A 72089-nucleotide genomic window follows, 5' to 3' on the forward strand; every position below is an offset into this window, starting at 1 on the left:
AAGCATTTGCACTGTGATGTCAGTTTGAGGCAAAGATTTTAATTGTAAATGAAGTTAGTTTCAGTAATATTATTTTGCCTGTATGGTATCTTCATGAGTTCACAATCAGACACTGAAGGGTAACAAATTGGCTCACAGTACACTGGTGCAGAATGTGATCAAAATGTGCCAACAGATCTGAATGGGAACAGTTCTCTTAAAATACCAGCTTATAGTTACCAATTTCATGGCTAACAAAGTAATTTCACTGGGACTACCCAATTAGGTGTTAGCTGGGAATGGCTGAGCTGATCCTGCACAGTTAAATCCTGAGAAACATTAGACAGATTGGAAAATGTCTGCTTGAATCAGGGTTATGCTCGATTCAGGATTTCTATGACCTACAAGCATAAATAGAAAATACTTAACAGAAATATACATTTTACATAAAGTAATTGCATTTCTGAAGTGCTGCTGCATCCAGTGAAGTTTAGCAGTAGACAGACTATATTTGTTTTCATTTGAGCATTAAATAACAGAAAATTGTGGAACATTTTAATGCTTGGATCAGGATTTGTCTTGCACAATTACACTACAATTTTTGCATTAATACAAAATGATTTAGGCTTGGCACCAATACAAAATTTACAGAACAATTTGTTGTGAAGTTGCTCAGGTCGAATTCAACCAGACAGTGAGGAATTTTTTTGATGTCAGCGAAGAGCTTATTGTGACAAAAAGTATGAATTTCTAACCTTATAGGGCCAGTTTACAAAATCATGATTCTGGTGCAAAGGCTTTCCTGCTGGGAGCATATATCGGGAATTTGGGTGCGGACATCTCCAACAAGAGAGAATCCAACCATCTCCCCTTGACATTCAACGGCATTACCATCGATGAATCCCCCACCATCAGCATCCTGGGGAGTCACCATTGACCAGAAACTTAACTGGACCAGCCACATAAATACTGTGGCTACAAGAGCAGGTCAGAGGCTGGGTATTCTGCGGCGAGTGACTCACCTCCTGACTCCCCAAAGCCTTTCCACCATCTACAACGCACAAGGTGAAGGAGTGTGATGGAATACTCTTCACTTGCCTGGATGAGTGCAGCTCCAACAACACTCAAGAAGCTCGACAACCATCCAGGACAAAGCAGCACGCTTGATTGGCACCCCATCCACCACCCTAAACATGCACTCCTTTCACCACCGGTGCACCGTGGCTGCAGGGTGTACCGTCTACAGGATGCACTGCAGCAATTCGCCAAGGCTTCTTCGAAAACACCTCCCAAACCCGTGACCTCTACCACCTAGAAGGACAAGGGCAGCAGGCACATGGGAACAACACCATCTGCATGTTCCCCTCCAAGTCATATACCATCCCGACTTGGAAATATGTCGCCATTCCTTCATCGTCGCTGGGTCAAAATCCTAGAACTCCCTCCCTAACAGCACTGTGGGAGAACCTTCACCACACGGACTGCAGCGGTTCAAGAAGGCGGCTCACCACCACCTTCTCAAGGGCAATTAGGAATGGGCAATAAATGCTGGCCTTGCCAGTGATGCCCACATTCCATGAATGAATAAAAAAAAAATCAGTGGAGATTTACTCATTCAAAATGGAAGACAGGACGTGGTCAGTGTACAAGAAGAGACAAACATCCGGACTTGATATTAAACCCTCCACGACGGACAGGAGAGGGTCGGGGAGGTAAGTTAAAGAGTTAAATACGGGGAAGGTGACCCAAACACGCCACGCACATGCCTGCCACCCTTTTTTACTGTGGCAGATATAGGGGCGACCGAGTATCCCACCATGGAGATGTGGAACATTTAATTAACATATTTAAATCTGGCACCCACAGTGCAATTGGGAGCCTGATTTAAAATTGACTGCAGCTGCACGGATTTCCCAGGGGTTGGGAAACCCAGCAGTGAAAGGGTGGCTGGGGCTGCTCGCTCCATAAGGTACGTACCCTTTTTCAACACTTCTTGTGGGCCAGGATGAGCGGGAGAGCTAGCCCCAGCCCTGCAAGGAAGCCTTTGGTCACCCATAGCCTCGATCACCAAACTCCCCCCTGCCAGCCCACCCGATTGCCAACCTCCCCCCAGTCCCGATTGCCAACCTCCTTCCAGCCCTCCCAATTGCCGACCTCTCTCACTCCTCCTGAATGCTGGGCCTTTCCGACCTCCCGATTGCCAGGGACCATTCCCAAGGATCCCCGGCTGCGGCCTTCTGCTGCAGGTGGTGCAGGGCTATGGAGAGAGTAAGAGAAATGTGAGGAGGATTCTTACCTTAGAAGCTGGAGTCAGATCATTGAATTTTTTGTGGCATTGCAGCCGGGTCCTTGGTGGAAAGCTCCCTTCGTTGACCTGCTCTGTCACTTCTGCCAACTGATGCCGGGAAACTTGCCTTGGCGTCATTCTGCTGTCTGAAGGAGAGAGCAACTCTCTCCCCCTGGTAACCTCCTCCAGCAGCACCTCCAAAGCAGCATCAGAAAAGTGGGAGGAACCTTCCAGCAGCACCTTTACCTGCCATTTCGCCTGCACAACTTTAATTCAGTAGACTGTGTACTATAGTGTGCTATAGACCTCTATAGAAGTGTTAAGACTTACTATAGAAGTATTAAGGGGATTAGCACCTTTGAAAGTAGATAAATCACCAGGGCCAGATGAAATGTATCCCAGACTGTTAAAAGAAGCAAGGGAGGAAATAGCACAGGCTCTGACCATCATTTTCCAATCCTCACTGGATACAGGCGTGTGCCAGAGGGTTGGAGGACTGCTAACGCTGTACCATTGTTTAAAAAGGGAGCGAGGGTTAGACCGAGTAATTACAGGCCAGTCAGCCTAACCTCGGTGGTGGGCAAATTATTGGAATCAATTCTGAGGGACAGGATAAACTGTCACTCTGAAAGGCATAGAGTAATCAAGGACAATCAGCATGGATTTGTTAAGGGAAGGTCGTGTCTGACTAACTTGATTGAATTTTTTGAGGAGGTAACAAGGAAAGTCGATGAGGGTAATGCATTGGATGTAGTCTACATGGACTTTAGCAAGACTCTTGACAAGATCTTACATGGCAGACAGGTCAAAAAAGTACATGCCCATGGGATCCAAGGGAATGTGGCAAGTTGGATCCAAAATTGGCTCAGTGGCAGGAAGCAAAGGGTAATGGTGTTTTTGTGACTGGAAGGCTGTTTTCAGTGGGGTTCCGCAGGGCTCAGTACTAGGTCCCTTGTTTTTTGTAATATATATTAATGATTTGGACTTAAATGTAAGGTTAAGAAGTATGCAGATGATACAAAAATTGAACATGTGGTTGATAGTGAAGCCAAGGCCACAGATCCCTAAAGGTAGCAGGACAGGTGGATAAGGTGGTTAAGAAGGCATATAGAATACTTTCCTTTATTAGCCAAGACATAGAATACAAGAGCAGGGAGGTTGTGCTGGAATTGTATAAAACACTGGTTAGGCACAGCTTGAGTACGGTGTACAGTTCTGGTCACCACATTACAGGAAGGATGTAATTGCACTAGCGAGGGTACAGAGGAGATGTACGAGGATGTTGCCAGGACTGGAGAATTTTAGCTATGAGGAAAGATTAATTGGGTTGGGTTGTTCTCTTTGGAACAGAGGAGGCTGAGGGGTGATTTAATTGAGGTATATAAAATTATGAGGGGCCTAGATAGAGTGGATAGGAAGGACCTATTTCCCTTTGCAGAGAGGTCAATAACCAGGAACGCAGATTTAAAGTGATTGGTGGGATTAAAGGGGAGCTGAGGAAAAATTTTTTTACCCAGAGGCTGGTGGGATCTGGAATTCACTGCCTGAAAGGGTAGTCGAGGCAGAAACCCTCAACACATTTAAAAAGTACCTGGATGTGCACCTGAAGTGCCGTGACCTATAAGGCTACGGACCAAGTGCTGGGAAGTAGGATTAGGCTGGGTGGCTCATTTTCGGCTGGCACAGACACAATGGGCAGAATGGCCTCCTTCTGTGCTGTAAATTTTCTATGATTCTATGACAGCAGCCAAAGTGCACCTCCCCTTTAAGAGGTCCAGGCTGCATTTAAATGGGGTCACTGACACCCGATTTCCTGACCACCCCAATTGACGAGCTGCAAATAAACAGCATGAGTAGCGCTGGCAACTCACCAATCTTAATCCAATGAAGCATGAGCACCAATTTGGCTCATGCCTCTCCCTCATGTGATCAGGCTCATGTTGCAATCACGCTGCCCATTTCACGCCAGTTTCTCATGCTGCTCGAGTTTCTCCCCCAAGATTTTTATTAACTTGGATTTCATAGAATCATGCAGCACAGAAGGAGGCATAGTGCCTGTGACAGCTTTTCGAAAGAGCTATCCAATTAGTCCCATTCCCCTGCTCTTTCCCCGTAGCCCTGCAAATTTTTCCTTTTCAAGTATATATCCAATTACCTTTTGAAAATTACTATTGAATCCGCTTCCACTGTTCTTTCAGGCAGTGCATTCAAGATCATCAAAAAAATTCTCCTCAATTTCCCTCTAATTCTTTTGCCAATTATCTTAAATCTGTGTCCTCTGGTTACCAAACCTCCTGCCAGTGGAAACAATTTCTCCTTATTTACTTTATCAACACCTTTCATAATTTTAACATCTCTATTAAATCTCCTCTTAACCCCTTCTCTGTACTAAGGAGAGCAATCCCAGTTTCTCTAGTCTCTCCGCATATCTGAAGCCCCTCATCTCTGGCAGTATTCTCATAAATCTCTTCTGACCCCTCTCGAAGGCCTTGACATCCTTCCTGATGTGTGATGCCCAGAATTGAACACAATACTCCAGCTGAGGCCTAACCAGTGATTTATAAAGGTTTAGCATAATTTCCTTTTTTTTAACTGTATGTCTGCCTCTATTTATAAAGCCCAGGATCCTGTATGTTTTTTTAGTGGATTCTGCAGGAAAATCCCAGTTGTGTATAGGAATTTTTTTGTAAGAATGGCACATCATTTTTCTCAAATGCGCAGTGAACTATGACAGTTCAAGGCAAATTGAAGGGATTGCTATAAGCTGGTTTCTTGTGGCACTGAATAATGATGCTGGGGTTAGCTCTTCTCTAGCAGTTTAATCAATTTTACCCCAGTAGGGGAAAGTTAACCTTTCCCTGTGACCTTGAGCATTTTGATGATGATATTTTATGTACTTGGAGCAGGAATATTAACATTAGGTCATATATATACTGCTGTCTATTTTAAAGTCATGTAGAAAACATACTGTGCTGGACCTTATAAAGATAACACTGCTATTTTAGAGATTATTTGTCCCTTTGGGTTGTGTTACTCATTCTATCTCATGTGCTACCTCTTTGTTAGAGACCTTGCTTGGATGTGCTATCATCCAAATGCTATTGATTCTGAATAGCGTCCAAATGAACACCAGCCCAGAAGCTAGCACACAGATGATTGACTTGTTTTAAAATAGTGCGTCCACACTCAGCAGTACTCACCAGCGAGGGTGTGCAGAATAATTGTCGTCTGTTTCGTCCTGCATGACATCGCTCAGCAGAGAGGGTTACAGGTGCAGGAGGTGGAATGCACTCATGAAGCATCCTCATCTGCCGGCAACATTGAAGAAGAGGATGACGAGGAGGAAGAGAAGGAGGAGGAGGAGGAAGGGGAGGAGAAGGAGGAGGGGGAACCCATCACCAGAGCTGTGGCTCACATGGCCACTCGTGATGCCAGGGATTCATTCATATCTAACAGGTTCTCATAATGAGATCTGTATAATGAAGACCGTGAACTACTCAGGCCACCTGAACAACCACCACCACCAATATCACCAGTCACCACCAACCCCCCCACTCCGTTTATACAAAACAGTCCTTCAACCACGCATACACCCTACACACATTGCACATGCGCCTGATGGATAGCGTCATGTCTTGCCGTTCACGATGAAGCACATAAAAGGAAGATTTCTCAAAAGGGACTCAAGAATGCGCAAGACGTGGCAGTGGTGGTGAGAATTATAACATTTAATGTGCATTTAACAAAAAACAATGATAAGTGGAGTCTCCATCTTCATGCCCCTTTCACCATCATCCCTCTCCCAGACCGAAGCAACATCATTCCCACCAAACTGCTGGCCAGCAGGCTGGTGAAGAAATGTGCCATGGATGAAGTTTCTATCTGCCTGTTTAAGGCAGCAGACATGTTGGTATCCAGAATCCGCACGGCCGTAGTCATGGCCTGTGTGGGCTCATTAGAGAGCCATGCTTGAATCTCAATAGAGGCTGCCACTCTCTCCATTGATGACATTCTTGCAATTACCTGCACCACCAATCCACTAGTGATGGAGTTGGACGCCTCCATCCTCTCTGCTATTTTGGAATGTGCACGTGGCACATTTTCCAGTACCTCACAAAGATGCAGCTTTACTTCTATCATTCTCATTCTCAATGATGGCCCCTGGGGTTCAGCATCTGTGTCCAGCTGAGCAAAACTTGGAGAGGGGTGCACCCCCCGACGCAGACTCTCCACAGCTGTCCGTGCCACCAGTGTTTGCTCATGCACACTTGTGAGTGTTGAATCAACAGGTGACAACCCAACTATCTGGCTAACAGGACCCACCGCAGTGCCAGTAGTTACACTGGTGCATGGCTGGATGTCATGTGATGGTGCGCCCTCAGAGGAATTGAGTTCCTCTGAGGAATCGCGTTTTTCCATGGCATCTGCCTCCTTACCAATCTGTGAAGGCCCTTGGAGACAACATAAAGCAATATTAAAAAATAATCGGAGAAGTTACAATCTTTCCAATGAGCAAACTGAGGTGTGGAACATTTCAATCATTGATAACACCAATTCATCATGTTTTGTGAAGGATGTTAAAGTTCTGTCACCAGTCATCCGCAGGTTGCCAGTCTCTCCATCTCCGACGGCCAGGCATTCAACCGTGCGACTTATGTCCATCGCCTCCTCCTTCGCATCTGTCAAGGGTATTATTTGTGGTGGGCCCCCTCCAGTTCAACTCCTCTCCCTTGCATTTTGCGCTCTCTTCTCCTACAAGGGGAGACAGAATAGATGAGTGAGTGACTGAAGGTGACGTGTTCACCCGATGGATGCATTGCTTTGGGTGAGGCTGACAATGAAACAGATGCACAGAGGATAACTATCAGACAGATTCATCACGTTGCTTCAGGATTGGGGTGAGTGGCAGTGGTGGGTTCACAAATTGGGAGGTGAGGAAGTGCATAGAAAGTTGAAGGTAAGTTGATGTGAGAGTGGGTGTAAGGGATGATGTGATGGAGTAGGCTTGCCAACACACAGTGAGGTGGGGGGGGACACTTTTCTTGACCTGGTTAGGTCATTAAATCGCTTCCTGCATTGCACCCACGACCTGGGCACTGTGCTCCTGCTGCTGAGCTCCTCTGCCACCTCCAGTCACTCCTTTTTAGTGGCTGCAGCAGGTCACTTCCTCCTGTCAGCCAGGTATAGAACTTCTCTCCCGTTTCTGACACCAGCCAGTAGCAACTCAAGGGAGGAGTCGCTGAAATGGGGTGCTGCCTTTGTCCTATGATGCTGCATTCTGGAATTATCCTCCTTTCTCCTTTAAAATCCATTGTTGCAATGTCCCTTTAAATACTCCAGTTGTCATTAGGGTGCGCAGTACGCCGGCTGCGCAGCTTGGAGACGCTAAACCCATAAGTAAAATTAAGGGCCTTCAAATCAGTTGCGATTGCTCGAACCGACGCACAGAAAATTTTTCCGGGTTTCCCACGGGACTACTCACCCACCCGCTGACTTCCTGCTGCCATGTTAAAATCATGCCCAAGGTATCAGATTATAGGGCATAAATCAGATACATCAGAGTTACACCCATTCTAAAATACGCACTAAATGATCGATTTTAACTTTTGTGCGGCCGACTGGCAGTCCGCCTGTTCCGGGGCCAAAGAGGCCAGCGCCATTTTGAGGCCCTGGCCTCATTTAAATGGAACCGGCGAGCTGCGGGAACCAAACAGTGTGACCAATACAGATTGACCCGATATTGGGTGGCCCAGAGGCCTCCAAGCTGGCAAGAAGGAATGTCCGGGGTTGGGGGTGGGGTGGGGGATGGGGTTGAGATCGCGGTGGGGGGGGACGACTCTGGGCGGCAGCAGCCCAGATAATTTTTGTGGGATGCAGAGGAGCACTCCTGCTTTTCCTGCTCACAAATTTAAAACCTACCTTTCCAGGACCTCTTGGGCTCCAACGCCAGTGAAACTGGTCAGAGAGTGCTTGGCGCTCGCTCTGACCTGTTCTATCCTAAAATGGCAATTGGGGTCTTATGTATCTCTTAAGTCCCTGATTTGCACATTGAATGGGGCCTACTGACTGAACAGGCAGATGCTTCAACTGCCCAGTGGTCGGCCCCTGTGAAAGTGGCAGCAGGCCGAACGTTGGTGATAACGGGGCGGTTAGTCTATCGTCCCCATTTTGAGTTCACCAATTTCAGAAAGTTAAAATTGACCCCAAAACTTTGGTGGAACTAGTCGCTTGCAGAAGATGAGCTTGCCTCCAAAATGGTACATGTTTGCGAATTACAGGACAATGAGGGCAAAATCTGCCATTTACACCAAGGGTGTCAAACTTACGGTCCACGCAACAGTTTTATCCAGCCCGCAGACTTCCCATGATATTTTAATTTCTTACTTAGCTTGTTGGAGTGGCACCTCTGGTCAAGCCTGCCAGACGAGTTTTATAACAAGTTACGCGATTCCCCCACCATGCTCCCCCCCCCCCCCCCACCCCCTAGATCTAATAGCCGTCGTTGCCAAGGGATGGCAATCGTGTCTGTCGCTGTTTGTCTAACCCAGTTTTTCAACGTCTCGTAACATTGATCCTGTAATGGCAAGCAGCCCTGATGTCTTTATCAAAGAAGAGAAAGATAAATCAAGAGTGCCGTGTATTTCAAGAGAGATAGAGAATTTTTTTATTTCTTTGTGGACATGAATGGAAAGCCCACCTGCTTAATTTGTAAGTCAAAAGGTAGCTGTGATTAAAGAATTCAACATTCGAAGACTATGAAGCAAACCATGGTGAGAAATATGATAAGTACACAGGAAAGTTACGTGAAGATAAATTTTCTAAATTAGCAGTCATTGGAAATGCAGCAATCAATATTTACTAATGGTCGCCATGTAAGTGATGCTGCTGTTAAGATGAGTTATGTGATTGCCCAAGAAATTGCTGTGTCATCAAAAGCATTTTCTGAGCTGGAAATTGTTGAAGAACGGCATACTAAAAGCTGCAGAAATAATGGCCTAGAAATTCGATCGCGCCTAAAATAGGGCACCCAGGGGGCAGGTTTGTTCTGCACATGCCTGTTCATGCGGTCTCAAGGACCATGTGAAATTGGTGCTGGAACCTCATTAAAATGATTCAGCTGTGCAGCCAGCGCTATTTATTAGCTGCACATCTGTTTGGGGGAGTCGGAAATTGGGCGTCTCTGACACCATTTAAAGGCAGCCAGCACCTCTTAAAGGGCAGACAACAGGGAAACTTTCCAGATTGAAGAAGATGGCTGGAAGAGGTACAAAGAGAGAGTACCCAGGTTCTCTGATGCCGCTTTGGGGATGGGAGGGATGGTTCATGTGAACATAAGAACATAGAAACATAAGAACAGGAATAGGCCATTCAGCTCCTCGAGACCGTTCCACCATTTAATTAGATCATGGCTGATATATACCTCAAATCCATTTACCCACATTAACTCCATATCCCTTGATACCCTTGTAAGCTATTTGTGTTTTAATTATCTTTGCTGTATAGGATAACCAAGGTAAGAATTAACCAAGGTTTATTACTTTGCTAACTTATTGTTTTTTTAACATTAAAATACAACAAGTTTTACAGATAGAAACTCATACAACCTTAATTAGAAGTAACAGAAAGAGTAGACAAGGGTCATGCAGTAGATGTAATATGTTTGGATTTTCAAAAGGCCTTCGATAAGGTACCGCATTGTAGACTAAGGTCTGAGCGTATGGAGTCAGGGTACAGGTAGCGGAATGATAGCAAACTGGCTACAGAACAGAAAACAGAGAGTAGGGGTTAAGGGTAGCTACTCAGACTTGCAAAAGGTGGGAAGTGGTGTACCACAGGGATCAGTGTGGGACCACTATTGTTCACAATTCACATTAACGATCTGGATTCAGGAATCGGAAGTACAATGTCAAAATTTGCAGACTGCAACAAATTGGTGGGTATAGTTAATACAAAGGAAGAATGCATCAAAAATGCAAGAGGACATTAATAAACTTGCAGAATGGGTGCGTAATTGGCAAATGAAATTCAATATAGGTAAGTCTGAGGTGGTGCATTTTGGTAGGAAGAATAAGGAGGCCACATTCTGCTTGGATAATAAGAGTCTAAACAGGATAGAGGAGCAAAGGGATCTAGGGATACAGGTACACAAATCACTAAAAGTAGTGATGCAGATTAATAAGGCCATAAAAAGGAAAATCAAGTACTGGGTTCATTTCTAGAGGGATAGAATTGAAAAGCAGAGAAGTTATGTTAAACTTGTATAGAACCTGGGTTAGACCACACTTGGAGTATTGTGCACAGTTCTGGTCTCAATATTATAAAAAGAATATGGAGGCATTGGAGAGGGTGCAAAAAAAGATTCACAAGGATGATACCAGAACTGAGAGGATATCCTTATCAAGAAAGGTTGAACAGGCTGCGACTCTTCTCTCTAGAAAAGAGAAGGCTGAGGGGTAACCTGATAGAGTTCTTTAAGATAATGATAGGGTTTGATAGTGTAGACGTGGAGAAAATGTTTCCACTTGTGGGGGAGTCCAAAACTAGAGGTCATAAATATAAAAAAGTCGCTCATAAATCCAATTCTTTTATGGAAACCCTTCTTCACTCACCTGACGAAGGAGCTAAGCTCCGGAAGCTTGTGATTTAAAATAAAGCTGTTGGACTATAACCTGGTGTTCTACGACTCTGTAAATTCAGGAGAAACATCTTTACCGAAACAGTGGCTAGAACGTGGAACGCACTACCACAAGGAGTAGTTGAGGAAAATAGCACAGATGTATTTAAGGGGAAGCTAGATAAGCACATGAGGGAGAAAGGAATAGAAGGGTGTGCTGATAGGGTTAGATGAAGTAGGGAGGGAGAAGGCTCGGGTGGAGCATAAATGCCAACATAGACCATTTGGGCCGAATGGCCTGTTTCTGTGCTGTAGTTTCAATGTAACTCGATGTAAATGCCGGCGCAGACCAGTTGGGCTGAATGGCCTGTTTGTGTGCTGTAGACTCAATGTAATTCAATGTAACTCAAAACTCAGAATGACCAATTCTTCTGCTTCGGTGACTAAGGTTAATTGTCCATCAACATCATGCGTAGTGTTCTTCTTTGCTGTCTCTGGTCTGTTTCATGGACTGTCTCCTCGAACTTACTAAAATGGTTAGTTTTATACTCTACTTGCTGGTGCAAAGCAAGCTTTTTCAGTAACTTTCCATTCTCTCTCTCCCGTGGTTACACAGACTGATGCTACAGCATCTGATGTTTACAACAGCTTCTCACAGACTTTCAAGGCTTCGCAGCTACCTTATTTTTAACCTCTAGACTGTCTTCTGAATAATACTTGCAGCCTTGAACAGTCAGTTTAACAGTTCTTTTAACCAAATTCAGCTGGTATTGAAAAGTCCAAAAATCCTTCACCCTTACCCAACAAAAATCTGTCAATCTCAACACTCTTGGATGAGCTGCTCTCCGATAGCTCTGACAGCTAGGGACGCTGGTAGTCGATGCCACGCTTGCTCTTCCTCCCCTTCATGTTGCTCCTCCTGCTTCCTGCTCCTTCTCCTCTTCTTGCTCCTCCACCTGCACTTGTTATTGCCCAGGTGGTGGCAAAGGCTCGTCCCTCATGATGGTGAAGTTGTGGAGCGTGCAACAGACAACCACAAATCTGGATTCCCGCTCAGGAGAGTACTGCAAAGTTCCTCCGGAATGGCCCAAGCAGCAGAAGTGTTGCTTGAGCATACCAATTGTTTGCTCAATGATGTTCCTTGTGGCGACATGGCTCTCGTTGAAGGCCAGCTCTACAGCTATGCACGGGTTCCTCTCAGGTGTCATGATCCATGTCCAGAAGGGATAGCCCTTGTCGCCCAATAGCCACCCTGTACCTTGGCAGTCTAGTTGGAATAAAGGCGACACAGAGGACTGGCTCATGATGAAAGAGTCATAACTGCTGTCAGGGTATGACCTGCATGATTCTCTGCCTATGGTCGCAAACCAACTGCACGTTGAGGGAGTGGAGTCCCTTATGATTGATAAAGATGCCAAGTTGGTGATAGGGAGCATACAAGGCAATGTGTGTCCATGTAAAGAGCCCAGACACTCCCCCGGTGCAGGCCTCACCCTGGCAGGGCTCAGTTTCCTGGAAAAGGGGGAGGAAAGCCAGCCTTTGCTGAAGGCCTGAGTGAAATAACTGCAGTGGTTGGGGCCTTCTGGCTGCTGTCCAAATACATTACTTTTTATACACATCTCCCTTCTCTAAAATCATCAAACTACTAAAGTTTAGAGCACAGTACGGGGCCATTCTACCCATGATGTGTGTGTAACCCCTTGCTGGACCTCTCCATTGCTCTAGATCTTTCTCTTTTTTAAACATTTTTTTCAGTTTTCTCTTAAAGATGCAATGGTCTCTGCCTCAACCAATCCTTGTGGCAAAGTGTTCCATCCTCATCAGTCTTTCTGCAACAAAAGTTCTTCTAACCTTTCTCCTCACTCTCTTAGTGATAATTTTAAATTGATGATCCCTTGTTCCCAACCAGAGGATTGGCTATTCCATATTCACCCTATAAAAACCCCGGATGATTTTAAAAACCTCTTTTATATTGCTTCTTAGCCTTCTCTTCCCAGAGTCCCAGTACCTCAAATGTCTCCTGACAACTATTGTTTCTCATCCCAGATGTTATCTTGGTGAATCTACACTGTATGCTCTCTATGGCTTTAATGACCCTTTTAAAATGGGGCACCCAAAGATGTCTTCTAGCTATGGCCTAACCAACGTTTTACAAAAATTCATTGTTATTTATTGTTTTTTATTCTTACTCTATTCCTTATTTATGTAACTAAAATGTTGTTGACTTTTTTTAATGGATTTATCTACCTCCACGCACACAGGTCTCCTTGTTCATCCACACCCTTTTGCTTCTAAGATGTATCCTCATTAAGTTGCATTTTCCACCTGGCTGTCCATTTTACTAACCTGTCTGTGTCTTCCTGAAGTCTGTTGTAGTCCTTCTCACTGTTTGTCAAACCTCTTGCTTTTGTGTCATCGACAAAATTCCTGATCCAAAGTCTAAATCATTTATATATACCAAGAACAAAAGTGGACCCAGTCCTGACCCCTGGGGTACACCAGATCTGACGCTTGTCTTTGTTTCCTGTCCATCAACCAACTTTCTATCCATTATGCTACATTTCCTCTTATACCATACTGCTGAATTTTTCTAACAAGTGAGTCACCTTATCAAGCACTTTCTTGAATGAAGGTACACTCCTTCCACAATTGCTCTCTAAGGAAGAAGATGGTGCTGGGATTCAATGCAAGTCCATCAGCTTCTTGGGGGAAGGAAGGCAGGTTGATGCTTCAAGTGTAAACCCTTCAGAGTACAGCTTAAAGGGGATTCAATGCCCTTTTTTGGGCAATGATGAATCTGCTGAGTGTTTCCTGCACTTTCTGCTTTTATTTCAGATTTCTTACATTTGCAGTTTTTTCCCTTTCATTTCTCACCTTTCCCCTATCCTTTTTGTATCACGTGCTTCTTTCCCATGGCTTTCCACTGCCTCACTTAGCTACTTTCACAGCTTTTGTTACTTTAATATATTTTCATTATCTGAATGAGACGATCTTTATATATCATCCATCAGTTTCTACCTCTTTCCAGCTTTATAAAAAATCTGTTTGCTTTGCATTAAATCCAATTTTCTCTCCTCTGCTGAAGGCGTTGACTCCTGGCAAGGAGAAGGTTCCACGAGTCACCATCCAGCACCTATCAGTCAATGGTAAGGGTAGATTTTCCAAGTTCTAACCTATGGCAAGGTACCTGACCTGTTGCGAGTGCAGATCATAAAACTGGACAGTATTCCCCTGATTTTTTAGTCCATCATAACCTTGGAACTGAAACCATGCCTTGGGCAAAGACTCAATCTACCTTTAAGTATCAGCAGTTTGTTCAACCATGCTGGTGTCGGGGGAGGGGTGCTGGGAAAATTACATCCGAACACACACTTCCAGAAGGGGTCATTGGATTGCAATCAGCAGTAGAAAACCGGGCTGATTTTCTCTTTTCCCGAGGTGCTAAGATGCCACAGCTAAGATCAGGTACCTCAGCACAGACTAAGGATTGGATCTGGGACCTTCGCAGCCTATATGGCACAGCTATTCATTAGATAAACTCACTGGAGTGGATCTTGACTTTGTGTGATAGTGTAAAACGGGTGATGGTGAGTCGACAACCCGTTTTACATCTCTCCCAATTTTTATTTACATGAAGTCAATGGAAATAAGTATTTGGAGAGATGTAACATGGGCTGCTGACTTGCTATCACCCGTTTTACTCTGTCACATAAAGTCAAAATCTCCCCCGCTGAATCATCAGGATAACCATACTCGTGTCTAAATATTTATACAACGCATTTTCAGGGAAAATCAGGCAGAGTGTAAAACAGGCAGCCGATTCGCTATCACCTGTTTTGCGTCATTGCCCAAGACCAGTTTCACACGCCTCCCCCCACCCCCGATGTTTTCTGTGGGATTTTCTTTCCTACACCGAATGCTTTTTTAGTTGTGAACCTAATACATGGGCAATTAATCAATCTATATAGGATTTATAACCACGGTGATGAATTGTATGTCAAACATTACATTTGCAGCAGTGAGCAGTGATTCATTAAGTAAGTAACAGTTGCCGTTGCCTTCGCCTTCATCTTGTTAAAGTAAACATGCCGCTAAAATATGTGACTACCTGAATTCATGAATATGTAATTTTTAGCTCTTGAGCTACAGCTTTTTGCAGCGCTTGGTTAATCAAGGTTGACCTCTCCCTACGTTGTAGAGTTCACCAGTCTTGTAATTAAATGGAGATTGCCAAAGCCTTATACCGTTGTAACAAATACTGCCGAATCCTGAAAACAAGAATTGAAATCACAGACTATTACAGGGAGGTACAAAATCCTCTTTGAATTGGTTACAGGGATTAACAAGGTGAATATATAAATTCGTATTCATTAAAAGTGAAAATGGGCAGTTTTTGTTTTGACTGAAATGACCAAGTACTGCGCTGGGGATAATGGTTCCGGTGCTACTCTCCTGAATGAGGTGGCAAGGGCATTGCAAGAGTGGAACTATGGTGATGCGGACATATTCTAGAGTTTACCAGGACTAGTGGCCAGAGACTATTTATGATTAAACAAGTGGAGCATATAGTTTGGAGAAGGAAAAAGCTTGATTTCCACTTTGACTTTGTCATTCCATGCCCTCATATGTGCAGAATGTGCAGGAAAGCAGCAATTTAGTGGTGATAATTATGTCATAGAAAACACTTCACCATATTAAACATACTTTGAAATGAATTATTATTTGTATTAATTGGAGATAAAACATGACAATAAATATAAGCAGTGAGTGCAGAGTCAATGAAAGTGAAGATAAGCAGCATGTGCAGGGCAAATAAGGGCAACATGTGCAGGGTGAAAGGTGGTGAATACAGGGGCCGTGTGCAGGGTGAATGAGGGCAAATACAGGGACAGTGTGCAGGGTGAATGAGGGCGAATATAGGGAGTGTGTGCAGGGTGAATGAGGGCAAATACAGGGACAGTGTGCAGGGTGAATGAGGGCGAATATAGGGAGTGTGTGCAGGGTGAATGAGGGCAAATACAGGGACAGTGTGCAGGGTGAATGAGGGCGAATATAGGGAGTGTGTGCAGGGTGAATGAGGGTGAATACAGTGACCATGTGCAGGGTGAATGAGGGTGAATATAGGGACCGTGTGCAGGGTGAATGAGGGTGAATATAGGGACCGTGTGCAGGGTGAATGAGGGTGAATACAGGGACCGTGTGCAGGGTGAATGAGGGTGAATACAGGGACCGTGTGCAGGGTGAATGAGGGTAAATACAGAGCGTGTGCAGGGTGAATGAGGGTAAAAATAGGGAGCGTGTGCAGGGTGAATGAGGGTAAATATAGGGAGCGTGTGCAGGGTGAATGAGGGTGAATACAGGGACCGTGTGCAGGGTGAATGAGGGTAAATACAGAGCGTGTGCAGGGTGAATGAGGGTAAATATAGGGAGCGTGTGCAGTGTGAATGAGGGTAAATACTGAGAGTGTGTGCAGAGTGAATGAGGGTGAATATAGGGACCGTGTGCAGAGTGAATGAGGGTGAATATAGGGACTGTGTGCAGGGTGAATATAGGGAGCGTGTGCAGTGTGAATGAGGGTGAATATAGGGAGCGTGTGCAGTGTGAATGAGGGTAAATACTGAGAGTGTGTGCAGAGTGAATGAGGGTGAATATAGGGACCGTGTGCAGAGTGAACGAGGGTGAATATAGGGACTGTGTGCAGGGTGAATGAGGGTGAATATAGGGACTGTGTGCAGAGTGAACGAGGGTGAATATAGGGACTGTGTGCAGGGTGAATGAGGGTGAATATAGGGAGCGTGTGCAGTGTGAATGAGGGTAAATACTGAGAGTGTGTGCAGAGTGAATGAGGGTGAATATAGGGACCGTGTGCAGAGTGAACGAGGGTGAATATAGGGACTGTGTGCAGGGTGAATGAGGGTGAATATAGGGACCGTGTGCAGTGTGAATGAGGGTGAATATAGGGAGCGTGTGCAGAGTGAATGAGGGTGAATACAGGGAGCGTGTGCAGAGTGAATGAGGGTAAATACAGAGAGCGTGTGGAGGGTGCATGATGGTGAATATAGGGAGCGTGTGGAGGGTGAATGAGGGTAAATACTGAGAGTGTGTGCAGAGTGAATGAGGGTGAATATAGGGACCGTGTGCAGAGTGAATGAGGGTGAATATAGGGACCGTGTGCAGGGTGAATGAGGGTAAATACAGAGAGCGTGTGGAGGGTGCATGAGGGTGAATATAGGGAGCGTGTGGAGGGTGAATACAGGGAGCGTGTACAGGGTGAATGAGGGTGAATATAGGGAGTATGTGCAGGGTGAATGGGAGCATGTGCAGGGTGAATCAGGGTGAATATAGGGAGCGTGTGGAGGGTGAATGAGGGTAAATACAGGGAACGTGTGGAGGGTGAATACAGGGAGCGTGTGCAGGGTGAATGAGGGTGAATACAGGGAACGTGTGCAGGGTGAATGAGGGTGAATATAGGGAGCGTGTGGAGGGTGAATGTGGGTGAATACAGAGAGCGTGTGGAGGGTGAATGAGGGTGAATATAGGGAGCGTGTGGAGGGTGAATGAGGGTGAATACAGGGAGTGCGTGGAGGGTGAATGAGGGTAAATATAGGGAGCGTGTGGAGGGTGAATACAGGGAGTGCGTGGAGGGTGAATGAGGGTAAATATAGGGAGCATGTGGAGGGTGAATGTGGGTGAATACAGAGAGCGTGTGTAGGGTGAATGAGGGTGAATATAGGGAGCGTGTGAAGGGTGAATGAGGGTGAATACAGGGAGTGCGTGCAGGGTGAATGAGCGTGAATATAGGGAGCGTGTGGAGGGTGAATGTGGGTGAATACAGAGAGCGTGTGGAGGGTGAATGAGGGTAAATATAGGGAGCGTGTGCAGGGTGAATGAGTGTGAATATAGGGAGCGTGTGCAGGGTGAATGAGGGTGAATACAGCGAGTGCGTGGAGGGTGAATGAGGGTGAATATAGGGAGCGTGTGCAGGGTGAATGGGGGTGAATACAGGGAGCGTGTGCAGGGTGAATGTGGGTGAATGCAGGGTGAATGTGGGTGAATACAGGGAGCGTGTGCAGGGTGAATGTGGGTGAATACAGGGACCGTGTGCAGGGTGACTGAGGGTGAATACAGAGAGCGTGTGGAGGGTGAATGAGGGTGAATATAGGGAGCGTGTGGAGGGTGAATGAGGGTGAATACAGAGAGCGTGTGGAGGGTGAATGAGGGTGAATATAGGGAGCGTGTGGAGGGTGAATGAGGGTGAATATAGGGAGCGTGTGCAGGGTGAATGTGGGTGAATACAGAGAGCGTGTGCAGGGTGAATAAGGGTGTATTCCGGGACCGTGTGCAGGTGAATGAGGATGAATATAGGGAGCGTGTGCGGGGTGAATGAGGGTGTATATGGGGGCCATGTGTGGGGTGAATGAGGGTGTATATGGGGGCCATGTGCAGGGTGAATGAGGGTGTATATGGGCGCCATGTGCTTCTACGTTTAAGCCAGGGTTTTCTGCCTGTAATTATTCAGTCCATTAAAATGAATGAGGAGGGGGGGGGGGCGGAGTTATGGGCTAGTGAGCACACAAGTGGGAAACCCTGGCTATAATCTAGGTTGACACTTCAATGCAGTTAAAAATCAAAAAACTGGAAGTCTGTAACAAACCCAGAAAATAATGTGTTTCCAGCAATTTCTGTTTTTACTTCAGTGCAGTCCTGAGGGTATATTGCACGATTGGAGATGCTGTCTTCTGGATGAGATGTTGAACTGACACCCCATCTGCCTGTTCAGGTGGATGTAAAACGTGCCATGGTATTATAAAGAAGAGCAGGAAGTTCTCCCAGTGTCCTGGCCAACATTCATCTCTTAGGCAATACCACTGAAACAGATTCATTGGCCAGATATCTCATTTGTTGTTTGTGGAACCTTATGTGCAAATTGGTTGGCGCATTTGCCTACAAAACAGCAGTGACTTTGCTTCAAAAATAATTTATTAGCTGTGAAGTGCTTGGGGTCATCCTGAGGTCATATATAAGTGCAAGTTCTTTCCTTTACTTTAGCGGAGGTGTTAACCTGTTTATTTGAAACGGGTTAAAGTAAATGGGTGCAAAGTAATTTCACTCAACTGTGTTAAAGATTTGTGTAGTAGTATCACACAGGAATATGAGAATGTACAGGATCAGAAGGTACTGTTATGGTCCATTTATTTGTTCAGTCTTAAAATTTGAAAAATACCATACATTCCTCTAGCTCTCAACCTACCTCTCCTTTCACTGCTAAAGATATATTCACTTCCTGCTTGTATTTGCAGGCAGTCTGTTCCATATATTCACCATCCTCTGTGTAAAGTAGTTAAATCCAAACTGTCTCCTCACGTCCCCTCTTCTGAGTTTAAGTCTGTGCTCCTTGGCTGTAGAATTTGTGATAATACTCTAATGTTATTAATTTGAATGGGGGACAATATATTGGAGCACAGGAACAATTACAATAAAAAGATTCATAACATTCTGAGATACCCATCGAAGGAACAAGAATAGCTTAATAAATTTTTTTATCTCAGAGGTTCGACAAGGCAGTCCCCAGTATAAAATATGAGTGAGAGTAAAACAGAAGTGTATACACAAGCAGCCTGTGAATTAAAATGCAAATGGAACTATCATAAAAGTACAGGGTACACTAGATCACACTCAAATTTGATTTAAATAAATTTAATTTTTAAAGATATGTGGACAGTAATCTAAAGACACTGCTGCTTCTTCATATTGAGTTCCCGGAGAATCAGGGTGGGAAGATTTCCTAGTGGAACGTCGACCTGGCAACTGAGGTTACACAGTTATTACTGACAGGATCGTTGTCAACTACTAGGATGAACAGTTTAATGTGTCATCTGCAGTAGGTTGTTGACAATACAGAGTTCATCTCTCACAATCCTGAAGTGTTAGCACTTGGTATAAACCCTTGGAGAGCTATAAACATAACCTTCAACCTCAAGCATGCACGCTGGCAGCTGGCATCCGCAATAAAAGTATAGCATAGCACAAGCCTCTTAATGAAAACAACTTCATGTCATGCAACATGTTCTCTTTATCCAAATATTTATATAAAGCAAACAACACTAAAAGTATGTGTACCGATCCCAGTTACCAATATTGTATTCTGCGACTGCCAGAGAACAAAACCTTGTGCCTCATGTCTAATTTCAGATTTCTATTAGCTTAATAGCACTCGCAACAAAGCCTAGCTTTCCTTAACCTGTAGCCCTAAGGAGAGCCACTGCTCCATATGTCTCTAGGGCCTCCGTTCACAGCCTGCCAGCACAGAGACAACGGGAAAGAGAGTCATTGCAAGTCTCAACAAATGGTTGAGCTCAGCATTAGGCGAACAGAGAACATAGACAGTATTTCTTTGCATGGGGAAAGAAGGTGTGAAATACATATCTAGCTGTCTAGTTCCTTCATCTCGTATCTACTGAAATAGTACAACTTTTGAAAGGACAATGGTTCTTCCCTAATAGCTGTAAGTACATTGAGGAAATGTACATCTTTGAACTGACTATGTTACGGGCTGATAAAAGGTCATCGACCTGAAACATTAACTCTGTTTCTCGCCCCACAGATGCTGCCTGACCTGTTGGGTGTTTACCAGCATTTCTGTTTTTATTTCAGATTTCCAATATCTGCAGTATTTGCTTTTGTATTATACTAGATGGAAGTTCTCGCACCCTATTATCTACAAGATGATGCTGGAATCATGGGTCTGAAAATCCACAGGCCCGACATCCTGGCATGTGAGTCCGGACACACACGCTGTGACCCCGCCAAAGTATGAGAGAATAGCTCATTTAAACAGCTTTGGATTTTCAGCCGCATGCCGTCTGCTGCATGCAGGACTGGAGCTGTGCTCAGCAGCTCAGCCAGCTCGGTTTATCTGGTTATACCTCATTAAGGCATAAAGCAGATATGTGAGAGCTGAATAAGGTGTTGATAGCTTCCAATCAGTCTGTGGCATGAGATAGTGTCTTTGATTAATTTTGATTAACTGCAAAGGTATTTTTATTAAACCTTCTTTTGTACTGCATTTGCTTGGACTTCAAAGGACAGAGAGGCAAACTACGTGGCCCAGTAGCCTACATTCCTCAGTGCTTTCTGCCTTGATGTTCCACTATACATTCCAGGAGTTGATGGGATGCTCCATGAGAGTTCAATCCTACATAAAACTTATCATCACAAATAGAATCATGGAATCATAGAATGGTTACAGCACAGAAAGAGGCCATTCAGCCCATCGAGCCTGTACCAGCTCTTTATAAAAACAATCCAGTTAGTCCCATTCCCCCGCTTTTTCCCCGTAGCCCTGCAAATTTTTTCCCTTTAAGTATTTATCCAATTCCTTTTTGAAAGCCACGATTTAATCTGCTTCCACCACCCATTCAGGCAGCGCATTCCAGATCATAGCTACTCTCTGCATAAAAAAGATTTTCCTCATGTCGCCTTTGGTTCTTTTGCCAATCACCTTAAATCTGTGTCCTCTGGTTCTCGACCCTTCTGCAAATGGGAACAGTTTCTCTTCATTTACTTTATCTAAAGCCGTCACTATTTTGAACATTTCTATCGAATCTCCTCTTAACCTTCTCTGCTCTAAGGAGAACAACCCCAGCTTCTATTCACGTAAATGAAGTCCCTCATCCCTGGAACCATTTTGAGTGAGTGCAAAAGACAAGGCTGAAGCGTTTGCAACCATCTTCAGCCAGAAGTGCCGAGTGGATGATCCATCTCGGCCTCCTCCCGATATCCCCACCATCACAGAAGCCAGTCTTCAGCCAATTCAATTCATCCACGTGACATCAAGAAACGGCTGAGTGCACTGGATACAGGAAAGGCTATGGGCCCCGAAGACATCCCAGCTGTAGTGCAGAAGACTTGTGCTCCGGAACTAGCTGCGCCTTTAGCCAAGCTGTTCCAATACAGCTACAACATTGGCATCTACCCGACAATGTGGAAAATTACCCAGGTATGTCCTGTCCACAAAAAGCAGGACAAATCCAATCCGGCCAATTACCGCCCCATCAGTCTACTCTCAATCATCAGCAAAGTGATGGAAGGTGTCGTCGACAGTGCTATCAAGCGGCACTTACTCACCAATAACCTACTCACCGATGCTCAGTTTGGGTTCCGCCAGGACCACTCGGCTCCAGACCTCATTACAGCCTTGGTCCAAACATGGACAAAATAGCTGAATTCCAGAGGTGAGGTGAGAGTGACTGCCCTTGACATCAAGGCAGCATTTGACCGAGTGTGGCACCAAGGAGCCCTAGTAAAATTGAAGTCAATGGTAATCAGGGGGAAAACTCACCAGTGGCTGGAGTCATACCTAGCACAAAGGAAGATGGTAGTGGTTGTTGGAAGCCAATCATCTCAGCCCCAGGGCATTGTTGCAGGAGTTCCTCAGGGCAGTGTCCTAGGCCCAACTATCTTCAGCTGCTTCATCAATGACCTTCCCTCCATCATAATGTCAGAAATGGGGATGTTCGCTGATGATTGCGCAGTGTTCCGTTCCATTCACAACCCCTCAGATAATGAAGCAGTCCGAGCCTGCATGCAGCAAGACCTAGACAACATCCAGGCTTGGACTCATAAGTGGCAAATAACATTCGCGCCAGACAAGTGCCAGGCAATGACCATCTCCGACAAGAGAGAGTCTAACCACCTCCCCTTGACATTCAACGGCATTACCATCACCGAATCCCCCACCATCAACATCCTGGGGGTCACCATTGACCAGAAACTTAACTGGACCAGCCATATAAATACTGTGGCTACAAGAGCAGGTCAGATGCTGGGTATTCTGTGGCGAGTGACTCACCTCCTGACTCCACAAAGCCTTTCCACCATCTACAAGGCACAAGTCAGGAGTGTGATGGAATACTCTCCACTTGCCTGGATGAGTGCAGCTCCAACAACACTCAAGAAGCTCGACACTATCCAGGACAAAGCAGCCCACTTGATTGGCACCCCATCCACCACCCTAAACATTCATTCCCTTCACCACCGGCGCACAGTGGCTGCAGTGTGTACCATCCACAGGATGCACTGCAGCAACTCGCCAGGGCTTCTTCGACAGCACCTCCCAAACCCACGACCTCTACCACCTAGAAGGATAAGAGCAGCAGGTACATGGGAACAACACCACCTGCACATTCCCCTTCAAGTCACACACCATCCTGACTTGGAAATATATCGCTGTTCCTTCATAGTCGCTGGGTAAAAATCCTGGAACTCCCTTCCTATCAGCACTGTGGGAGAACCTTCACCACACGGACTGCAGCGGTTCAAGAAGGCAGCTCACCACCACCTTCTCAAGGGCAATTAGGGATGGGCAATAAATGCCATCCTCGCCAGCGACGCCCACATCCCATGAACGAATAAAAAATTCTAGTAAATTTTTCTGCACCCTCTCTAAACCTTCCTAAAACGCGATGCCCAGAATTGGACACAATACTCCAGTTGTGGCTGAACTAGTGTTTTATAAAGGTTCAACATAACTTCCTTGCTTTTGTACTCTATGGGCATCATTTTAGCACCCGCTATCGGGTGCGTTCCTGGTGGGGGGGCTCCGAAAATCGGAGAATCCCGGAGTGGGTCGGGAGCCCGACTCCAACCCGCCCACTTCCGGGTTCCCCGCTGATGCGCCGGCGTGCGCGCGCAGCCCCCGCTGGTGGGAATCCCGCAGGCAATTAAAGCCAGCGGGATGCCACTTGAAGCTATTTACTTTGCTTGTTCAGGTCATTAACTGACCTGATTAAGGGATTGTGTGGGATTTTAAAGCAAACTGGGACTGTTTCCCACACTGGGGGAAACACTCCCAGTTTAAATGGACCTGTTGCAGCCATCAGCCTGTGGCAGCTGCAAAGGTCCATTTGACAGGTGTGGGGGGAGACCCTCACTCATTGCAGGAGGCCACTCTGTCACTTGGGACAAAGTTTGGCCTCCACCACCCTCTTCCTGACAATCAAAGTCACCAACTTGCACACTTACCCTGGGGTCCAGACACATGTACCTACCGTGCGGACCTCCTCAGATGTACATCTTCCGGATGGGGGCCGCCGTAGCTGCAGTCATGACTTCCTCGGCGGGCAAACAGCATCACCAGCCTCGCCATCCACGCCATCCAACTCTGACACGTGGAGTTCCACAACAGAGTGCTGTGACACATCCACCTGCACAGCAGGGGGGAGGGCTACCGCAGAGAGAGATGCGTCGCAGAGGGCACTACCCTCGCCACAGGGTCCACAGACCGAGGCTCAGCTTCCTGGACCTCTCTGAGCAGCAGTGCACACGGAGGCTCAGAGTCACTCGACATGTAGTCGTGGACATCTGCAGCCTCCTTCATGCCAAGCTGCTCCTGGCTGGCCCGAGCACCATCTTCTTACCTGTCGCTGTCAAAGTCACCACTGCCCTCAACAACTTCTCCTCCGCATCCTTCCAGGGTGTAACCGGGAACATCGCCGACGTCTCTCAGCCGTCTGCACAAAAGAGCCCTGCAAATAGACCTACACCCACTCTGCAGTGACACAATGGGTGGCATCAGTTGTGGGTCTTCATAGTGATCCTCAGGAAAGGGCATTATTGCACAAACCAGACAAGATTCGCAAAGACGTGGCAGTAGTGGTGCCAATATAATATGTAATGTGAGTTGGTCAGAAATTCAATATAAGTAAAAACCATGACAAACCCTCACACAACCTTGTGCATCCCCTTCATCCTCACGACACGTTTGCCTTACGCTGCCTACTGCACATATGTGATGCATGCCCTGTGGCTGCAGGACAGGTAGTGGCAGGTTGAGTGAGGCTGACCGTGAAAGAGATGCATGAGAGGGTGAGTATGAGATAGAGCCATGAGATTGTATGAGGATTGGGTTGAGTGGTAGTGGCGGGATGAGTACTGGCGAGGTGAGTAGGTGCAGGTAAGATGAGGATGAGATTTGAGTGGGTATGAGGGGTGATGTGACAGAGTAGTGTTGGCAGTGCAGAAGGAGATGTGGGGTGGGGGCGGAGATGTGGCAGATGGAGTGTAGGGGAATGAGTAAGTGTACTCACTTCGGCTGACCTACTGAGGTCATTGGAGCGCCTCCTTCATTGTATGCAGGTGGGCGATATGTTGGTGGTGCAGGTGACCTCCTCTGCCACCTCGAGCCAGGCCTTCCTGGTGGCAGAGGCAGGCCGCTTCCTCTCGCCCGCCGGGGGGAAGATCTCTGTCCTCTCCCTCCTCCTCACCCCGTGTATTGATACCTGGAGTGAGGCATCATTAAACTGGGAGCAGCCTTCCCCCTGGGCTGCTCCATGCTGTAATTTTTTCTATTTGTTGCAGCATCTGTCAGTGGAGGACTGCCCCTTTAAATAGAGCGCCTCCAGCTGACAGATCTTACTGCGCATGCGCAGTCCGCCCGACGCGCAGATCAGCAGTGGGGATCCCGGAGGACAAGGTAAGTGGATCCAATTGGGCTACGATCGCGCAGGTGGCTGACTGATTTCGCCGGGCGCGTTACCCACGCGCCCGATAGCCCCCCCGCCGAGAACCCGCAGCCCTGGTAACATCAGGCCCTATGCCTCTAGTTATAAAGCCCAGAATCCCATATGCTTTTTTAACTGCTTTCTCAACCTGTCCTGCCACCTTCAAGGATTTGTACGATTAAAGTTACAGAAATTACTTAATACTCGCTTAATCTGCTGTGTTTGCTCTTAATAAACTTGATTCACAGTTTTCAATGAGACGTGTGATCTGTCAGCATTGTGTATACCACCAGCTGGAGAGATCAGGAATATGTGGTGTGCAGCCCACAATATTTCCAGTGCACACCTCATCAATAAAAGGGTTCAAAGTTCAAACTGCAGCCTGCTATCCCAGTTAAGGCTATGTTTCAGTTCATAGAGAGCGAAGGTTTGCTTATGGAACTGAACTTTTGCATTGGGCAAGAGAATTGTACCAAAACATTTATGACCTGCTCATCCTCTGTTCTTTCAGCGTATCATGTCATCGGATCCCATCAATCTAACTTGAAAGTGCCTCCCAGTATTTATCATATTATTGTTCCCTTTAAAAGAACAGTTATCCCTTGTGTACGTAAATAAATGTTATAAGGAATTCAAGTCTGTGAGGATAATGCCAGATGCATTTCTGAAACATATATGAAGTTGTGTGAACCAAAAAGTAAAATCTAAAGACTAGAAATAGTGGTTAGTGCACTGTTAATGGTGGATTATTAAAGGTTTTGGGAGTATTCTTGCCTGCCTGTTAACCCTCGATATCGCAGTTTTCAGCTGCATGTATAAACCACGTGATCTTCTGCCAGAACTGTCCAATGGATCATCAGGGCTGGTTAGACTACTCAATAGCAGTTAATAGCAGAATCAACAAACATTTAAAGCCCGCATTTGTGCAAGGACAATACAGCCAGTGGTTAGTTGTAATGATCTGAAACGCACTGCCTGAAAGGGCGGTGGAAGCAGATTCAATAGGAACTTTCAAAAGCGAATTGGATAAATACTTGTAGGGATAAAATTTACAGGGTTATGGGGAATAGAGCAGGGGACGGGCCTAATTGGATAGCTCTTTCAAAGAGCCGGCACAGGCAAGATGGATCGAATGGCCTTCTCCTGTTCTATATCTATTATAATACTATGATAATATTCCTATAAAATGGAGGCTGTCAGAGAGAACTACTAGATTTGACAATCTGATCCTTGCAGTGCAAGTAAGGAGGGCTGCTATGTGTGGAACAGAAGGGCACACTCCTCAGAAAACAATGGTTCAGCCAACAGTGTTGGGGCAGATTGCAGACAAGCTCAGTGCAGTTTGCAGAATCCAGCAGGACTTGATATAGGTCAGGAAAAGGATGGGTGAACAGAGAAAGCTTCCAGGGTACAACAACAACAACCTGCATTTATATAGCGCCTTTAATGTAGGAAAACTTCCCAAGACAATTCACAGGAGCATAATCAGACAAAAATTGGCACCAAGTCAAAGAAGGAGTTATTAGGATGGGTGACTAAAAGAGGTAGATTTTAAGGAGGGTCATAAAGGAGCAGAGAGTGGTGAAGAGGCAGAGCAGTTTAGAGAAGGATTTCCAGAGCTTAGGGCCTAGGCAGTTGAAGGCAGGGTCACCAACGGTGGGGCGAAGGGAGCGGGGGATGCACAAGAGGCCTGAATTGGAGGAACACAGAGTTCTTGCAGGGTTGTAGAGCTGCAGGAAGTTACAGAGATTGGGAGAGGTGAGACCACGGAGGGATTTGAACACGAGGATAAGAATTTCAATATCGAGGTATTGGTAAACCAGGAGCCAATGTAGGTCAGCGAGCACAGAAGTGATGGTTGAGTGGGACTTGTTGCGAGTTAAGATACGGGCAGCAGAGCTTTGGGTGAGATCAAATTTATGGAGGGTGAAAGATAGGAGGCTAGTCAGGAGAGCATTGGAATAGTCGAGTCAGGAAATAACAAAAGCATGAATGAGAGTTTCAGCATCAGATGAGCTGAGGCAGGGGATGAGACGGGCAATGTTACGGAGATGGAAGTAGGCGGTCTTTGTGCTGGAGAGGATGTGGGGTTGGAAGCTCAGCTCAGGGTCAAAGAGGATGCCGAGGTTGTGAACAGTCTGGTTCAGCCTGAGGCAGTGGCCGGAGAGGGGGATGGAATCGATGGCTAGGGAATAGAGTTCACGGATGGAGGCCCAACCAGCCCCCATCCACTACCACCCTCCTCCACCTGGCAGAACTTGTTCTTATGTTGAACAACTTCTCCTTTGACACCACTCACTTCCTCCAAATAAAAGATGTAGCTATGGGAACCCGTATGGATCCCAGCTCTGCCCGCCTTTTTGTGGGATACGTGGAACATTCCTTATTCCAGTCCTACTCTGGTCCCCTCCCTCACCTCTTTTTCCAGTACATTGATGACTGTGTCAGTGCCATTTCCTGCTCTCATCCTGAACTGGAAAATTTAATCAACTTTGCTTCCAATTTCCACCCTTCCCTCTCCTTCAAATGGTCCATCTCCGACACTTCCCTTTCCTTCCTCGACTTCTCTATCTCCATTTCTGGGGATAGGCTGTCAACCAATATCTATTATAAGCACAGCTACTTTGATTACACTTCCTCCCACTCCACTTCCTGTAAGGACTCTATTCCCTTCTTCCAGTTTCTCCGTCTCCGTCGCATCTGTTCTGATGCCACCTTCCGCACCAGTGCTTCCGATACGTCTTCCTCTTTCCTCAACCGAGGATTCCCCTCCACTGTAGTTGACAGGGCCCTCGACCGTGTACGTCCTATTTCCTGCACTTCTGCCCTCACCCCTCCCAGAACCACGATTGGGTCCCCCATGCCCTCACCTTCCACCCCACCAGCCTCCACATTCAACGTATCATCCTCCGCCATTTCTGCCACCTCCAGCGCGATCCCACCACCGAACACATCTTCCCCTCCCCTCCCCTTTCAGCATTCTGAAGGGACCGCTCCCTCCACGACACCCTGGTCCACTTCTCCATCACCCCCAACACCCGGTCTTCTCCCCACGGCACCTTCCCGTGTGAGCGTAGGAGATGCAACATCTGCCCCTTCACCTCCCTTCCCACCGAGCAGAGCCCCAAACATTCCTTCCCGGTGGACCAGCAGTGTACTTCTACTTCTTTCAATTTAGTATACTGTATTCGCTGCTCACCATGCGGTCTCCTCTACATTGGGGAGACCAAACGCAGATTGGGTGATCGCTTTGCTAAACACCTTCGCTCAGTCCGCAAGCGTGACCCTGACCTTCCGGTCGCTTGCCATTTTAATTCTCCATCACACTCCTACTCTGACCTCTCTGTCCTCGGCCTCTTACACTGTTCCAATGAGCTCAACGTAAGCTCGAGGAACAGCATCTCATCTTTCGTTTAGGCACTTTACAACCTTCTGGTTTCAACCTTGATTTCAATAACTTCAGATCATAACCACTGCTTCCATTTTTTCAGTCAGCTAGTGCTGGTAATGGCTCTGCTGCTGCCATTTACAGCTACTCCTGATCAATCTTTTGTTTCTTACCCTGTCCCATTACCACCTTCCTTGCCTTGCACCATCATCCCTTTTGTCATTTAATCACTCGTGTCCTCTACCCTATCACAGACCTTCCCTTTTGTTCTTTCCTCCACTCCCCTCCCTCCCCCTCTTTCCCTGACTCTGTACATGCTCAAAAACTTTAACTCTTTTAATACCTTCCAGTTTTGACTGAAGGTCTTCGACCTGAAATGTTAACTCTATTTCTTTCTCCACAGATGCTGCCCGATTTACTGAGTTCTCCAGCATTTTCTGTTTTTATTTCCTAGTTCATGGCGGGCTTTTTACTGTGTCCCTTATTTCTCAAATCCTACGCCCAACAGAAGATTATTCCTGGACCTAATCTTTCCGTACGCATGTTAATCTTTAAGAACTCTACAAAGTTCCCCTCATCTTCCTCTTCTCCTGAGAATAAAGTCCCAAAGTGAATAACTTTTCCTCATAACCCAGCCCTCTAGTTTCAGGAATTGCCCTCATAGCCCTTCTTTGAACTCCCTCTAATGCTTTCTGTAATAAGTCCAAAACAGAACACAGTACTTCAGATGCAGGCCCACGAAAGCCAGATACAACTTCAAAACCACCTCTGTTGACTTATAAGTCATGCCTTTAGCTATATATCTCAAGACCTTATTTGCTTCCTCCACTGCCTGTGAACTCTGAACCAATGGTTTTAACGATCTTTCTACCAAAACCCCAGATCTCTCTTGCTTTGCCACCTCAAGCATTTTGTCATTTAACATGTAATCCACGCTCTTTCTTTCTAATATCATGATTTTACAATTATTTGTGTTGCACTCCATCTGCCACGTCTAACTCACTGACGTGAGTTAGATTATCACACTAAATGGTAAATTTTTTAAAGGAGTAGAGGAACAGACACTCCTGGATTCAGATAAACTAATTTAATAAAATGAGAGGACCAGTTGAAAAAGCTATTAAAAAAAAAACATATGGGTTCCTAAGTTTTATAAATGGGGATATAGAATACAAATGTATAGAGGTAGGCTAAACCTATACAGGCTGCAGTTGGAATATTGTCTTCAGCTTTAAATGCTTTTCTTTTGGAAGGATGTCAAGGCCTTCGAGAAGGTGCAAAAGAGATTTCACCATGATTATCCCAGCAATGAAAGGCTTTAGTTGCTATTACTACTACAATTACTACTTCTACTGCTACTACAATTACAACAACATCATCATGCATTTATATAGCATCTTAACAACAACAACTTGCATTTATGTAGTGCCTTTAACGTAGTGAAACATCCCAAAGAAAAGCATCCCAAGGTACTTCACAGAGGTGTAAGAGAAAGATAGACACTGAGCCAAAGAAGGAGCTATTAGGAGTGGTGGCCAAATCCTTATTTAGAAGTGGGTTTTAATAAGGGTCTTAAAGGGAAGTGGAGAGGTAGATGGGCTTAGGGAGGGAATTCCAAAGCTTGCAACTTAGGTAGCTGAAGGCACAGCCATCAATCTAACTGCGGCATGTGATGGGAACAAATTTATTTATTTGTCGACCTGAATTGGGCAAGTAACTTCTCCAGTCCCACACCCAGCACCCCCGTCCCCCACAACAATGTAATTTCCAAATAACTGTGATCAATGCCATGGAAGATTTGCCATTAATGTGCAAAACATAAAATAGACACACATTGTTTTTCAAAGAGTTCGCTGGAAGATTTTTCATCTTTTAACCTGTGCTGACAGAAATCCTTCAGGCCATCTTATTTTCCACGTTTTTGGCTAATTCGTTTGACTATGTCATTTTTCAGAAGTGAACTTAGAATAAATGGTTTACAAAAAGCAAAAATATTATTTTTATCAGTATTTGCATAAAATGAAAGTCTATAAAACTGAGACTGTTTCAGAATATGCTTATTGTTAAACCATTAAAAATCATACTTTTATTCACAGAAGTGGATATTTATATTTGTAAAGTATCCTCTTTCAATTTATCAAGAATATGTGAACTTTCAACTATGCCTTTCGAATAAATTCTATAGGCACTGCTTATAGAGAGAGTTCCATATTGTACATCACTGTTTGAAATCCTGTACAGAATTGGTTTCTTATGATTGGGAATAGAATGGGCTTAATCCTTGAATATTTTGAGATGATTCATAAGATCAAGTATCATTTATAAATGACATTGATTGATTGATTGATTAAGTTGCCATTAAGCCAACCAGCATGGGCACATCACCTTTTGTCTGTTCAGATCCTGTTCCAAAATTATATTTTTTAGATGACATTTTCTGTATTTAAATCTTTAATCATTTGTTTCAGTAAAGACTAGAAGTAGTTGAAATGATAAATAATACAGTTCAATATAATATATTTTTGACAGACCATGGACCTGTTGGACGGAACTCCTCACTGCTTTAGCTTCCCATATCTCTGATCCAAATCCCAAGGACCAGGACAAGGCTTATTAACTATTCGGATTGTGTGGCCCACGCCTGTAGAGGCACAACAGAGGCACCTGCACCATTTTGTTAACAGAAACTCGGAGTAACATCCTGCCTCTGTGATGCTGGTCCAAGCGGGGAAGCCCAAGGCCCTTATGGGATCAAAGATGTAAGTATAAAAATATTTGTTTCCTCACAGGGGACAGTGAGCCAGCTGTAAGAAGGTAATCGATCTCCTGGAGATTGATTACCTTTGTTCCTTAATATCTTTGGGGTCTTTAGTAGGCCAGTAATGGAATCCATGCTCTCAGCAGACAGGAGAACCGTTGGGTGAGCTGGGCAGAATTCCCAGGGTAGCCTGGAGCACTCCCCGCAGACGTGTCCCGAAACTGCTGCTCGAACTTGGGTACGGGGTGGGGGGGGAGGTCAGGCAGAAGAAGCATCCACCTCACCAGGTCAGAATTTCCACCTTAACATAAGCAGGCTGGAAACCTGATAGGTACGATTTCTGCACTGAATTGCGAGCTCCTTTGCCACAGCAATACTGGAAATCCCACCCCCCACTCCTGGAAGCCAGATTTTCTAGCCTATGATTTTTGATAGTATATTTGTTGTTGTTCAATAAGTATGCATCAGTGAATGAATGACCCTTCGGCATGATCATGCTGCGTAAACAAATGGCAAGCCTCAGTGTTTGAGAGAGAGGGAAGATGGATTTTATGAACACATATAATACATGATTCAATTTGAAGATGGAAATAGTTTTGAACTTCATCAATTAACCTGGATACTTTAAACAAAGTTACTTTTAAACAAAGGTAATCATACCATCTTCTAATAACATAACTGCAGAGTTAACATTGAATATTGGATGCCCAAGTTTTCTGATAAATAAGAACACTATTTTCCTCCATTCATTTTCATAGTGATTATTGTTACTAGTGTTTGCATAAAACTCTCACAAGACTAGAAAGATGTCATTTTTAATTATCATGATGGAAGATATGTGTACATAGAGATTTATTACACTTAGTTAGGATAAAATCCTAAAATGACAAATCTAATTATGTTTAGGTATTTGTTAGATGAACTATATTTGTGAGAAGTGTAAAGAGCTCATTCAGAGTTAGGAACATAGGAAAATACAGCACTGCAAAAGACTCTCGAGTTCATCTGGCCAGTCAATCACCCACTCCCTCAAATACCTGTCTAATTTCCTCTTACCTTTTTCCACACTATCTACCTCCACTGTTTCCCAGGACAGTCTGTTCCACAAATTTTCCACCATTTTTTAAGTTTCAAACAGATGTAATAATGCAATATAGGGCAAGGTCTGAATCGAAAATGCAAAACCCATTTGATTCTAGTAGTTGAAAGCATTACCAAATATGAAATTTAGTGCATGTTGGATTTTAGTTGTTTTAACTAATTTAAATCTTGCTCCATTGTATGCAGAATATAATTCACTATAGTTAATTTAGTACTGTGTCAAGTAAACATTTTTTGTCTCATTCAATTATATCCAGCACTCCATCTATACCTCAAAATGAGGTTGTGCCCTGCATAAGTTTATTTCAAAACCATGAGGGCAATTTTAACTCTACCTGTCTGGCGGAAACCAGGCGGGTGGGCATTTATAATCAACCAGGTTACTTACCCGCCTGGAGCTGACTGTTCTTGATTTTAACCTGCTCAACTGAGCAGGCAACAAGGGCATCTGCCTAAAGTCTTTTTTACATGCACATATTGGATCCCAATGATGTCATCGGGACTCGACTGCAATTTTTACTTAACAGCCTCAGCGGGAAGGCGGGGAAGAGGATCCAGGACCAGAAGAGGCCCAAACAGGTGAGGTTTTCAACTTTAAAAAAATTTTCCTTATGGGGCCAAAAGGAGCAGGAGTGCTCCTCCGGTTCCCACCAGTGAAGCTTAGGCATGGACTTTCCCCCCCGCCCCTGCCTTCCTGATTACAAAATTTCTGAGGGACAACCCTGGCAGCTAACCCAAATTTACCTAAATTAATTTGTCAATTCACATTGAGAGCAGTGCTAAATTGTTGTATACAGCTATGTGTGTGAAAAAACATGAAGCTCGATTTTAACTCCAGGCCAGTTTTGGGTGGGTAAGTAGGGGTATGAGTTAGAAACTCACCTGCTGCACAAGAAATGAGGCCCAGGCTACTTTAACTCCGGGGCCTCACTTAAATCCTGTCGGCTACCTTCCCATCCATACCAGGCAGGAAGTAGCCAGGAAGCGGGAGGAAATCACGTGATTTTCCCCATTGACTACGTCAAGCTGCGTTGTGATGCCTGTTATCTGCTACTGTCCAGCCTTCCAGTGCCATCCTAACTCTTGTTCCTTTACTCTTTCTTCTAGATCCTTCTCAACAGCCACAGACTGCAAAAGAAGACATTTCAGAGTAGGAGAATACTCCCAAGAGCCAGCACAGAGATTGGCATCCTGGCAGGGTTAGACAGTGATCTAGAAGGGTCTGCATTTGGTAAAACACCCAGCACTAGTGAGCAGCAGCAGGTACTGGTGGCAGGGACAGCCCAGGAGACAGCTCGCCAGAGGGTAAGATCTTCTCCCAGCCCTGCTGTAGAAGTCAGAGATGTGGACTTGAGGGGTCCAGCTATAAAAAGAAAACTTAGATAAGCAGTTACACCATTCATTGGAACGCCTACCAAGGAGTTTCAGCACTACGGCTCAAAGTGCAGAGGAGTTTACTTGCAGCCTGTGTGGCGTCATCCCGCTTGGCATCAGCACTCTGCAATCTACCCTGGAGGGTATGGTCACCTCCAAGGACACTGTAGCTGGGCCGTCACAACAGGGGTCAATATTCACAGCCTTTGCAGCTTTGGTAAAAGCTTAAACAGCTGTCATGCAGGCTCTGGGCTTCACATTGGAGAGACAGGTGTCCATCTTGGACAGATTGGTGGCCCACATAGATTGGGTCTTTCAAAGAGTCCCTCTTCTGCAGACTGCTCTCCCACAGAGCAGTGGAAGTGTTGAATCCCAGCCCCACGGGTGACGCAGTGGTGCTATGGGAGCGGCATGAGTTGCCCCCTCTTAGGATGTCAGCATGTCTGCTCCCTTGCCACCCCCACAACCAATACCAACCCCAGTGCCAGGAACCCATCTGGGCTAGACTGTCCGGACAGCAGCCGAGGGGCAGCAGTCTGCAGCCGAAGCCCTCTCAGGCTCAAGCTCCTAGAAGTCGCTGGCCACAAGCATCTCAAGGGTCTGCAGCCGAGGCCCTCTCAGGCTCAAGCTCTTAGAGTCGCTGGCCACAAGCATCTCAAGGGTCCCCACATGAGCAACAGCAGCCTTCCACCAGCTCTGCTGAAGTCACTGGGGATTATCTCCTGGTGTAGTCGAATTAGAAAACCTTTTAAGAAAAGAACTATGGGTTCATCACTTGAGTGACAGAAGAATTCACATCAATATTGTGTTTGGAATTAAAATGATCAACTTTAATGCATATGGGACTTTGGTCTATAGTTTCTTGTCATTGCATCTTGTTAGTCTGCATTGTCAGAATGCCATTGGTATAGAGGTTAGATGAATGGTTTCATTGTGCTTTAATGCAGAATCAATGGAGTGGTGAAGGGGTAACAAGGGCTGCTAACGCAGAGAGGCTTTGTGTTGTTTTTCAGGTAAGAAGACTGAACAGATCACTGAAAGTGTTGCTCTATCAACTGCTTCCTGCCCTCTCTAGCTGCAATGCATTCTCCTGCCTCTCCTTCTCCCTTGCCTTCATCCAATTCTTCCTCATCTTACAACACTTCTTCTTGTTGCTGTGTCTCCTCCAATCCTCTTTGCATTGCCAGGTTTTGCAGAATGCAGCAGACTGCGATGATGCAGCCATTTTCCTGACCCATATTGAAGGGAACCCCCAGAACATGTGGGGAACCTGAATCTGTGCTTCAATATGCCAATGGTCGGCTGTATGATGATCCTGGTGGTCCCATGGCTCTGTTTATACCTTTGTTGCTCAGGCATGGTAGGGTTACGCAGGGATGTTATCAGTCAGGTGCGTAGAGGGTATCCCTTGTCTCTTAACAGCCATTCTCTGACGTTCCTGGATGGGTAGAAATGTGGGGGGATGGATAAGGATGAAGGTATCATGATAGCTATCAGCGAAACTGGCACAGACTTGCATTATCCTTCTGTGCTGATTGCACCCCAGTTGTTCATTGATGGAGTGGACGCCCTTTGTCTTCTGATCCCCTGATAGCTATATGAGTGCAGTTTATTATGCCCTGGACACAAGGGAAGCCAGATGCTGCTGCAAATCTCTGAGCTTTCTCATTCTGGCTGTTGGCATCCATCGCAAAAGTAATGTATTGGTTTGCTCTGGAAAGGAGGGCATTGGAGACCTATTAAATGCAATTGTGCACTACAACTGGGATATGTGGGTAATGTCCTCTGTAGCAGGCTGGAAGGAGCCTCAGGTGAAAATGTTAAGGGTGATGGTGAATTTGACAGCCACTGGCATGGCCTCCTGGTCCAGCAGTCAGCAGGTTCTGCTGCAACAGCTGCCTGGTGAAGCGCAGCCTCCTGATTCACTGCTCCTCTGTCATATCCAGGAAAGTGACTCTTAGTCTATAAATGCCGTGGGCTGGGTAAGGCCATCTATGAGTAGCCTCCCCCTCACCTGCTGTACTCTAACAGGCCCACCTTCTGGTTGTTGAGGCTGCTGCTGCTCCTCTTCCTCCATCTAAGGGAATGAAGCAAAAACAGCAGCCGTGATAAGCAGTGAGTGCTTAATGATGGTAAATAATTGTGAAAAAAATCAGAAAGAGCCAACTCCAGGCTCGGAACTGCTTTGGAAATCCACTAATCACAATAGCACACAGATCCTAATGATATGAGTGCCTGCAGGTGAGTGCCCCTTTAAATGCAGCTTCCAGTCATGTCAGTCAGTTTATGAAGCCAATCCCACTAGGTTTTACTCAGCGGGTTTCCTGCTGGGCAGGACTTCTTACCCACCCAGTTAAAATCAAGTTTGAGTCTTAATTACATCATAGGACTCTGATTTGCATTCAGTAATGAGGCACCCACCTGTCTCCAGCGCATGCACTTTTCACCACAGTCAGCTCCCAAATTAAAATGGCGGCCGGTGCATTTCCGGCAGGAACAGGGCGGTAAGTGGATTTTTTGCTATTTCACCCGTTCCCCCGCCCTATTTCCACCGGGTGGATAGGGTTAAAACCGGGGCTGAGATATGTTTGGAAAATGTTACATTCTCAGCTTTACCCTTTCCCTTGATATGTAAAGTACACTGATATGATAAGCACCACCACGTCTCATGTGTTCATGAAGCCCGATGCCTTTGACACATCACACATTGTTGAATGTCAACGGGAGGTGTCGTTCAATACAAAGGCAAGAAGCTGCCTTTCAAACACATCATGCTAAAGCAGCGAGACAGAGGAGATATTGCTGTCCAAATTGATTGGTTCTCAGCCCAGCTGGCAAATTAAGAAGCAGTGATAATGAAGATAAAACAAAGGACCAAATATCCACTTCTCAAGTCAAGTACCCAGTGCTCAAGCACAATGACATGTTTCTAAGAGGCATCTAATTATTGAAGCTATATTTGTTTGAGTGATTGCCATCATAATCATCGCTCTCCATTATAAATATTATTGCATGTTTTCCTGTTACTTTTTTCATGACCGATGCATACCAGCGTTTAAAATAATCTTCCTTTAATTAGTTAGCTGGAAGAGCTGTGATCATTCAAAAACAGGAAAGACGATTATTGCTGCTGTTTTGTTACTTTGTTATGTGACACGTGATGTACAGAGGTGTAAGCAAAGCCCGTTGGAGAGAGGCCTGTGCTCTGTCTTACACAGAGTTTGATATGATGCTATGCATGGTGATAAGCAGAAATTCATGCAAGCAATCCCAGCTAATCTGAATTTGGGTGATAAGCAGAAATTCATGCAAGCAATCCCAGCTAATCTGAATTTGGGTGGTTCAGCTCAGCTGATCCAAAGCAGACACGATTACTTAATTTTGGGTCAGTTAAGTACAGATTCCTTTAACCTTATGAACACTGAAAGAAATATTTCAACTTTGAAAATATGCACCTTTTGCTTCTGTCATGCAATATCTGCAAAATCCATTTAATTAGGTTTCTAAATTTATAATGATATATGTTCGGAGGTAGAATTACAAAAATATGCAAAGCTGCGGATTTAAAAAATAAAATCATCATATGCTTCAAATTTAAATTTCAAAAAGTCATCTTTACTTTGCAGAGATGTTGCAGTTTTCAATGAGTTAATACATGAGAGGATTCAATGCTTTTTTCAACTGAGAAGCCTACAGAAAGCACAAAGATAATCACAGGGAAACAAATTTTATTTAAAATTCTGATCCTGCAGGCGAATAGCCCGACTGTCTATGAAGTATGGACTTCTTTGTATTTTGTGTTCAAATTTGAGGGGATTAATTGGGCCAAATGATTGAAGTGCAGTCTTTCAGAATTCTATCATTACTTAGAAACTTAGAGAATCATAGAATCATAGAAAGGTTACAGCACGGAAGGAGGCCATTCAGCCCATCGAGTTCACGCCGGCTCTATGCAAGTGCAATCCAGCTAGTCCCACTCCCCCACCCTATCCCCGTAGCCCTGAAAATTTTTTCCTTTCAAGTACTTATACTTTTGAAGGCCATGATTGAATCTACCTCCACCACCCCCTCGGGCAGTGCATTCCAGATACTAACACTCACGGTGTAAAAACGTTTTTCCTTATATGGAGCTAGATCACAGATCAGCCATGATCTTATCAAATGGCGGAGCAGGCACGAGGGGCTGAATGGCCTACTCCTGTTCCTATGTTCCTTATGTCACCTTTGGTTCTTTTGCCAATCATCTTAAATCTATGTCCTCTGGTCCTTGACCTTTCCGCCAATGGGAACAGTTTCTCTCTATCCACTCTGTCTAGACCCTTCATGATTTAGATTACCTCTATCAAATCTCCTCGCAACCGTCTCTGTTCCAAGGAGAATAACCCCAGCTTCTCCAGTCTATCCACGTAACTAAAGTCCCTCATGCCTGGAATCATTCAAGTAAATCTCTTCTGCACCCTCTCTAAGGCCTTCACATCTTTCCTAAAGTGCAGTGCCCAGAACTGGACACTATACTCCAGTTGTAGCCGAACCATTGTTTTATAAAGGTTTATCATAACTTCCATACTTTTGTACTCTATGCCTCTGTTTATAAAGCCCAGGATCCCGTATGCTTTTTTAACCACTATCTCAACCTGCACTGCCACCTTTAACAATTTGTGCACATTTAGCCCCAGACCTCTCTGTTCCTGTACCCCTTTTAGAGTTGTGCCCTCTAGTTTATATTGCCTCTCCTCGTTCTTCCTACCAAAATGTATCACTTCGCATTTTTCTGCGTTAAATTTCATCTGCCACGTGTCCGCCCATGCCACTAGCCTGTCTATATCCTCTTGCAGTCTATCACTATCCTCCTCACTGTTTACTACCCTTCCAAGTTTTGTGTCATCTGCAAATTTTGAAATTGTGCCATGTACACCCAAGTCCAAGTTATTAATATATATCAAGAAAAGCAGTGGTCCCAGCACTGACCCCTGGGGAGCACCACTGTACACCACCCTACAGTCCGATAAACAACCGTTCATCACTACTCTCTGTTTCCTGTCCCTTAGCCAGTACTGTATCCATGTTGCTACTGCCCCCTTTATTCCATGGGCCGCAATCTTGATGATAAGCCTACCATGTGGCACTTTATCAAACGCCTTTTGAAAGTCCATATACACCACATCAACTGCATTGCCCTCATCTACCCTCTCTGTTACCTCATTAAAAAACTCTTTCAGGTTAGATAAACACGATTTGCCTTTAACAAATCCGTGCTAGCTTTCCCTAATTAATCCACCCTCGTCCAAGTGACTGTTAATTCTGTCCCGGATTATTGTTTCTAAAAGTTTCCCCACCACTGAGGTTAAACTGACTGGCCTATAGTTGCTGGGTTTATCCTTACACCCTTTTTTGAATGAGGGTGTAACATTTGCAATTCTCCAGTCCTTTGGCACCACCCCCATATCTACAGATGTTTGGAAGATTATGGCCAGTACCTCTGCAATTTCCACCCTTACTTCCCTCAGCAACCTAGGATGCATCCCATCCGGACCGGGTGATTTATCTACTTGAAGTACAGCTAGCCTTTCAAGTACCTCTTTTTTTTAATCAATTTTTAGCCCATCCAGTATCTCAACTATATCTTCCTTTACTGAGACTCTGGCAGCATCTTCTTCCTTGGATGCAAAGTATTCATTTAGTACCTCGGCCATCCTCTCTGCCTCCATGAGTGGATCTCCTTTATGGTCCCTAATCGGCCCCACCCCTCCTCTTACTGTTTACACATCTGTAGAAGACTTTTGGATTCCCTTTTATGTTGACCGCCAGTCTATTCTCATACTCTCTCTTTGCCCCTTTTATTTCCTTTCTCACTTCCCTTCTGAACTTTCTATATTCTGCTTGGTTCTCACTTGTGTTAACAATCTGACATCTGTCATACGCCCCTTTTTTCCGGGCTGAAATTTTAATTTAGTGTACTTCAAGTTAGACATTGTTTCAGCTTTAGCACCGTAGAAAGGAATGGTTTTACTCCAGGTTGGTGATGTTGTAAATCTTCCCCACATCCTGCTACCCCACCCCTCCTATATCAACATTATTAAGAAGATCGCAATTGTACTTTTTAAGGGGATGCGGAACAGTCCAATCAGAAAAAGGCAAGCTCGCCCTGCTTAATGCTATGGTCTCCAGTGTTCCTATCGAAATATATGGCAAACTTTCTATCGGTGCTTGTTAAGAGCAACTGGGAGCTGGCAGTTTTCCAGTACAACGCTTAAAAGCTGTAAGTTAAAAAAATAATGAATGGACATATTCTAAGCATGAACTGAGTCCAGGACAACCAATTAAAAAAATGGCGATGTAATCAAACCAAAAGTACAAGTACAGAAGATCCTCAATCACTTACCATTTGCTCTTCATCCAATGTTTACTGATAAGAGACATAACCAGGGTAGGGTATAAGCCATGGCTCTGTGTGGGGTATGGAAAATTAATATATTCAAAATGGAGCTCTCGCAACACAAATGCAAAACTTTTTCATTATGTTTTTACTGGACACTGCACTTGTGACGCTTTGGGCCCGATAATAACGCAGAGGTCGAATCTGAGGGGGGGAGGGGGGTTTGGTGGGGGAGCGTGAAAGCGGGCACGAAACCAGGAAGATGTTTGGGCATGTGGGAGTGTCTGATTTCAACATGGATACCTCATTATCATTTTACTTCCAGGTTTGACTTCTCCAATGCACATCAGCGGGCGTGATGCGAACCCGCATGACGCAATCTCAACTCGACTAGTTAAAGGGCCAATTCAAAGATGGAACTTGGAGGAGTTGGGAGCATTTGTAAAGACACTGAAAAGTTCGAACATGGAGTCAGGACATTCAAAGGCTGCGCCCCGTTTCAAGGACGCCTCACTTGATGTACTGCTGGATGCAGGAAGGTGGTAATCTTCCCCAGCAACGGCAAGAAGAAACCTGCTGCTGTCACCAAGAAGGCGTGGTTAGAGGCGGCTGAGGAGGTCAGCAGCATGAGTATAGGGCCCCGTACCTGGATCCAGTGCAGGAAGCTGTTTAATGACCTAACCAGGTCAGGAAAGGTGAACACAGTTGCAGATTCACCCTGCACTACCCTCCCCCCCACCCCACTCTGCCTTGTCAAGCGTACTCCTTCACATCATTCCTCACAGCCACTTACGTTTCAAAAGCACCCATCATTCACTTTCTATGCACTTCCTCACATCCCCATTTATCCATGCACCAATCCCACACACCCCAATCCTAATGCAATCTGATGCCATGTTAGCCAGCTCACCCAAATGTAAACACATGTCCTCGAATGCATGCCAGTGGCAATCGTAATGCATCTGCCTGATAGTCACCCTCACCGTGCACTGCATCCATCGGGTGAACACATGCTTTACAGACAGTCATAGGTCTGTCGTTCCCCCTTGCAGGAGAAACAAGCACAAAATACAAGGGAGAGGGAGAGGACCGGAGGTGGCCCGCCACAGATAGTGCAGCTGACATCTGCAGAGGAAGAGGCCATGGAGATGAGTGGCATATCTGCATCCCTGACCATCGGAGATGGAGAGACTGGGACTTTGCAGCTGCCTGGTGACAGAATTAAATATCTCCGAGCTAGATCTCATACAAGACTCAGTCATGTTGACTTGATTTCAGCACCGAGTGAAATATGATCATCTTAAATATGCTGAGTAGCAACATTTTTACATTGCAATTACTAATTCATATCCGTCTCTTCTCTCCTCCAGGGCATCAGGTGAAGAACAGCAGCCAGTGGACCTACTGGACGATGATTCCTCAGAGGAGCCGATTCCTTCCGAGGACGCATTGTCACAGGACAACATACTTACCAGGCACCAGCACTTACCAGATACGAGCACTTCGGTGGGTCCTCTTAGACAGTTAGTTGGGTTTTCACCTGGTGAGTCACAGTTCACAAGTAAGCATGAGCAGACACTGGTGGTAGGGACAGCTGTGGAGAGACCGCGTCGGAGGCCGCACTCCTCTCCAATCTGCTCAGCTGGATACAGATGCTGAACCCTGGGGGCCATTGATGAGAAGGATAATCATAGAGGGACGGCAGCAAATTTGCGAGGTACTGGCAGATGTGCCACATACACTGTCCAAAATAGCAGAGAGTATGGAGAAGTCCAGCTCAAGCATTTGTGGATTGATGTCGCAGGCCATTGCGAGAATATCTTCCATGGATAGAATGATCTCCTCTGTGGAACTTCAATCACGGCAATCTAATCAGTCCACGCAGGCCCTGGCCACGGCTGTGCAGACTATGGGTGCTAACATGTCTGCCGCCTTAAACAGGATGACAGATACCTTAGCCGTGACCTTACAAAGCGTCTCTGATCTGCACCAAGTTGCTCTCCCGCAGAGAGGTAGGAGTTGTGGAAAACTATAAAGACCACACTAATGTGGAAAACTATAAAGACCACATTAATGTAGAAATACGTGAACAGTCACTTGATGAACAGTCACTTGACCATAAAAGAGAAAAGCATGATGGGTATTTGACCAATGTTAACTCCTTGACTCCCATACATAGGGTAGTTACAATTTCATACACACTCACAGAAAGACACAATTGTCCTTGGTACGTTGATAATTAAGTTGGCTGTCCAGGTGCTTGGTACTGTCTGGCCTCCCCCCCTCCCCCCATGTAGATAAGGGTATTGCTGGCTTATAATATAATGAGAATACAGCTTCTTGAGAGGCCATGTAGCCTTGATTCTGACTTCAGCTCTGTGATGAACCAGCTCAGAATTTAGGGAGTTAGTGTTCTCTCATGCCTGTAAAGCCTACGTGCCAAAACAGGAATGAGCTATGGATGTCAGAGGGTGGGTCCCTATTTTTTTGATTGACGAACCACTTGACCACTGAGAGTGTACATGTACGCCCATATTCAATGATAGACAGACATTACTGAATTAAGTGTATAAAAGATAACCGTTTCTTTGTTTGAATTGAAGGCGTAGTCTCAACCGTTGCTTGAGCTACCTTCCAACTTGTACAAGTTTCTTAATAAATTCTTACTTGTCTGAAAATAAGTGTTTGGAGTTAATGCATTGTGTATAGTAGGTAATTAAGTTTTCGACAGAGTGATGAGCCGCTGGAGAGGGATGATGGTAAAAAGGGACATGGAAGTGGGAACTCCACTCAAAGCGCTCCCATGTTTAACCCGTTGTCCCCTCCCCCCCACCCCAAGCAGTGCCCGACATGCTGCTTCCTCATCCGATGGCCGAGTCTACCCCTGCACAGGTGCAGGTGGCACAGTCTTTGGGGGGTCCTCACAGGCTCCAGCACCCAGAGGTCATCGGCCAAGAGCATCTCAACAGTCAGAGCAGGGATCTGAGCAGGCTGTGTCCACCTCTGCTGAAGCCACAGGGTTGCACCACAGAGAAGCGGTAGGCAAAGGAAGAGAAAAACTTTGTAATTCACTAATGGTATTCTCACGGGTATTTGTGAAAATGTTATTAAGTTTCCTTTTTCTATCAACTGACATAAAATTTATTAATTTGCACCACTTTCCTGTGTTGCCCAATCTTGTGAGCTGAGTGGCAACTCGCGTATTCAGTTGCTTGGTGATGAATGTAAAGGCATGTATTCACCGGGACCAATTGGTGCATGTGCAATGAGTAGATGGTTGGTTACAGGCCTGCTTTGTGTCAGTCGGGGTGAGGGGGGGAGGGCCGGGGGATATGATAGTTACTTTGATCCACTGAGTGGCTAATTGAACCTTCGAGCTATTAGGGAATCCCTGGTATCCCGAGCAGCAAAGTTACCGGCTCATCTGGCATTGGGTGTCCCATTTTCATCCTCCTCCTCTTCCTCCTCCTCCTTGTCCTGCTGCTCTTCATTGGAATCCTCATCATAGAATCATAGAAGTTTACAACATGGAAACAGGCCCTTCGGCCCAACATGTCCATGTCGCCCAGTTTATACCACTAAGCTAATCCCAATTGCCTGCACTTGGCCCATATCCCTCTATACCCATCTTACCCATGTAACTGTCCAAATGCTTTTTAAAAGACAAAATTGTACCCGCCTCTACTACTGCCTCTGGCAGCTCGTTCCAGACACTCACCACCCTTTGAGTGAAAAAATTGCCCCTCTGGACCCTTTTGTATCTCTCCCCTCTCACCTTAAATCTATGCCCCCTCGTTATAGACTCCCCTACCTTTGGGAAAAGATTTTGACTATCTACCTTATCTATGCCCCTCATTATTTTATAGACTTCTATAAGATCACCCCTTAACCTCCTACTCTCCAGGGAAAAAAGTCTCAGTCTATCCAACCTCTCCCTATAAGTCAAACCATCAAGTCCCAGTAGCATCCTAGTAAATCTTTTCTGCACTCTATCTGGTTTAATAATATCCTTTCTATAGTAGGGTGACCAGAACTGTACACGGTGTTCCAAGTGTGGCCTTACTAATGTCTTGTACAACTTCAACAAGACATCCCAACTCCTGTATTCAGTGTTCTGACCAATGAAACCAAGCATGCCGAATGCCTTCTTCACCACCCTATCCACCTGTGACTCCACTTTCAAGGAGCTATGAACCTGTACTCCTAGATCTCTTTGTTTTATAATTCTCCCCAACGCCCTACCATTAACGGAGTAGGTCCTGGTCCGATTCGATCTACCAAAATGCATCACCTCACATTTATCTAAATTAAACTCCATCTGCCATTCATCGGCCCACTGGCCCAATTTATCAAGATCCCGTTGCAATCCTAGATAACCTTCTTCACTGCCCACAATGCCACCAATCTTGGTGTCATCTGCAAACTTACTAACAATGCCTCCTAAATTCTCATCCAAATCATTAATATAAATAACAAATAACAGCGGACCCAGCACCGATCCCTGAGGCACACCGCTGGTCACAGGCCTCCAGTCTGAAAAACAACCCTCGACAACCACCCTCTGTCTTCTGTCGTCAAGCCAATTTTGTATCCAATTGGCTACCTCACCTTGGATCCTGTGAGATTTAACCTTATGTAACAACCTACCATGCGGTACCTTGTCAAAGGCTTTGCTAAAGTCCATGTAGACCATGTCTACTGCACAGCCCTCATCTATCTTCTTGGTTACCCCTTCAAAAAACTCAATCAAATTCGTGAGACATGATTTTCCTCTCACAAAACCATGCTGACTGTTCCTAATCAGTCCCTGCCTCTCCAAATGCCTGAAGATCCTGTCTCTCAGAATACCCTCTAACAACTTACCCACTGCAGATGTCAGGCTCACCGGTCTGTAGTTCCCAGGCTTTTCCCTGCTGCCCTTCTTAAACAAAGGCACAACATTTGCTACCCTCCAATCTTCAGGCACCTCACCTGTAGCTGTCGATGATTCAAATATCTCTGCTAGGGGACCCGCAATTTCCTCCCTAACCTCCCATAACGTCCTGGGATACATTTCATCAGGTCCCGGAGATTTATCTACCTTGATGCGCGTTAAGACTTCCAGCACCTCCCTCTCTGTAATATGTACACTCCTCAAGACATCACTATTTATTTCCCCAAGTTCCCTAACATCCATACCTTTCTCAACCGTAAATACCGATGTGAAATATTCATTCAGGATCTCACCCATCTCTTGTGGTTCCGCACATAGATGACCTTGTTGATCCTTAAGAGGCCCTACTCTCTCCTTAGTTACTCTTCTGCCCTTTATGTACTTGTAGAAGCTCTTTGGATTCTCCTTTGCCTTATCTGCCAAAGCAATCTCATGTCCCCTTTTTGCCCTCCTGATTTCTCTCTTAACTCTACTCCGGCAATCTCTATACTCCTCAAGGGATCCACTTGATCCCAGCTGTCTATGCATGTCATATGCCTCCTTCTTCTTTTTGACTAGGGCCTCAATCTCCCGAGTCATCCAAGGTTCCCTACTTCTACCAGCCTTGCCCTTCACTTTATAAGGAATGTGCTTACCCTGAACCCTGGTTAGCACACTTTTGAAAGCCTCCCACTTACCAGACGTTCCTTTGCCTGCCAACAGACTCTCCCAATCAACTTCTGAAAGTTCCTGTCTAATACCATCAAAATTGGCCTTTCCCCAATTTAGAATTTTAACTTTTGGGCCAGACCTATCATTCTCCATCGCTATCTTAAAACTAATGGAATTATGATCACTGGTCCCAAAGTGATCCCTCACTAACACTTCTGTCACCTGCCCTTCCTTATTTCCCAAGAGGAGGTCAAGTTTTGCCCCCTCTCTAGTCGGGCCATCCACATACTGAATGAGAAATTCCTCCTGAATACACTGAACAAATTTCTCTCCATCCAAGCCCCTAATGCTATGGCTGTCCCAGTCAATGTTGGGAAAGTTAAAGTCCCCCACTATTACCACCCTATTTTTCTTGCAGCTGTCTGTAATCTCCTTACATATTTGCTCCTCAATTTCCCGTTGACTATTTGGTGGTCTGTAGTACAATCCTATCAAAGTGATCTCTTCCTTCTTATTTTTCAGTTCTACCCATATAGACTCAGTAGTCGAACCCTCGGATATATCCCCTCTCACTACTGCCGTGATGTTCTCCCTAATCAAGAACGCAACTCCCCCTCCTCTCTTACCTCCTGCTCTATCTTTCCTATAGCATCTGTACCCTGGAACATTGAGCTGCCAGTCCTGCCCCTCCCTTAGCCATGTTTCAGTAATAGCTATAACATCCCAGTCCCATGTACCCATCCATGCCCTGAGTTCATCTGCCTTGCCCATCAGACTTCTTGCATTGAAATAAATGCAGTTTAATCTAGACTTCCCTTGGTCTTTGCCCTGCTTTCTCAGAACACCTGTCCGGTCATGTTTTGTACACTCTCCCTTACTGCCTTTTGTTTCTGTCACCACTTTACTTCCCACTGACTTCCTGCATCGGTTCCCATCCCCCTGCCACATTAGTTTAAACCCTCCCCAACAGCACTAGAAAACACTCCCCCTAGGACATTGGTTCCAGTCCTGCCCAGATGCAGACCGTCCAATTTGTACTGGTCCCACCTCCCCCAGAACTGGTTCCAATGGCCCAGGAATTTGAATCCCTCCCTCTTGCACCATCTCTCAAGCCACGTATTCATCCTAGCTATCCTGTCATTCCTACTCTGACTAGCCCGTGGCACTGGTAGCAATCCTGAGATTACTACCTTTGAGGTCCTACTCTTTAGTTTAACTCCTAACTCCCTAAATTCAGCTTGTAGGACCTCATCCCGTATTTTACCTATATCGTTGGTGCCTATATGCACCACGACAATTGGCTGTTCACCCTCCCCCTCCAGAATGTCCTGCAGCCGCTCCGAGACATTCCTGACCCTTGCACCAGGGAGGCAACATACCATCCTGGAGTCTCGGTTGCGTCCGCAGAAATGCCTGTCTATTCCCCTTACAATCGAGTCCCCTATCACTATAGCTCTGCCACTCTTTCCTGCCCTCCTGTGCAGCAGAGCCAGCCACGGTGCCATGAATCTGGCCGCTGTCACCTTCCCCTGGTGAGCCATCTCCCCCAACAGTATCCAAAACGGTATACCTGTTTTGGAGGGAGATGACCGCAGGGGACCCCTGCACTGCCTTCCTACTCTTCCTCTGTCTGTTGGTCACCCATTCACTATCTCCCTCAGTAATTTTTATCTGTGGTGTGACCAACTCACTGAACGTGCTATCCACGACTTCCTCAGCATCGCGGATGCCCCAAAGTGAGTCCATCCGCAGCTCCAGAGCCGTCAAGCGGTCAAGCAGTAGCTGCAGCTGGACACACTTCCCGCAGGTGAAGGAACCAGGGACACAGGAAGGATCCCTGAATTCCCACATCCCACAAGAGGATCATGACACGGGTCTAGGATCTCCTGCCATGACTTAACCCTTAAGTTAGCTTAACAACAACTACAATGCTCCTCCACACCAGTTCTTCTGCTACCCACTGTTCAGTGGAGGTGACTGAGCCGACTTCTCCCAGAATGCCTCTCTGTCTCCTCTGCTGGATCAGATGATGAGTGATGAGCACCTTGTTTCTCCTCCATCTCTAATCCTCGCTGCTGCGCATTTTTACTCAGAACACAGCATACAATGATCATCCGGGAGACCCTCACTGGCGAGTAATGAAGGGCATCTCCAGACCTGCCCAGGCACCGAAAGCGCATCTTGAGCATGCTGATGGCTTGCTTGATGACACATTTGGTTGTCATATGGCTGTCATTAGGGTTCATTGGTGGGGTTCCTCAAAGGAATCATCAGCCAATCCTAGTGCCCAATCTTTCTAGCTATTATCACCGTAGGGGGATTTGCCAGCCCTGACAAATGATCCATCCATCACCTGCCATATGCATTTATGTGCAGCCATCTGGGAGACCCTCAATATGCCGCCAGTGGGGCCCTGGAAGGGACCAGAGACAAAAAGATTGAGGGCAGTGGTGACTGTCACAGCCTATAGTAATGCGTGGCCACCAGGTCCAGCATGGAGCAGCTCTTCTTCTCGGAGGCTGCAGATGTCTGTGACCATCTGACGTGACAATCTCAGCCTCCGGAAGCACTGCACCTCCGAGAGGTCAAGGAAGCTGAACCTCTGTCTGTATGCCCTGTTAGAGTGGGTAGTGCCTCCTGCGAATTTGGCCCCTCTGTTGCTCTCCTTTTGGATGTCCACCCCTCTGTTGTTCACCTCTCAGTTGCTCCCCTTTCGGTTGTCCACCTCTTTTTTTATTATTCGTTCATGGGATGTGGGCGTCGCTGGTGAGGCCAGCATTTATTGCCCATCCCTAATTGCCCTTGAGAAGGTGGTGGTGAGCCTCCTTCTTGAACCGCTGCAGTCTGTGTGGTGAAGGTTCTCCCACAGTGCTGTTAGGAAGGGAGTTCCATGATTTTGACTCAGCGATGATGAAGGAACGGCGATATATTTCCAAGTCGAGATGGTGTGTGACTTGAAGGGGAACGTACAGGTGGTGTTCTTCCCATGTGCCTGCTGCCCTTGTCCTTCTAAGTGGTAGAGGTCGCGGGTTTGGGAGGTGCTGTTGAAGAAGCCTTGGCGAGTTGCTGCAGTGCATCCTGTGGATGGTACACACTGCAGTCACAGTGCGCCGGTGGGGAAGGGAGTGAACGTTTAGGGTGGTGGATGGGGTGCCAATCAAGTGGGTTGCTTTGTCCTGGATGGTGTCGAGCTTCTTGAGTGTTGTTGGAGCTGCACTCATCCAGGCAAGTGGAGAGTATTCCATCACACTCCTGATTTGTGCCTTGTAGATGGTGGAAAGGCTTTTGGGAGTCAGGAGGTGAGTCACTCGCCGCAGAATACCCAGCCTCTGACCTGCTCTTTTTTAGCCACAGTATTTATATTGATGGTCCAGTTAAGTTTCTGGTCAATGGCGATCCCCAGGATGTTGATTGTGGGGATTCGGTGATGGTAATGCCGTTGAATGTCAAGGGGAGGTGGTTAGACTCTCTCTTGTCGGAGATGGTCATTGCCTGGCACTCGTCTGGCGCGAATGTTACTTGCCACTTATGAGCCCAAGCCTGGATGTTGTCCGGGTTTTCTGCATGTGGGCACGGACTGCTTCATTATCTGAGGGGTTGCGAATGGAACTGAACACTGTGTAATCATCAGAGAACATCTCCATTTCTGACCTTATGATGGATGGAAGGTCATTGATGAAGCAGCTGAAGATGGTTGGGCCTAGGACACTGCCCTGAGGAATTCCTGCATCAATGTCCTGGGACTGAGATGATTGGCCTCCAACAACCACTACCATCTTCCTTTGTGCTAGGTATGACTCCAGCCACTGGAGAGTTTTCCCCCTGATTCCCATTGACTTCAATTTTACTAGGGCTCCTTGGTGCCACACTCGGTCAAATGCTGCCTTGATGTCAAGGGCAGTCACTCTCACCTCACCTCTGGAATTCAGCTATTTTGTCCATGTTTGGACCAAGGCTGTAATGAGGTCTGGAGCTGAGTGGTCCTGGCGGAACCCAAACTGAGCATCGGTGAGCAGGTTATTGGTGAGTAAGTGCCGCTTGATAGCATTGTCGACAATACCTTCCATCACTTTGCTGATGATTGAGAGTAGGCTGATGGGGCGGTAATTGGCCGGATTGGATTTGTCCTGCTTTTTATGGACAGGACATACCTGGGCAATTTTACAAATTGTCAGGTAGATACCAGCGTTGCAGCTATACTGGAACAGTTTGGCTAGAGGTGCGGCTAGTTCTGGAGCACAAGACTTCAGCACTACAGCTGGGATGTTGTCGGGGCCCACAGCCTTTGCTGTATCCAGTGCACTCAGCCGTTTCTTGATATCACATGGAGTGAATCGAATTGGCTGAAGACTGGCTTCTGTGATGGTGGGGATATTGGGAGGAGGCCGAGATGGATCATCCACTCGGCTCCTCTGGCTGAAGATGGTTGCAAACGCTTCAGCCTTGTCTTTTGCACTCACGAGTTGGACTCCGCCATCATAGAGGATGGGGATGTTTCCAGAGCCTCCTCCTCCTGTTAGTTGTTTAATTGTCCAACACCGTTCACGACTGGATGTGGCAGGACTGCAGAGCTTTGATCTGATCCATTGCTTAGCTCTGTCTATAGCATGTTGCTTCCGCTGTTTAGCATGCATGTCGTCCTGAGTTGTCGCTTCACCAGGTTGGCACCTCATTTTTAGGTACGCCTGGTGCTGCTCCTGGCATACTCTTCTACACTCCTCATTGAACCATGGTTGATCCCCTGGCTTGTTGGTAATGGTAGAGTGAGGAATATGCCGGGCCATGAGGTTACAGATTGTGCTGGAATACAATTCTGCTGCTGCTGATGGCCCACAGCGCCTCATGGATGCCCAGTTTTGAGCTGCTAGATCTATTCTGAATCTATCCCATTTAGTATGGTGGTGGTGCCACACAACACGTTGGATGGTGTCCTCAGTGCGAAGACGGGACGATCATCTCCACGAGGACTGTTCAGTGGTCACTCCTACCAATACTGTCATGGACAGATGCATCTGCGACAGGTAGATTGATGAGGACAAAGGCAAGTAGGTTTTTCCCTTGTGTTAGTTCGCTCACCACCTGCCACAGGCCTAGTCTGGCAGCTATGTCCTTCAGGACTCGGCCAGCTCGGTCAGTAGAGGTGCTACCGAGCCACTCTTGGTGATGGACATTGAAGTCCCCCAACCAGAGTACATTCTGTGCCTTTGCTACCCTCAGTGCTTCCTCCAAGTGGTGCTCAACATGGAGGAGGACTGATTCATCAGCTGAGGGAGGACGGTAGGTGGTAATCAGCAGGAGGTTTCCTTGCCCATGTTTGACCTGATGCCATGAGATTTCATGGCGTCCGGAGTCAATGTTGAGGACTCCCAGGGCCACTCCCTCCTGTTGTGATGGAAGAGTCTGGGGCGTTGGCTGAAAGGTATGATTCTGTGAGTATGGCTATGTCAGGCTTTTGCTTGACTTGTCTGTGGGACAGTTCTCCCAATTTTGGCACAAATCCTCAGATATTCGTGAGGAGGACTTTGCAGGATCGACTGGACTTGGTTTGCCTTTGTCGTGTCCGGTGCCTAGTGGTCCGATGCCGGGTTGTCCATCCGGTTTTATTCTTATTTTGACTTTCTTTAGCGAGATTTTACAACTGAGTGGCTTGCTAGGCCATTTCAGAGGGCAATTCAGAATCAACCACATTGCTGTAGGTCTGGAGTCACATATTGGCCAGACCGGGTAAGGATGGCAGGTTTCATTCCCTAAAGGGCATTCGTGAACCAGATGGGTTTTTATGACAATCCGGTAGTTTCATGGCCACCATTACTGATACTAGTTTTTTTAATTCCAGATTTTATTTAATTGAATTTAAATTCCCCAGCTGCCGTGGCGGGATTTGAACTCATGACTCCAGATTATTCGTCCAGGCCTCTGGATTACTGGTCCAGTAACATAACGACTATGCTACCGTACCCTATATGTCCACATCTCCGTTGTCCACCTGCAGCTCCCACCACAGCCGACCTTGCTGCTGTAGATGGCAATTGACTTCCTCGTCCAAAGTTCAATCTAAAGCAGCCAAGGCACTACCCATTCTGATGTTCTGTGTGTGAACACCTCCAAACTGTACAAATACGTCTCTCACAACAAGTACTCTCACCAAACCATTTCCCACAAGAAAGCAACTGTGAGCACTGAGCCTTTATTGATTTCGAGACACCTGACCTTTAACCATCCCCATGATGTGCCACTGAAATTCGCCTCCGTTTTACTACCGAGTTTCCCGAGCCCCGGGAAACCTGTGCAGGAGACGGTAATTTCAAATCACTGCCAAAATCTCAGGAAAGGACCCTCATTAATATATTATAATCACTGACCTGCCTCTCCAGAGCAGTTCACTCGCCCACACTCAATTCCGCCTCAGTTAAATGGTGGGCGCATTCACGGTGGGTTGGGGTCGGGTTTCAGATCTTTGCAATTTTAACCTACCCCCCGCCCCCGCCATTGTCCCACCCGTTGTAGGGGGGTTAAAATTTGCCCCTTGGAATGGAAAATTCAATCCCTTTGCTGTATAAATTGCAAGACTGTGACTTAGAAATTCTTTCTTCATCAAACAATAGCAAAGTAAGTGAGCCTTATCAGTCCATTAAGTAAAGCTGCAACTAATAAATCCTTTTTCCTAAAAATAGCAACAGTAGTAATAGTAATAGTAGTTTTAGTAGTAATATGTTAGATCCTTCCTGCTGGATGATCTTACCAGGAACAAAGATGGAAGATTATGTGGCATTTTCCTCTTATATTGCATCCTTACACACACACGCTCAAATAAATTTACATAAGTAAATAGTGTGTGAGGATTAGCCTGGCCTATCTATTGTGTGCAACTTGCTAGTTTTTCACTACGATATCCCACTGTCAATAGGGGCTCTCTGTACTATTAGGTACTGCTGTGATCAATTTGTCTCACCAGCACTAATTCCTCTAAATGATTTAGAACCATTAGGTTTAAGCTATGTTGTGTCATATGTGTCAGTGTTTCTACAGACTTATGTGGTACGTTTAACACTGATATTGAAAATAACTGTGCAAAGTTCCTTAATATCTTACAGTGTGACTGGGGCCGATTCTGACCTTTGGGCGATCAACTGACAAAACATGGCATGAAGAGGCGGTCGTGATTTTGAGGTCCCAGCCTCATTCACTTCGGAACTGCAAGCTGCAGAGAGCCAAGCGGGAATCCCGATGCTGCTCGCCGGATTAAGGCTGGCCAATATCGTGCAACCAGGCTACCAGCAAGTGCAGGGCAGGGAGGGGAGGCATTGCAATCACGGAGGGTGGGAATCCCGGAGTGGCAACGACCCAGATTATTTACATGGAGCCTGGAGGAGTGCTTCTGCTCTTCCAGGCCCCACAAAAATCATTTCAAACTCACCTTTGCTGGGCCTCTTCAGCTCTATCACCCGTGGAACTGATCAGAACGTCCTGCCTAAAATGGCAATCATTGGTCCATGGACCCCAATTTACATATTAAAAGGGTCCTACCACCTGAAATAGGCAGACGTTTGGCACCTTGTGGTTGACCCTTTTCAAAATGTTGCCAGCTGCGTTGTCAGGGTTACAGGGCTGTCGACCTCATTTTGAGTCCATTACCGCAGCGTTAACGCTGTGCGGAACAAGTTAAAATTGACCCCATTAACCTTGAAACGCTAAAGGGCTACTGTATAAATGAGTGGAATGTCCAAGTTGAAAATATGTCAGCCTAAAAATTCCGTGGCACGATTGCACCACAGAAGTGCGGGAAGGGTGGATGTTCTCCCTGTCACTTTGAACTCACTGAGACTCTGTCCCAAATCCGAGGAACAGGGTAATGTAAATAATAGGAGCAGGTGCCCGTGCCTGTAGCATCGCAAAAGGTGCACCCGCCCTGCAGAGCCAACATAATCTCGGAGTGGCAGCCTGCTGTTGGGGCCCATTTGTATCCCAGAATCTAAGGGAAACTGAGAGGGGAGCCACATAGTAGTAACTGATGAAAGGGAAGGTGATTAACACGTTAGGATAAAGAATGGAGGAAGTAGTTGGGGTAGATCTTGACTTTGTGCAACAGTGGAAAACGGGTGATAGCGAGTCGGCAGTCTGTTTTACTTCTCTCCCGATTTTTATTTACATTGAAGTCAATGGAAATAAAATACTGAGCTCGCACGGTAACAATGGGCTGAGATGGACTACTTCGGTGCTTAAATTTATGTGTTTCTATATACAGTTTGGGAGAAATTGTCAAGCAAATAAAACACTCAAAAATGTAAATGTTTGGGAAAAATTCTGCAGGTGACATTGAGCGATCAGAGAAGCTGAGCTTTGTTTTCAGCACTTTTAACTTTGAAAACCGGGTCCTGAAACAACATAGCTAAAACCTAATGGTTCTAAATCATTTAGAACAACAAAATTGAATTAGATAATAAGCACTTTTATAGCTCTGCACGTTATTAACTGGAATGGCAGCATTTGATGGAATATAAGTTATATGTCTACACTGAGTCTCCTGCTAAATCAATGTGGATTAATATTGCCCCTTTTGGACTGGCAAGAAACCACCTTCAAACAAACTCTCCATTTAATGACGCGCAAAATTTAGTAAGCTATAATTTTAGGCTGTGGCGGCGTGAATTATTAAGGTCGCTGTCAGCTAGATATATAGTGATGCTGCTTCCCATTTATCTCCAGTCAGAAACAGCCTTGGGACTGGGCAAGGAGCCTATATTATTAGAACCTTGGTGCCCTATGCAGAAGGAAGGTAGACTATATAGTGAACCTAAAGTGCTGGATTTCAAATTATAAGGTTCTCTTATGGTGCTGTTTTCTGCAGATATCGTTCCGATAATTATACTTGGAACAAAAACAATATTTAAAACTTACCTTAACTCAATCCAGCTTTTGACAGGTTTTGCCTGGTGGAGAAGTCACTTTAGCCACCCTGCTCAGGCCTCCAGTTAAAATAGCAGATCGGGCCCCAATGACATCATCGGAGCCTGATCTACTATTTTTGAAGCAAACCCCGCTGTGTCCTTGCCGCCTGCAATTGGCATGAAATCAATAAAGTTGTGGGCTTGCACTGGGAAAATTAACCTGCTAATCCTACCTGGTCTGGCCTCCTCGTGATTCTAGTCTCGCACTAGGTGGTTGACTCTTAACGCCCTCAACTATGTATAGGCAATAAATATTGCCTTGCCAGGACAAAAAAAAATGCATCTATGGGCTGCTAATTGGATCACACCATATGTCTCCAATAGGTGAGCAGAGTGATCCTGTGGTGATGACATTTAGAATCATCATGATCTCCACAGCTACTGGCAATGCTGTTCTGATATTTGACTTGGCTCCAGGTTATCTTGCAGCAAATGGTGCAGATCTATTACTGCCTCGCTACGTAGCCTTAGCTTCCTGAGGCACTGTTCCTCAGTGAGTCTCAAGAAGCTCTGCCTGTTTTCATATATCTTGTCCATAGTGTATCTGTGAGACCCGTACGTCTTCCATGGCTTTTAACTTTCCTATTCACCCCCCTGCTGTTCCTCCACTGGCAAATGATTTGCTAGCAGATCACTGCAACTGATTCCCATCCTCTTATCAAGCAAGTCAAATTATTCCATCATCCCTCAATTGCTGTTACACTGTACATGATATAAAGCTGCCTCACCTTGATGCTGTCTATTTAAATGAGCTTTCTCCTGCTGTGACACATGCAAAATGACAGGTTGAGGAATTTTGATACAAACTTCCCTCAAATGGAAATGATCAGCATTGCAATAAGCTCAAACTGTAAAGCAAAAATCCAGCAATACTACAAGATGCATCTACATGACAATGAGTGGTCATAAATTCACAAAAAGTCAGCACCATAGTTTGGGATCGAAATTCCCACACAATATTGTACAATTAGCAAATGTGTTTAGCGTAACAGCTGGACGAATTTGTAGGCTTTATACGTAGACATTTCTATCAGAAACAATAGAGGATGGATTTTTCTTTTCCCATCCCAGGGGGCAGGGGACCGGTTTCCTGGGTCAGGGTCCATTATGTAGGCATAACAGGATTCCAGCAGGATCCCCATAGCAAGCAGGAGTCCACCAGTGGCACAGAGGATAAATCTGGTGGGCTCCTGCTGCTGTATCGCAGAAGTGGCGAGAGGCCTGCTTAGAGGTCGGAAGAGCCTTGAAGACTTTAGACAATTTTTACTGAAAATCTTGGTTGAGACTGAAGCCTCATCTTTCAGCAAATAAGAGATCTGAGCAACTTGGAGGGAGAGGAGGCCGCTACTAAGCCCTTTCCTTCTTCCCAGAGACTTCAGGGCCTTCCTGCCATTACCCTAGGGACCACCACCAGGCTTCGCCTGCTGGCCTTGGGGGAGTGGCAGGAAGAGGGGGGATATGAAGGAAATGGGCTGGGATCTAAGGCCCTGCCTCCCTACTGGTATTTGCATACAGTGGGCAGGGAAAGGTCGTCCATCAGCCGGAGGGAAATTAAGGTCTGGATAGATAGGCAGCAGTAGGCCTTGCTGCCTGATTTAGGATGGGATAGCAAAGAAAAATCCAGGCCAAAGTGTCGCATTTTTACATTGCTTTTTGACAAACGTGTGTTCTAATTTAATAGCCATCTATGAATGCTTTTTAACTTGTTTTTTCAGGCTTTTTGTTTTCTTTGCTGCATCCCAGGTCATGTTGTCACAGTCTCTGCCAATGATACCCTGTAACCTTTTGGTGTCCAGAGTTTTCCTGAAGATGTTGTGGATAATTTTGACTTTGTGCAACGGTGTAATGTTTAGTGCAAAAAAAATCAGAAGAGATGTAAAATGGGCTGCCAATGCACTATTACCTGATTTACACAATCACATGGATTATTTCACTCAGTCCCTCCCCAAACGGGGCTGTTACTGAGCCTTGAGAGCAGCCAAGAGATTGTGAATTGTTTTGAATTTCTTTTAATTTTATTTGTTCAACATGAAAGCGCACTTGAGAAATCAGAAAAACTAATCGGTATTCTTAGCCCAAAGGGAGTGCACTAAAATATGTAATTGTAGAGAGAAGCAAGACCCTTACGGCTGTACAAAATGCTAAACTTCTGAAGACAACCCCCTGAGAAAAGAAACAGTATTTTCATGTCCTTGGAAGAAATCATTTAAATGCTTTAACAGTAAAAAAAAGAAAACACAATCAAAACAGAAAAAATAAATCAGCAATTATGTTGCCCTCTTAGGCACAATAACCAATAAACTTACTCTCAAGAAAAATATCATTTGCTTTCTGCAAATCCAGGTATGTCGTTGTTCATCGTGGTATAATAATAAGAAAGTAATTTGCTCCATTTGGGAGGGAGAAGGTTTACCAATCCTGACAAAGACGTAAAACAGCTGTTATTGGAAAATAGATTCCATCTACCTCCTGGTATAAAATGGCTCAGCTCCTTTAGTAGGAGATGTACTTTCCTGCTCCTGTCACATTTTCACAAATTTGAGGTGCTGCCAGGAAAATATGTATTACTTTCATGTCAAGATATCTGAACCCTGTGTTTACTGCAACAAAAATTTTTTTCTTCATTTTCCTCAAGGGAACATTATGGTGGAAAGTTGATCTATTGTCCTGAAGCGCATGCCAATATAGCTTGCATTCTTTACATTCCTCCCTTGAACATTGTTGATTTTTCAATCTGGATATGTATTATCTGCAGATGCTTAACATGTAAAAGGGGCACTGTAGTCACAAAAATAGTACATGGTACAATGATTGAAATTTCATTGAATTTCAATTCTGCACTGCTTGCATGTGTTGTAATTGTGATGAATATGGTGTATGGCTCTTCTGGCTGTTCTCCTTCTCCAAACAAAGGATTGGCAAACACTGCAATGTACCTTTAAAGGGAGACTGTACTGGTCCAGAATTAAATATTTTTTTGTTTACTTTCCTTTCTAGACTTTTTAAAGTTCCCTGCATTAGGTACTTAGCGCCACCCTTCACTTCTCCAGCAGGAGGCAGAATTGTCCATTGTTTTGGCTACCTAAATGTAGCTTCATGGATTGAACTCGTAAGCAGAACAGAGAGTACCTGGATTTTCCTTTCTATTCCTTGCAGTTTGATTGCTGATTGATGTCAGGAAACACCAACATTAATAAAGAAGCCAGAGAAGTTTTATCTGAACCCATGACCACATGGGGGTGAAATTAATATCCTATGATTTACAGGCTTAGCAAAACACTAAAAACAGTAATTTTACAGTTTTGGGGAAATAACTCATTGTGCGCGATCTTCAATTTCCACCACAAATGAGTGCAAAGTTGGCGGAATGGGCACATCGCCCAGCTATTGGTGCCAACGAGTTATGGTCAGCAAGTGAGCACCCAGCAGCAGCTTGTTGGTTGTGAGAGTGTAGGAAATTGGCCGGCTCCCATGCTGAGCCAGCCGCAGGATGCGTATGGAGGGGGAAGCGACCTCAAGGGAGAGCTGCGAGCAGGCCGCCAGTGGGCTGGAGTTTTTTTGGGGGGCTCAGAAGGAGCGCTCCTGTCCATTCTGGGCCCACCAGAAAAAAACTCAAAGTTTCCTGGGCCAATTTTTGAGTATCTCCAGCTGTCCCTTTAAGGACCGCCGGTTAGGCCGCTCAATACCTGGTACAGCGCACGCTCAGCCCATTTGAACCTGAAGATTACAATTAGGGTCCTACATCAGGTGTAGGACCCCGATTCACATATTTAAGCAGTCTTTTGCCTGTTTCAGGTGGGCGGGCTGCTCAGCCATTTACAGGCCCGCTCATCTGTCCTTAAGGGGAGTGACATTACTTGTTTCCTTAAAAGGTGCTTTGAAAATAAGTCCAATCTCTGGCCAAGCTTACCTTTAGCAGCAGAAGAAAATGAAAACTCTGGTGATATGTCAGCAGTTCTGCCAACCTGCCTTCTATTATCTTAGAAGGAAAGCAAAATACTGCGGATGTTGTAAAGTGCCTAATCTTTCGATTACAACCTTTCGGATTCAACATTGATTTCAACAACATCAGTTCATAACCTCTGCTCTAATTTTTTTGTAAACAATTTTACAACACCAAGTTATAGTCCAACGATTTTTATTTGAAATCTACAAGCTTTCAGAGGCTTCCTCCTTCCCCAGGTAAATTCCACATTTACCTGAGGAAGGAGGAAGCCTCCGAAAGCTTGTAGATTTCAAATAAAAATCATTGGACTATAACTTGGTGTTGTAAAATTGTTTACAATTGTCAACCCCAGTCCATCACCAGCATCTCCACATCCTAATTTTTTTGGATAGCTGGTGCTGGTAATGGTTCTTTTCAGTTGCCATTTACAGCTTTTTTTTAATCTATTCACGGGATGTGGGCATCGCTGGCGAGGCCAGCATTTATTGCCCATCCCTAATTGCCCTTGAGAAGGTGGTGGCGAGCTGTCTTCTTGAACCGCTGTAGTCCGTGTGGTGAAGGTTCTCCCACAGTGCAGTTAGGTAGGGAGTTCCAGGATTTTGACCCAGCGACGATGAAGGAACGGCAATATATTTCCAAGTCGGGATGGTGTGTGACTTGGAGGGGAATGTGCAGATGATGGTGTTCCCATGTGCCTGCTGTCCTTGTCCTTCTGGTAGAGGTCGCGGGTTTGGGAAGTGCTGTTGAAGAAGCCTTGGCGAGTTGCTGCAGTGCATCCTGCAGCCGCGGTGTGCCGGTGGTGAAGGATGTGAATGTTTAAGGTGGTGGATGGGGTGCCAATCAAGCGGGCTGCTTTGTCCTGGATGATGTCGAGCTTCTTGAATGTTGTTGGAGCTGCATTCATCCAGGAAAGTGGAGAGTATTCCATCACACTCCTGACTTGTGCCTTGTAGATGGTGTAAAGGCTTTGGGGAGTCAGGAGGTGAGTCACTCGCCGCAGAATACCCAGCCTCTGACCTGCTCTTGTAGCCACAGTATTTATATGGTTGGTCCAGTTAAGTTTCTGGTCAATGATGACCCCCCAGGATGTTGATGTTGGGGGATTCGGCAATAGTAATGTCATTGAATGTCAAGGGGAGGTGATTAGATTCTCTCTTGTTGGAGATGGTCATTGCCTTGCATTGTCTGGCACGAATGTTACTTGCCATTTATCAGCCCAAGCCTGGATGGAAGGTTGGGAGAGATCTTGGTTTGAAGGTCGAGAGAGATTGTAATTTGAAAGTTGGGGTGAGGTCGGGAGGGAGAGATCGTGGGGCAGGGGAGCATCGGATTGCGGGGAGGGAGGCCGATCATGGGGCGGGGCGACAGATGATGGCAGGTTTGCTTGGGGGGCCGAAGGAAGCACTCCTGCTCCTCCTGGCCCACAAGCAGTGCTCTAAGAAACACTTACCTACTGGATCCAGCCGTTCTCACCTCCCTTCAGCTGCCCAGTTTCGCGAGCACTGGGAAACCCGGCCCACAGCCATTAAAAGTAAAACTCTGATAAAATTTGAGGCACGCAGCCTCATTAACATATTTAAATAACTGACCCGCCTCTCAAGAGCAGGTTAGTTGCCCGCCCCCAAACCCCCCGCATTAAAACCGGAAGTGGCCATGTGTTGGAGGCGGGTTAGGGTCGGATTTCCAATTTTTGAAATTTTAACCTACACCCCGCCCCCCCCATTAACCCTGTTTTTCTCTCCACAGATGCTGCCTGACTTGCTGAGTATTTCCAACATTTTCTGTTTTTATTCCATTATCTTAGTCTGTTCATCCTCTGATAGCTACTCACTCACAGCTCTCCAAGCCAGAATCCTATGTAAAACATGGCAGTAGGTTAAATATCTGAAGATAACCCCACCCTGGGTTACTGCCAAGAGAGAAATCAAGACCACTATTATCTGAAATAACTTTTAATATAACAGCAAATCTTCTTTGATGCTGGTCACGGTGAGTCAAAGGTTATACTGCTAAAATTGGGGCGTTGGGATGGGAGAGTGAGGGAATGGGTGCGGGGTGCACATTCCTGCGGAAAGTATTTGGAAAGAAGCCCAGTTATATAAAAAATAAATCTGTGCATGTTACGTTGAAGAGAAAGGCAGCTCAGGGAAAAGACTGCTCTGGGAATGGTCAGTTTTGTTGTCAATCTAAAAGAATTCTGGGAGCTGTAGACATAGGGGGTAATTTTCAGCTTTACCATAATGAAGGGGAATAGATTACCTACCAGTTGAAGAAACCGTCCAATTTTCATCCTATTGATTGGTGCCTAAAAGAACTTTCAAAAAATAATTGGAACAACCTTACTCATTCTCTCCTTTTTTTATGTTCACCCTTACTAGTTTTTTTATTGGAAGCGTATCTAGATGTTTTGTACACTTCCATTTGGTACATTCCCTACCGGTTTGGTTGTGAATAGATAGAAAACACATTAATTGGAAATTTACAAACAATCATTAAAGTTATCTATGCAGCAGCATTTTACATGTTTAAAATGTTTTTAACAATGTTTTTTTTTGCCAGCTCCCACTAGACTTGAAGATTGTAGCTATAGGACATCAGCTAATATTTAATGCACATGTTTTTGCTTTCAAAAGCACCTCAGAAAAGTTGAAAAGTTCATGCTTTACCTTCTTCTGATATTTTATTCAAAAAAACAAATTCTGGTTATTCCTAAAAATGGTTTCCCTGGGGGTTTTCGTTCTCAGTCATTTTCAGTTGGAGGGGCTGCAGTTTGCAAGCAGCAAATCCTGGTTTGTTCTGTGAGTGCTACCCACCACTTTCGGAATTTCCCACCAGAAGTGATGGGGATGTTTGATGCTTGTTAGAAACATTGGGAGCTTGCTAAGAGTGGTCCAGGGTTTCTTACTGTTTTCACATCCTTGTTATACTTGGGATATTCTGGAATTGGCAACTGTCTTTTCTGATGGATTTCAGTGCCACTGGCTCAGCTAACCCCTGTGACTTCTGTGATTGAATGCTGCCAAGATCTGCAACCTATAGAAGGCCCACAGACAGTGCAATGTTGCAGATGTATCAGTGTGGCTTCTGTCCTTCCTCTTTCAGCTTTGACAATGATTGATTAGTCCTTGCCTTGTGTAGGTACCTCTGCCAGAGACTCTGGAGTCTTTCTTCCATTGTTTGGAGTCCACAGATGCTGTGTTGATAGGTGCAGCAGATAAAGCGTGGAAGGTGATATGCTCTCCTTATTGTTTGGCTCTGGATTGTTTGTACCCTCTTAATCTGGGGCTGACTAAGTGCAGCAGGCCTTGTACAGTCTGAGGAAAGGTCTGGAGCTGACTTCATGGTTGTTTCGACAGATGGCTCGCAACTGGTCCAGCCTGGCTGATGCCCTGGCAGTGACGTCATCAATGTGTCACATCCAAGCCATATTTTTCCAGAAAGTTATGTATAGGAACTTCTGCTCTCTGCTGATCTTGATTGGTTTTGACAGCAGCTCAATCTTCACATTTTGTTCCTTGCGTTTGTTTCTTTTGGAGAATAACAAGCACCGTGTTTTTCTGAGGTTCAGCAGAATTCGCCATCAGCATGCCCATTCCTCCAGGAATGAAATTAACTACGGCTGAGCCATTTTACGAGCTATTCTAATGCCTCATGGTGGATAGCTAAATGGCGATATCATCAGCAAACTGTGAGCAAACCCTAGTCATTTGTTCAGGTGTTGCCATAAATGAGGAACAGGAGTACTCTCAGAATCAAACTTTGGGGAACTTCTGTCATTGTGCAAAACATGATAAAATTTGACAGCAATGCGCACTCTGCCAGGAAATTTGCCATCCATTCGAGCAGCTGACTGGAGATGCCGAGTTGGGAGAAAGCGTATCTCAGTCCATTGTGCCAAACCTTGCTAAAACCTCTTCCACATCCAAAAACACTGTCAAGATAACTATTTCTCGTTAAAAGCTCAGAGGATGTGCTCTGCCAGTCATAGCAAGTTGTCATTGGTGCTTCTTCCTCTCTAGAGCTTTCCTTTAGAATAATATAGAATTTATAGCACAAAGACAGGTCATTTGGCCCAACTGGTCTATGCCAGTGTTTATACTCCATTTAAGCCTCCTCCCACTCTAATTCTCCCTTTCCACCCTACCCCCTGTATCTCCCTATTCCCTTCTCCCTCATGTATGCATCATGCCTCCCCTTAAAAACATCAATGTTATCTGCTTTAGCCACTCCATGTGGCAGCGAGTTCCACATTCTCACCACTCTCTCTGTAAATAAATTCTTTCTAAATTCCTTGGCCTGAGTCGATGAAATCAATGCCCTTGAGGTGTTGTTGGATGCCGTATACAATGATTCTCTCCAGCAGCTCAGCAGGCTGACAGACTGGAAACTTCTGGAGTCACTAGAGTCTTTCAACAGCTGATTTGCAGCATCTCGTGAAGTAGCTTAACATTAATGACTTGGTGAAGACCTCGTCTGGCACGGCCGCCATTTTGTCAGGTGCCCCACTGAGCACACATTTGGTGATGTCACCCTCTACTGGGGCTTTAACTCGCACGTTGCTTAGCATCAAACAAAACCAAGGTAGTTGCACAGTTCAACAGTGAATTATCTTTTCCATTATTTTCAGGGGCTGCGCTCAGAGGTTGGAATAGTTCTGTTGTTTACGGATGCAATGGTCTGCCTCCTTTTCCCAGCTACCGTTGAAGCCATTTTCAACCAGTTTCTGGGCTTGTTCAGGTTTTTCAAGGGTCACTCTGATTACTCTCATGGGTAAGTTTGTTTTGTAGCTCACTATTGTATTGAGCCACTGAACACTGTACCCTTCAACCTCCAGGGCAACCTCACCACCTCCACTGGCGTTTCAGTTCTGGTGCCCTTAATGACCACTTGGTCTTTGGCTGTTCTTTCCTACTGCTGCTAGTGTTTTAGCAGGTTGTAACATAGCTGACCACCAAATGTTTCTTCTGGCCTGGGTTTAAAAGCATATTCATGTTCCCGATGGTAGTATATTATATCAGAATGCTCCCTCGGTGTAGGTGGCAATACATGCCTCGGTGTTGGTGGCTTTACACCTTTTGACCTCCTTGGTTATAGCTATTTCAGTAATGTATGTCGATAAGTCGAACCCCTCAATAATTACTGGGATTACAATCTCTGCTGGTATGTGGCTCCTGCTGGAGACTGTAATTAGTGGTTGTTAAAAATAACTATTGCTATTGCTACTTTTGCTATTTCTAGTTTCCTACCATTGTTTCTCTTTTTCAGCTTGGATTTATCTGGACTATCCTCTAGTTTATGTTTAGCATTTCCATGACTTACTTCCATTTCAGCCACTTCAGCATCCACCAGGTTCTGCTTCGCTTTCTTGCTCTCTTTTGTTGCAGTTTCTGCCTTTGCCTGTGCCATTGTTCCAAACAATCGGTCAATCAAACCAGTCGGACCTCTAATCTGATGAATCTTTCATCCAATGGATTGAATCGAATCAAGTCCAATGGGGACATAAAATATATGTGGGAAGTCATATTCAAATTAGTCATAAATGACATGACTATATCGTATGATGTATTCTTCATCATTTGAACTTTAGCAACACTGGCCACTAGGAAAGCCGGTGCCTTCTAGGGTTGCTAGGGTGTGGGGAGTGGGGGAGTGTTTAAAACTTAAAGGGCCACCTTAGTCTATGCAATCGATTGCAGGGCAAATGATCGCATAGTCTAAAGCAGTTAGGGTGGAATTAAAAAGATTAACTCTGGGGGGGCAAGGCCAGCCCAGGCATTTTGCATCCTCTCAGACGAGATTCAGGGCCACCAACAATACGTAAAGTAGCCTGATCCCCGAAAATCAGGAGTGGAGCAATGGGGCGGGTGCAAAGCACACCCCACTGGTTATGCATCAGGACTCAGTGCAGTGGAAACTCCATTTCTATTCCATTTGCTTTTCTTTTTATCTTTTCCATTTTTGCAATCCTATAGATTTTTCTGAAGGGCATTTTTAAAGTAAAGGACAATGGGTAAACATAAAAAATATAGAAATCCATTACAAAAACTGAAACACTGAAAACATACAATTTACAGTTTCTTCTATTACTGCAGCACACAAATATATCTCTGTGTAAGTCTTGCATCCGGCACACGTCTGTCACTCTTCAGAGGTCACACCTCAGACATCACAATTCAGATGGGACACTTCAAAGTGTCAAAAGTATTTAAAATAAGAATGCCAATCATTTTCCACAGTTTTTTCTGACCTTGATAACCTAGCCTTCCTCAAAGGGTAGGGGATGGGGTTTTCAAGATGTTGCCAATCTGCAGAAATTTCTCGGCAATTAGTTGACCTCAGGGTGACCCTGCTTACACCACTTCCCCACAGGGAGTACCTTTAAATATCCTTAACTAGACAGGTCATGTTGAACACAACTCTAAGCAACTAAAAATCGTCATCTTCCCTCATCCGAAGAGTCGCGAGTTGCAGAGAAATCAGTGAACTAAGACTGGAAAACATGAACCTTCTCTCCATTCAAGTTCATGAATTACATCATTATAAAGCATTATTTCTTGTATCCCATCATTCCCCACTAGCAATTCTATAAATAAAACAATCTATCCATATCTTATGTCTGAGCACATTTCGTGTCTGCACAACCTGATATTTTTACGCAGAGCTGTGACTTTGTGAATTGAATTTGGATTGTGCAGTCCGAGCATGTGCAGTGTATTTAATTTCCAGGAAGCATCAGTAATGTTCAGTCAGCAATTCCTGCTCAAAAGTTTTTCCAAAATTATTTACAGAAAAGCTAGAGGACAAATTTCAAAATTTTCAGGTAAAATTTATATTTTTTTAAGCAGTGTGTTTCTTTTAACAGGGTGGCTGTATGTGTATGCATGTGTTTGTGCATGTATGTTTGTGTGCGTGTGCATGTATGTGTTTGTATGTGCGTGTTTGTGTATGTGTGTTTGTGCGTGTGTATTCGTGTGCGTGTGTTTGTGTGCTTGTGTTCGTGCGTGTATGTTTGTGCATGTATGCTTGTGTGCATGTGTTTGTGTGTGTAAGTTTGTGTGCATGTGCGTTTGTGCACTTGTGTGTTTGAGCATGTGTGTGTGTTTGAGCATATGTTTGTGTGTGTGTGTTTGTGCATGTATGTTTGTGTGTATGTTTGTGTGCTTGTGTGTTTGAGCATGTGTGTGTGTGTTTGAGCATGTTTGTGTGTGTGTTTGTGCATGTATGTTTGTGCGTGTATGTTTGTGTGCTTGTGTGTTTGAGCATGTGTTTGTGCATGTGTGTTTGTGCGCGTATGTTTGTCTGCATATGTTTGTGCGCGTATGTATGCGTATGTTTGTGCGCGTATGTTTGTGCATTATGTTTGTGCGCGTATGTTTGTGTGCTTGTGTGTTTGTGCATGTGTGTTTGTGTGCATATGTTTGTACGCGTATGTTTGTGCATGTATATTTGTGTGCGTGTGTGTTTGAGCATGTGTCTGTGTGTGTGTGCAGGTGTACGAGAAGAGAAAAGAGACTATTGATTACACACCTATTGTAGCTTTTGTTTTGTATTTCATTAGCTTCAGAAAATAAATTGAGCCCAGAGAGAGACACATTGGGATAGATTTTCAACTTGCTGCCCAGCTGTAAAACTGGCATTATGTAGATCGGCTGCCCATTGTAGAAACCGTCCCCATTTTCATTTCCATTGATTTCATCCATTCAGAATAATGAAGCAAAAATGGCACCCTCAATAAGCTGAAAATGCTTAGTCAAAGTGAGTAAGGCAAACAAATAAAAAAGAAGCAATCTCCAAGTTTTGAAATGCATTTGGAATGCATTAATCAGAAAAGCACAGAAATCCTATTCATCATGCTGGGCGGGGAGGGTTAAAATTGGGGTCCCTGATTTTATTTTCTTCATCTTTTATTTTGCATCAATAAAGTTTCCTGAAGTTCATAGGTTGTTGGGTGGGTTTATTGAACTAGCATGTGAAATATGGCGTAGCTAAGAAAACTGCACTGAATTATGTTTCTTCACCAGACCCAGGCCAAAAATATTAGACTTTGCTGTCGATGACAAATTGAGCTGACAGCTATTACTAGACATTTTTCTGTCAATGCTAAAATGTGCAATTTCAGTGGAAAGGTACTAACACTATTGTCATATAAGAAAAATACACCTACATTTAAACATCAAGACAAAAGCACTCTATTCCCTGTCAAGATGATAGATATCAGCCCCTTACTGGGTCTATCAAACAGACCTCCCTAAGGTTAGGTTAGCCAGTGAAGAAACTGTAAGCAAATTCTTTATTGAAGACTGCTACAACATCTTATGATTTATGAAGACCACAGTAAGCTCCAGTAAAATGCCTGACTTCTAATCAATAGGGCATATGTGCAGTGTCTGAGCCAAGGTATACCCATAAAGCCAAATTACACTGCAAAATTAGTTATGGCGCGGCCGAATTTTCTTATTGAAACCTGAGTGGCTGGGGGAGGTATATCAGGTGGGGAGCTGTTTCGCTGGCTCCCTGCCATCTAGCAACACTTGCTGCATTTTCCACCAGAGGTGACGTTGAGGATATAATCTGTCTGCTCAAATATAAATGGACATATAACAATGAGACATAAATGATGAGAATATTGGGGAAGAGCGGGGGCTAAATTTTAATGGGCCATTTTGCCTAATGCAATAAATCACAGAGCAATTGACTGCATTAGTTAAAGCATAAAATTCAAACTCAAAGAAAGAAACTATTTTTTATATTCAGTCGGCTCTGCCGGACGCGCTGTAGCAAAGTGCTGCGGCAATTTCCCTCCCTCCTCTCCTGTGCAACGATGAACCCAGCAGTGGCATAAACGGCCCTGGCACCCACCCAATTAATGATAATGAGCCTGACCCTGGGATATCACCTGCGGTCAGGAAAGCAAACATGTGAGTGGTGGGGGTGCAAGTTCCGCCCCTCTGAAGAACTACCAGTATTACAGCATAAAGGAGAATCCCACTTGACGTGTTTCTGCACAGTCCTGTTCCTCCTCACTATATACATGAGCCCAGTTTATTTATACTAATTTCCATGTCATGGATGTAAATTAGGTTAGGAATGTACCCCAAAAGACCTGATGGGCCAAATGGCCTATATCTGTGCTGTAATATCATATCATTCTATGATTCTACTCCCTTGTCTTCTTTTTATGATCTTGCACCTAAATATTCGTTTTTGTCCTTTTATAAACAAAAGGTTTTGGTCTAGAAACTTCAGCCCATTTTGGATCTGGGTAGGGGGAGGAGTTTGGGCAGAACCTGTCTCCACTAGATTTCTGCCCCTTCTTGTCCACTCTGACAAATTCCGATGGGGCCAGGGCACTTCCTCCATCTGCAGCCCCCCCAACCCCAGTTATGACACCATATTTGATGGTGGGACTGGGGAGATTCTGGCCTCCCGCAGAAATCCCACTGGTTCTGCCCAGTAGACGGCCATCACTAAGTCTACCAGCGTGAAGCAGGTATCGTTGGCGTACCATGATCATAAGTGTGTCCCATAGTGTCGTATTCTGACAGGAATCAATCTCAAAAAGATCAATTGTCATTAGGTCCACGGCACAAGAATAAGGGATCAGACAGCAAGTAAAGCCTTTACCTTTGAAGAATTAGGCCAGACCAGCCCATACCCTCCCCAGTGAAGTGGCAACATGCCACTCTGAAATCCCATGGGGTTGGACACCCAGTAGGATCGTGACGGTGTGGGCACACACCGCTTTTATTCAAATTATTCCCAACCCTGCGATTTGGTGTGCAATCAGGGCCAGGGCTGAAGGGTGAGTGGAAGCTCCCCTACGTCACACTACTGGCAGCAGAGCTCTTGAAATTTCTGGGCTTTATCTTTTTTCCTTGTGGTTGGAGAAGAGAGACAGAGTGATTGAGCTGAACTATATTTGTATCAGAAAAATGTATCTTGGCAGAAAATTTCTATTAATTGCAAAATATAAAAGGCTGCAGGGATAATCCACAATATGTTAGCAAAGCTGCAGATTCCCATTTGTGTAGCCTGAGGTTAGGTACTATCATCATTTACCCTGTCATCAACTTGTCAATTTCAGGTCAGTTTCATTAATTCAACCGATATAAATCACAACATACATGTGGAAACCAACCAAAGAGATATTTGCTTTGATGAACATTTTGTGACCTTGAAGTAATATTGATTATATCACATGATCTCAGTTCTCCAGGAATCATGCATCTTACCATTTTTTAAAAGGGACAACATCTTCGTGAAAATGTTCTAAAAGCCTTTGTTCATTTGGTTACAAACACGTGATGTGATGATACAAACTATGCTGAAACAAATTACTGTGGCATTTGTGCATGACATCAAAGTAATGTAAATGATTTGCAGCTTTTCTGGTTTCTATTACTTACCAAAAGAAAAAAAGCTTTCCAAACATGTTTTTCATTTCTTTAATTTAAAATCAAATTTTAACTAATTACCTAACATTTAGATATGCAAAACCAATCCATGAGGTAAAAACAGTCTTTGGACTTCAGATTTGTATTTATTGGTCTCATTCAGTGGATTATATTTGTGAATCTCACTACTTGCCATCAATATTCATGGCTCTTGGGATACTATTCTAAAAGGGTAGACTGATGGTAGATTCACAGATTTAATTATTGATTGTTTCCAAGAGATTGTCCAGAAAATTGCTCCCAGTATCAAAAAAATTTTATAATTCCTTGATCTTAGGTATCAGGTGCAAGTTAGGCATTCTGAATATAAATTAATGTAACTTTGGCAAAGTGATTGCAATTGACATCTAAAAATTGTCAACCTTTGCATTACATTAGGAAACCACACTTCCAAACCACTTGAAATCCACGGATTTGTCAGAACAATTGTTCATTTGGCTGTAAGCCCATCCTTGACTCTTGACATCAAGACAATAGCATTGATTTTCCATTTAGGTTTGTCCAATTTTCTGGTTAAATCGGGAAAACCCAAGCACAAAATTGTGCGGAGATTTGTTACACCGGATGACCATCTACTTTGCGCCGTGCACGCATTTGCAAGAAAAAAAAGCAAGTGCATTAAGTTCCCACCTGTCAGGAGAGATTAAAATTAGAGCACAATGGGATCATTTCTTCCTACATCATATTTCCAGATTCTCGTGTATGCAGAACACTGGGGTCAATTTTAGCTGTTCCCACTGGGCGGCAAGCGGACCACCCCTTTTACACCCTGTCCGATTTTCCTTTCCATTGATGGGTGAGGTGTGAAATGGTTCGACGATCTGCTGCCGCCATTTCCAGGCTGGTGAGAACAATTAAAAGTGATCCTGCTGAGTGATCTTCTCACTCATATAATGGACATCCAGGGTGCTACGGGATCAGCTGTATATGGAAGTTCATTTAGAGGACATAATAAGAAGTTTTAGTAAATATTTGTCTGGTCATTTCTGCAATGCTTTTCTTGGGAGAGGGTTGTATTTTTTCTGTTACCCATTAAGTTTATAAGTTTTTAAGAGCCCTTGTGACTGCTGCCTTTTTCTTTATGCAGCTCCATTGGTGATACAAATGGCTTTTCCAATGTGAATCCTCCTATAAATGAACTATTTGGAGGAAGGAAGACAAATGGAGGGATGCCAGGCAGGTCAGGGGTGTCTGTGCCGTCTAGTTGGTTCCCTCTCACTGCATCTACAGATAGAAGTACGCATTCTTGACTTGTCAAAAGATTAGTGTATCCGGATGCTCTAATTCCCAAAGGAGCCCTTGACAGCTGACTCAATAGCACAAATATTATATGTGATGGCCTGATGAACCTTAATACTGGACTGTACTTTGGAGCATCCCAATCACAGTATTACAGGCATTAGCAGATAGTGTAGCCTGCTTGGCAAAATGCCACCGATCATATCTGCAGGCATTGGTCCACCTATCTGGTAATAACCATGGGAAACTGTCTTCACAGACTCCGGGTCAGCAGAGAGACAGATGCAAAGCTGTCCACCTGCTGCAAGGACACCTGCAGCTAAAGTGCAGCATTAAGCTGACATATCCAGTGACAGTAACAATCAGTTGTGACCTCTGACCTACCTCTATATCTTTCCGGACGTGCTGCATTGTTGTCCTTCTTGCAACAGAAAGAGAGATACCAGCTCTGGAGGCTAAAGGCTCTCATATCAAAACTCACAACCTCTCAGTGGCAGTAGGGGATTTACAATGTCCATATCTCTGGGTGCTGGTGAAAAAAGTGACGGTATCTACGTTAGCTTTGTCTAGTTGGATGGTACCCTGACCTACACATATAGGTTGACTGAGGATTGCTTGGCAGAGCAGGTTCATTCTCCAATGAACCTGTCATCAATTAATCCCATCTGGCCACACTCCTCCATAAAGGTACATTTTCAGACCAGTAGGGTTATTCTAGTAGAATTCAGATGTCGTGGGACTAGGAAACTGGGCATCAGCAAATCTCTCCTGATCTTGCTGGAACTTTTCCGCTTATGATTTTACCATTGGGCTTTACGCCCACATAATTTGCTCTTGCATATTCCATATTTCTTCCAAAAATCACAAAGACACTGTTTGAAAAAAGATTTTTTATTTCCCCATAGAAAGGCATGGAGGAAATCAAGATGTAGTGATTCATACACTGCACGGATACTGGAGGTTGTGTCCACTACAGGTATAGGAAGGAAGTTGATGAAAATAGAGTGGAATCATTAGTAAAAGAAAGCATAAGTTTGGATGATGAATGGAGAAGATCACTGCTATTAAAAAAGGACCAGAGTGGAAGACAGAACACAGCCCTGGGGAACCCCTAAGTTCATGGGAAAAATTTAAGGGATGAATTAATAACTGCAGCATGGCTAAATCTTGAAGTGACACCCTTTAATAATAACTTGTTTAGAAGGGCACTGTGCCATACTATATTCAAGGCTTTGGAAATGTCCATGGGAAAGTGTTCAAATGGTGAGTTCTAAACATTTGTTATGCAGACATCACGGTCACCAGTGGAATGGCTATGCATAAAAGCATACTGGATTAGGCCAGTATCTAGACCTTTCAAGATGATGGGAAGTTTGAGAGTTATTAAGTTCCAATTGCAAGGCAATGGGACAGTAATGTGAAGGGTAAACGGGATAGGATGATTTTGAGCAAATATCCAAGGAGACAGATGGAAAGAAAGATTGAAGAAATAGAATAGAACAATGGTAGATTGGAAGGAATACATCATTACAAATCGGGC

General features: G+C 45.0%; 1 long non-coding RNA gene across 1 annotated transcript; it reads left to right on the forward strand.

Annotated features, from left to right (window-relative positions):
* Positions 1–14831: 14831 nt before the first annotated feature.
* On the forward strand, positions 14832–54174 carry LOC137322505 (uncharacterized). The gene is made up of 3 exons (XR_010963141.1): positions 14832–14917; positions 31299–31528; positions 53057–54174. It is a non-coding gene; the product is annotated as an uncharacterized lncRNA (long non-coding RNA).
* Positions 54175–72089: the final 17915 nt, after the last annotated feature.

The sequence above is a fragment of the Heptranchias perlo genome, chromosome 6 (genome assembly GCF_035084215.1).
Source record: "Heptranchias perlo isolate sHepPer1 chromosome 6, sHepPer1.hap1, whole genome shotgun sequence".
Lineage (NCBI taxonomy): Eukaryota > Metazoa > Chordata > Chondrichthyes > Hexanchiformes > Hexanchidae > Heptranchias > Heptranchias perlo.